The sequence below is a fragment of the Manis pentadactyla genome, chromosome 14, assembly GCF_030020395.1.
Source record: "Manis pentadactyla isolate mManPen7 chromosome 14, mManPen7.hap1, whole genome shotgun sequence".
Taxonomy (NCBI): Eukaryota; Metazoa; Chordata; class Mammalia; order Pholidota; family Manidae; genus Manis; species Manis pentadactyla.
In genome coordinates this window covers 80,855,407-80,927,495 of record NC_080032.1, presented here as the reverse complement: position 1 = coordinate 80,927,495, position 72,089 = coordinate 80,855,407, and the positions used below count along the sequence as shown (strand labels likewise).

Sequence of the window (72,089 nt, the reverse complement as noted above, 5' to 3'; positions counted from 1 at the left end):
CTGTCCAGGATAGGAAAACCCTGTGGGGGCAGCCACAGGCCTAAATAAACAGAGTCTCCTCCCGAAGTACCCCCCTGAGCTTCAGATGCCCCCGGAGTCCCCTTGAGCGGCTCCACGCGTGAGCCCTTGGGGGGCCTGCGTCTCGGAGCCTCTGCGGTATTTCCCCGTCCCCGGGCCGGCCCCACCGGGCACTGACTCACTGCCCATCATTCTTTACTCGAAGTTCCCGATGAAGCAATACAGGGGAGAAATGCGCTGTTTCTCCTCCCTTAATCTGACCGTGACTCACGATTCGGCAAACACCAAATGGTTCCACAGCCTCCTCCTGAGAAGAAGGCCCCGAGCCCGTTACATAAGCAGCAGTCTGCAGCTGCTCAGGGGTGCTTGGAAGTGAGGCCCTCCTGACTGGAAGCCCTGCTGGACCTGCTGGGAGGGACACGGCTCTGTCCCCACCCCATGAGAGCAGTCTTTATGAGGGGAGAAGCCCTCTCCAGGAGAGGGCCCCCAAAGCCAGGGTGTGCTCGGGGTGGTGGGGGAGAGTTGTTTTCTGCACAGGAGGCCTGATGTTTGGAGTAGCGTGTATTTTCTGCCTTGTTAAAACACAGCTCTGATCTTATCTCTTGACGAGTTGAAGCTGAACTTCAGGAGGGAGGATCTCTCCTGGCATGCTAAGCAGAGGAGGGAATGTGGCGTGGGGTTTCGGTGCCTGCCCAGGACCCACCCAAGAAGGGCCACCCAGGAATGATCATCATGGGGAGCAGATTTGCAGGAGCTGTTTTTGTGTAACAAGCTCAGCGATGTGATCGTAGAAAATAGAGTTGAACTGCACTGCCCGGAGTAAAGGAGAGAGTTGTTTATCTGGTCAAGGAAAGCAGAGATGACTTAAATTTGCTCTTTGAAAGAAACAGGGGGGGGGTTAGAAGAGATCATCTCTGGGCTCAGCGATCCTGTCTTCTCTCCCAGCCTGCATTGCCTGGGAATTGCTTTTGAGGAGTGGTGGGAGGCAAAACAAATCCTGAACGTTTCTGGAACCTGCTTCACACAGAGAAGGCCAGCTTATCAACACCACAGGAAGTACAAGCTGACAACTAAAAGGCCGTCTTTTTCAACGCCACCCCCAGGGGTTGGTTGGGGGGGTGTTTGCCCGGCTCCTTGGGCAAGACCACAAGCCTCCTTAACTGGGCTCCACTGTCTGCCAAGTTGAGTTGGGAAGGGCCTGCAGGGGAGGCATGGTGGGTGAGGGGCATATTGGCCTCCAGCTTGGCAACACTGCCGTCCTCAGGGGGAATGTTCCAGAAGCCACCCCCAATGTCATAGGGAAATGAGATCCTGAGAAGACTGGCCCAAGGAGCTCAGGAAGGCCAGTAAAACTGGAGTATTTTGGTAAGAAAGGGAAAGAGAATGATGTTGGATTATCTGAATGTAGAGCGCCGCCGTGAGTGGGGGACGGCCGTGCACCTCCCAGCCTCCCTGAAAGCCATGGACTTGGTGTTATGGGATGTAATGTGTCCCCTCCCCGCATTCATACATTGACATCCTAGCTCCCAGTATCACGGGATGAGATAGGCCCGTTAGAGCGATATCTAAGTCAAGGGGAGGTCATAAGGTGAGCCCTAATCCAAATGACTGCCCTCCTTGTAAGAAAGGAGATAAGGATACAAACACACACAGAGGAAGGGCACGTGAAGGCACAAGGAAAAATGGCCACCTGGAGGCCAAGGAGAGAGGCCTCAGAAGAACCAGCCTAGATCTTGGACTTCTAGTCTCCAGAACCGTGAGACAGTAAATTCCTGCTGTTCAGGCCACCCAGCCTGTGGTGCTTTTCTGCGGCGGCCCTTGCTGACTAATATAACCCGTGGCCCCGCAAGACCCCTAAATGTGGAGACCTTGGCTTTTTCTCTGTAGCTCGAAGCCTGTCCCTTTTGTATGTAGGTCTCAGAAGACAAGCTAGGGCCTGCAGAGAGAGGGCTTCCTTGCCCCATTCCAATCCCTGGGTATGAATGGAGCTGTGGAGACTGGGTTCCTGAGCTCTTTGAGGAAAATACAGAGGCCCACAACCCTGGCAGAGGTGTAAGAGTCTCCTGAGGCCCTCGTGCAACAGTTACGTGAGCTTTTTCCGCCAGGACATTTTAAGCGGCCCTGTGTTCCATCAAGGGGGGCATTTTTCCCTGAGTTCTACTCTGCGACCCTCTTTACCTGGAGCCTGGCCGAGCCTCCAGCAGCCCCTGCCCAGTTAAGAAATGGCAAAGGAGGAGTTTATCCATATGCCTCGAGTATATAAAGGGGCTGGTCTTAGGCTTTGGCTGAGAGGGTCTCAGTGGGCCCTTCGGGAAGGAATACTAGCTGGCTGTTCTCCGTGGCAGAGCTGGGTTTCGTGTTCTCTCTCCCGTGAGGCAGGTATGGGATGCCAGCATTACAGGATGACACCCTTGAAGCATTAATGACTGGACGCCCCCCCCCACCCCCTGGCACTGTATCAGTTGCTCTAGTTAGCCTTGCCTAACCTTCTAGAAATCTGATAATTTAGCTGTATATTCTGGTTTTGCTTTCCTTCTTCCTTCCTTTCTTCCTTTTTAAAAAGTCTACTTTAATTAAATGCTCTTTGGTTCCCAGCAAAGCTAACCTCAGCTGTGCATGCCCCTGATGGGGGCAGGAAAGGTTGAGTTGGAGTTGCCCTTCAAAGCTGCACCAATTCCTTCTCCCTTTTTAAAACACCCATGTGAGGCCGAGGACAGTCGGGCGCTGCGGGCCGGCGACTGGGGACAGTTCCTCAGAGCTGCTGCCCCTGACACTGGCCTCCCCTCAGGCCTGTATGGTGTGGGTGGGCCTGAGGGAAGCATCTAGCCTCATCACTTCATCTGAGACAAAATGCAGAGAAGCATGAAGAAGAAATCAGAGCACCGCTGGCGTCTTGACACATGCCGCATGAGAGATGAAGTGTATTTTAGAGGTAAAATTAAACCCTAAACCCATGGGTAACAGCTAAATCCTGACATAAATGCCTCATAAACTTGGAACTTCCAACACAGCCCTGAGAAGGCCACTCTCTCCCACACACTGACGGCAGGCCTGGCCCTCTGCCAGGGAGTTGGGTTGCAAAGTTGGAAACTCCCTGACTTAATACAATGGTTGGGTGTTTTCTGCTTCATAGGACCTCTGAAGGAGGGTAAAAAGTCTAATAACTGTGTTATTTAATTTGACTTCTCTCCCTCTGAGGACCTACATGCTTCACCCGCCTTCGTTCACCTCCAAGGTCCTACAACTCAGACCTTGTTTCTAAGTCAAGGCTCCTTCACTCTGTAGAATTCCTCCTACTTGCAAGACCGGCATGTGATGGAGACCTAATCCACGGACCTAATCCCACCCTCCTTCCCCTTTGCCTGCGAGTGCTGTCCTCGTAGCCCACACGTTAAATGAAATTGCTCAGGGATGTCACTTTAAGCTGCTTATCTGTCATTGTGTCCCCATGTAAATGAGTGATGTGGAATGCTGGAATGGAGAGGGCACTGAGTCAGGAGCCATGAGTCCTGACCTGCCTCCAATGATCCTGGCAGCCTGGAACAAGGCGTTTAGCAGAATAAGTTAGACCTGCCCTGTGCCATAGAATAACAACGCGAGCCACCGGTATACTTGTGAATGTTCCCATGGTCCCATTCAACAAAGTAAAATGAAACAGGTGGGATTCATTTTAATGGTATGCTTTATGGAACCTAGTCTATCCAGAAGGTTCACACTTCAGTTCAGATGCTAACCATCCCAAATGTTCTGTGGCCACCTGTGACCTGTGGCTACCATATTGGATAAGGCAGATCGAGACCTGTTTTCTCATCTGTAAAGTGAGAGGATAGGACTACCAAACTGTCTCTGCTTAGAGTCCTAGGAATTCTTTAGAGGTGCCTCAAGGACTGTGGGGGGCGGTGGGGGTGAGTGTATGTATTGTGGATTTGGGAGGGGTGGAGTCAACCAGCTTTGGTTTGTCTGCTTCTGCTTGATGGCACGTACTTGCAGAGCTAACCCTTTTAAATATTGGACTCTGGTGTGAGATTGTGTTGGGAGAAGAGGTCTCATGGCTAAAGGTGCTAAAAACCCTTGCACAACATCACTTGCAAGTTGCACCAAAAGCCCTGGCCCAGCTTCTAGAACGATGGAAAGAGGAGTTGGCAGTCACCTGCCAAGAAAGAAAAAGGCCAGGTGACAAGCATGGGAGAGGCCCCACCCTCTGGGTGACTGTAAGAGATATATGGCCCCATGGCTGTGGCCTGTAAACTGGAGTGTCAGGCATAGACTGGCTCCCTCCCACCTGGTTAGGTTAATGGAGAACAGTTCCAGTCATCGGCTGGGGCTTTGTCTGGTGGCGCTGTCCTGGAGCCCTAACCTTTCCCATAGGCAGAGAGTCTGGACTCTGCTCTGACTGACAGAGTCCCGGAAGGATGGGCTTTCTGCAGAGCACAGAGCCTGGGATTCCTTGCTCCCTAAGCTTGCTGGCTTGGGAGCACTCTACCCATGGGGGTTCCGTATGTGACTCCAACTACTGTCCCTGCTGTCTTGATTTTAAACTGTAACATACAGTTATAAGAAAATAGAACAGCAAAACAGCCGCAAGATCCAAACAGCTATATCAGCAAAGGATGCAGGTTGGAGGATGTCATTAAATCCAGCTTCCAGTCCAGCAGCCAGCACACCCACTCACTTCCCAGGCCCAGGCCGGTATGAGACGGAGGTCGTGGCTGCAGTCCTCTGAAACCCAACTACTCAGGAAACTCACACATTTTTGTTAGATTATTATCCTTCATTTAATGAGTTATTAAGTAACCCACTGAGTTCAGTTAGACACATGTCCCCACCCTTCTGCAATTTCTTAAATATTATGGTAAAATGAAAATGTCTTCCTCATCGGTTGGCTAAGGATTCCCGGAGTCCAAGGCAAGCTAGAGATGAGCAAAATAGATAGCAGCCCCTGACGTGTTTACATTACCAAGGAGATAGTTAAAAACATAGCTTGGAAAGGCTATTTCCTCAAAAATTTAAAAATGGAACTACAATATCATCTAGCAATTCCACTTCTAGGTATTTATCCAAAGGAAACAAAAACACTAACTCAAAAAGATATCTGCCCGCCCCATGTTCATAACAGCATTATCTACAGTAGCCAAGATACAGAAGAAAACTAAGTGTCTGTCAGCAGATGAATGGATAATGAAAACATGGTATAAATATGTACAGTGGAATATTATTCAGCCATAAAAAAGAATGAAATCCTGCCATTTGTAACATCATGGAAGGACCTAGAGGGTACTATGCTAAGTGAAATAAGTCAGAAGGAGAAAGACAAATAACATATGATCTCACTTATATGTGGGATATAAAAACAGAACAAAACAAAAACCAAAGCCAAAATAAAACCTCTGAACTCATAGATACAGAGAACAACTTGGTGGCTGCCAGAAGTGGGAGTGGAAGTGGGAAAAATATATAAAGGAGCTCAAAAGGTACAAATATCCAGTTATAAAACAAGTAAGTGCTGGGGATATAATGTACAGCATGGTGACTACAGTTAATAATACTGTAATGTGATTCGAAAGCTGCTAAGAGCGTAGACTTTAAAAGTTCTCATCACAAGAAAAATAATTTTGTAACTGATGCATGTTAGCTAGACTAATTGTGATGATCATTTTGCAGTATGTGCATATATCAAATCATATATGTGAAATTAAGGTTATATGTCAATTATATCTCAATTTTTTCTAAAGGTGAGACTTAGTTCCAGATCCATCCCCCTCCAAAAAAAAAAAAAAACAAACCTTAAATAAGGATATTGAAAAAAAAGGCATAGCCTCTATATTCTCCATTTACTTCTCTCTGTTAGTGGTATTTGGGTCTTTGGATTGAGTATAAACAGAAATCCTCAGCAAGAGCTCCATTTCTCCAGGTACAAGGGAAGATACTGCCTAGGTGTCTAGCAACATAAAATTAATAGTAGATCTTCCAGCGTGCCTGTCACTTCTGGGCATTTACTCTGCCACATGGCTTTATTTAATTTTACAACAACTTTCATCAGTAACCGATGATTTATACAAGAAGAAACTATCTTAGGAGCAGACACTTCCCCAGTAGAGTGAAGTTGGGATTTGGAGGAACTGAGATTCTACCTCAAGCTTGCAGGATATGCCAGAGCCCACGTGCCTTACGTACAGCATTCTCTTGCCACCCGATAGGTGGCCCAATTCATATATTTCTTAAAAAGAAAGTTCTATAGAAATTCATTGGCCAGAAAAGTAGAGGAGAGAACAAGGAAGTATGATCCTGCTTGGTGCTTATTATTTCTGAGAAGCATTAATTAAATGACATATATTTAGATTTGATAGACCCAGAGAAGGCCACCATAACTGTAATGTATTAAGGCTCTGGGGCAACTCCTTATCTCCTGTAGGAAGCCCCTTTCTTCCTTCCTAAGAACCAGGTGTCTTTCTTAGCCTACCTCCTTGATTCCTGCCCAGAGTGAGACTTACATCTTATTTCTATAGGGAAAAAAAAAATTGGGACAAGTGGTTTGATGAATTACTTTTCTAATATGTGGATTTAATGATATTAAATATTGCAAAGCTTTTCAAATGAATTACACTTAGTTCTATATTTAAGACTTACTTTTCTTGAAAAAATAAATAAAATGAAGTAAAAAAAGGGGTTTCCCAGGAAAAATAGAATACAGGCACCATGACCTGAGGAATCTTATTCTCAGCCATCTGGCCTGAAGTTGTGCCAGGAAAGGTTGAAGGTTCAGCAGGAGAGGGCTTCGTGGAGGATGGCATGTACGAAGATGTTCTTGGTAGTGTCCCCACTCAAGGATGATGCTGGCGTCTTTCATTCCTGATGTGGAGTGCCTCCCTCATTTTCCTCATGTCCTTCTCTGCTCTTGAAAGCTGACCCCTAGAGTAAAGCAGTGACACAACTGCAACCAGCCCAGCAGTTCCACACCTCCTACGATCAGCAACCTCCTTGATCTAGACTTAAAAAAAACACATTCCAGGTAGCAGCAGGATCTGCAGCTGATGCTCAACAAAACAATAAAGGCCTGGAAAGGTCACAGTTTAGCTGGGCCCAGTGACCCAGACCTAGAGCAAAGAAGGAAACACACAAGACTGTATCTCGACTTCTGGGTCTCAGTTTGCCCATCTTGAAAATATCTTCATTTCTTATCTACCTTCCAATGTCAGCTTTCAAGAGCAGAGAAGGACGTGAGGAAAAAATTGGGACAAGTGGTTTGATGAATTACTTTTCTAATATGTGGATTTAATGATATTAAATATTGCAAAGCTTTTCAAATGAATTACACTTAGTTCTATATTTAACAACTTACTTTTCTTGAAAAAAATAAATAAAATGAAGTAGAAAAGGAGTTTTCCAGGAAAAATAGAATACAGGCACCATGACCTGAGGAATCTTATTCTCAGCCATCTGGCCACTCAGATATCTTTGGATAAAATGTTATTCAAGGAAACCAGCTAAAACCACCAGGGCTTCTAAGTATTTGTGTTTTAATAGGGGCCTCTTGAAAACGAAACTTTTTTAGGTTCGAATAATGAGACCGTAATAATGGAGTGATCTGTGGTTGGGCTGATGTTTCGGACAACAGCCCCCTTGCCCTAGATGTTCATTTCAAAACTTCGCTCTCCTCAAAACTCCAATATTTCTTCTGAGCTTCTCTTTCAGCTCATGATCTTATTCCTATTTCACTGAGAAAACAGAAGCAATCAGAAGAGAATTTCCACAAATATCAACCACATCTCCTCCATGTAACTGCCTCTGTCCCCATATATTCTGCCTTCTTTCCATCTACTGAGGATGAATGGTCTCTGCTTCTAAGTCCAAGCTCTGTACTTTATCCTCCTCTCTCACCAGCTCATTAACATCATTTCATCTCTTGCCTCTGGTATCAGTATGTTTCTTTTCTTCTGGACCTTTGCCATCAACATACAGATATGCTGTTATTTCTCCTATCTTTAGAACAAAACACCAAAAAACCTCTTGACCCTATGCTCTTCTCGGATGCCTGCCCCAGAGGAGTTCTCATTATTTACACTCTCTGGTTCTCCTCCCGTTTTCTCTTGAACCTACTGTGCTCAAACATTCATCTCTACCATTCAATGAAACAGCTCTTTTCAAAGTAACCAATAACTAAATTCCGTTCTTTCTTACCTGACCAATCCGTAGTGCTTAACACAACTGCTTGCTCCTTCCTCCTTCAAACACTTTCTCCACTTGGCTTCCAGGATGCCAAGCTCTTTGGCCATTTTCCCATCCTCTTTGATGGCTCATCCACCTGTCCTTTGTGTTAAATGCTAGATGGTCTCCAACATGGTCCTTGGTCTTCCTCTCTTGCACCTCTGTACTTCCTTAGAGATCTTATCCAATTCTGTGGTTTTAAACACCATCTTTGCGTGGAGGGCCACTCTCCTTACCTCCAGGCTTGCATGACCAGCCATCTGCTCGACATCCTCACACACTTGTTCTAGCCCTCTCAACCCTAACGTATCAGCTTGAACCTGCTCTTCCCATACTCTTCCTTCTCTCAGTACATGAGAGCTGCATCCTCGCAGCGTCTCAGAGCTAGAACTGTGAAGGCAGGAAAATAAGGACGAAAATAGTAGCTATCTCTTAGGGCTATTGCAAAGATTAAATGAGTCAATATTTGTCAAGAACTTGGAAGAGTGCCTGGCATATATTTAGTACTACATAAACTTCGTTAAATGATTAAAATAATAATCGTCTTTGGCTCTTCTCTTCCTCTCACACCCTATAGCTAATCATCAGCTAATCTTGTTGGGTCTTTGTTAGAAATACATACAAAACATGGCCACTTCTCATCTCCTCCATTGTTTACACCCTAATCTAAGCCTGGATCACTGCAATAGTGTCTTAGCCAGTCGCCCTGCTTCTGCCTTTGTCCTGCTATTGTCAGTCTTGAAACACAGCCAGAGTAACCCCTTAAAAACAGAAGTCAGATCGTGTCACTTCTTTGCTCAAAATCCTTCAATAGCTGCCGTTGCACTCAGAGTAAATTCAAAAGGCCTTAAATTCCCTGCAAGGCCCTTCATGCTCTATAAGACATACACCTCTACCTTCTGAACTTATCTCTACCACTCACCCCCGCACACTCCGTGCTACGCCCATGCACTTGCCTTTTTGTTCTCACAACAATATGCCAGGAATGCTCCTGCCTACAATCTCCCACATATTCTGTTTTCTTTCTGCCTGGGTTGCTTTTTCCCAAGTGATTCTGTCCCTCGTTTCCTTCAGAGGCACTAACTGTCATCTTGTTAGAAAAGCTTTGGCTGTTCACTCCGCATACGATGGTAAAGGCCATCAGCTACCCTACCATTCCCATTTTCCCCTTTCCTGCTTTTCAGGGCTTTTCAAAGCCCTTATAGACAAACATCAGCAATTATTTGCTCACTGGTTATTGTTCCCCCAACTACAGTGTAAGCCCCATGAGGGCAGAAACTTTTCTTTGTACAACTGCTCTGTCTCTAATAATTAAAACAGTGCTTGGTGTGGAGCAGATGCTTCATAAGTACTGGCCGAAGAACTAATGAGTGGAGCCCCATTATTTGTGCGGCTGCCCACTGGCTCCATCATAAGATTGGCTTCTGTGTACACACAGCTCAAGGAAACCATATTTTGGAAAAATTTTGAAATGTAAGATCCTTCATATTCAACTTTTGCTGAGGAAAATAAAAAAGATGTATCCTATGAATGTGACTTAAAGTTGTCTGATTATGTCTGGTAAGAGCCCTGGTCAGTCTGTGACTACCCACAAAGACATGCCCTGGGTATATAATGTGTTTCCTTCTTTCAAACTATCGTGAGGTCTTTCGGATGGCAAGGAAGCTACAAGTGCCGACAGTGGGTGAAGGGCACGGTGGGAGCAAAGTGGGTACAAAAAGCTGCTTGGAAGGAAGCAGAGTGGATAAAAGAGAGTAAGTTGTGACAAGGACATGTAGCAACTACAGGTTGTGGAGTCCATGGACCGTGGTTAACTTTTTAAAGCTCAATTGAATAAATTACTAAAAATGGATTGAACAATCTTAATGAGCTGTGCTCCAAAGAGAGCATAAGGTACACTTCCTGTCTATAGCAACTTCTACTGATAAGAATTAAATACCTGGGACATTTTTTATTCTTGTATAGTAGCTATTCTTAGGTATAACTAACGTATAATAAAATTTACCTGTTGTACATAGATATGCACTTGTAGTAAATTTAGAGAGCTGAGCAAGCATTCTCGTATCCACATTGCTGAAGAAGTTTCTTCTTCACTTATTGAGAGTTTGTCATCATGAATGGATGTTATGTTTTCTCAAATGCTTTTTTTAAATCTATTGAGGTGACTGTATGGTGTTTATCCTTTACAGTTTAGATCGACCAACTTTACGTTCTTGGGATAAATCCCACTTTGTCTTCATTTTATATGTTGCTGCATTCAGTTTGCTGAAATTGTGGTGATGGTTATTGCGTCTGTGTACATGAAGGTTATTGGTCTGTAGTTCTCTTGTGATGTCTTTGTGTGACTGTGGTCCTGAGTGATAGCACCCTTGCCAAATGACTTGGGAAAAGTGCTCCCTCCTCTACTTTCTGAAAGCTTGTGTGTTATTATTTCTGTAAATGTTAGATAAAAATCACCAGTACAGTTCTCTGGGCCTGGGCTTGTCTTTGTGGGAAGATTTTTAATTACTAATCCAACTTCTTTATTTGTTATAGATCTATTCCAAGTTTCTATTTCTTCCTGAGTCAATTTTTGATTTCTAAAAATTTGTCCACTTCATCTAAGTTGTCAAAATTATTGCATACAGTTATTCATAATATTCTCTTATAATCCTTTTAATTTCTGTAAGGTGGTAGTGATGGCCTTTATTTCAGACATGGAGTTGGTAATTTGTATCTTCTCTCTTTGTCTTGGTCAGTTTGGCTAAAGGCTTGTCAGTTTTCCTGATCATTAAAAAAAAAAAAACAGCCAAACAACTTTTGGCTCCATTAATTCTAGCTACAGTCTTTCTGTTTTCTATTTCATTAATTTCTGCTCTAATATTTATTATCTACATTTTTCTATATACTTTGAGTTTCATTGCTTTTCTGTTCCTAATTTCTTAAAGTGAAAGCTTAGGTTTTTGATTTGAAGAATTTCTTTTTTGATATGGGTATTTAAAACGATAAATTTCCCTCTAAGCACCATTTTAGTTGCATCTCTTAAATCTTAATATGTTATACTTTGGTTTCATTCAGTTAAAATGTTTTCTGATTTTCTTTGTGATTTCTTCTTTGAACCATGGGTTATTCAGAAGGGTGTTATTTAATTTCCCAACATTTGGGAAGTTCCAGATTTCTCTCTGTTGTTGATTTCTAATTCTGCTGTGATTGGAAAGCATACTTTGTATACTCTTAATCCTTTTAAATTTATTGAGACTTACTTTAGGTCACAGCATATGGTTGATCCCAGTCTAACTGTGTACTTGTGTGCATTCTGCATTTATTGTGCAGAATGTCTCTATATGTCAGGTTGAGTTGGTTGATAGTGTTATCAAGTCTTTCTTGCCAATTTTTTGTCTAGTATTTCTATCAGTTACTGAGAATAAAGTATTTGAATCTCCAATTATAACTGAATTGCCTAATCATTTTCAGTTCTGTTAGATTTTATTTCATGCAAATGGAGCTGTATTGTCAGATGCATTTACATTTAAAAGTGTTTTATCTTCATAATATAGTGATATGGAAGTTTCAACCATTGTCCATTTTTTAAATTATTTTGTCCTGACTTCTCAGCTGTTGTTCCAATTTCCTTACAGGTCCATTAGGGTTAATATCTATCATGTTCGATCATGTTCAATTGTTGTAACAATTATTAAATAAAGTGAAAAATTTTTAGCATGTAGCTAGAGATGTTGCAGGTGCTCAATAAATGTTCAGCCCCTTTCCATTTCTCCTTTTCATGTTGTGGGATGTGAGTACAAAGATGGCATCAAAAATAATTCTAAAAAGAGCAAGTTCTAGTATTACTTTTGTTTCTAGTAAATATTATTATAGTCCATAGGGAAGTGGCATAAAGGGCCTTAGGCAAGCTGGTTGCTGTGAGCATGGCTTTATTTTTCATCACTCTAAGCTGCTAGAGAGTAAACAGTGTAGTGCTTGATCAGCGTCTCTACCATTTCTGCACACGCTCAATAAATATGAAATCAATCTACCAAACTTTCGTGGACAACTCATAAGTTATCTAGTCCTGCTAGAGGTATTTCTCTTAAGGTGATAAAACTAAAAAGCAGAGTGGGAAAGTGTTTACCATATAAGTTAAGAAAAGTAGAAATTAAAATGATATGGGAGTTCCCCATTAAGTGGAAGGAAGTGCTTCTGATGAGGAGGAAAGGCAGGGAGGTGGGAGGAGGGCTTCTGGAGGCTGGCGATGTATTTTCTTTAAATTGGTGTGTTTGTTATCTGTGCATTCACTTTTCTATTATTGTTTAAACTGGGCATTCACATTTCATGTATGTATTATGTGTTTTATATTCCAGTATTTAAAAGTTAAAAATAAATCATTTTCTTTGAATGGGTTAATTAAGTGCTAAGAGGGTGATTAGCTACAGTGCTTGACTAACAGTGATTATAGCTCCCTTTTAGTAAGAGTTCACTATGTAATAGTTATCACACACAGAGGTTTACACTCACTATCTCCTCTGACCTGCCATGTACAAAATTACCAGCCATGTAGTATTACTCTAATCCTAAAGATGATGACACTGGGGCCCTGAGTAGCTAACTATTTGACTGGACTACCGCAAAGAGGAAGTGGTGGAGACAGGATTAGAATTCAGGAGTGTCTGACTTCAAAGCTGGTCTTCTTCCTCATAGGACAGTGACCAGTCTGTGATGAACATACTGACAGAATTTTCCAGGGAAATGTACTTGATACAACTATTTTTGGTTCACTTTTACAAATAAGTAGGGGGAAAAAAGCATTTAAGTATTTACCATAAAATCCCAGGTTGACTACTATTTCAGAGCTCTGAGAACCACTCCAGATTGGAGCTGAGGGGCAGCTCTGAAGAGAAAGCATAATCTTGCAGTTTTTTTAATTATTAAAAGGCTGGATAATTTTGATGTATTATGAGGTATTTTGTCAGGAAGAGAAAATAAAAAATAAGAAACTCATTTGTCTAATACAAAGTAAACTAAAACATGAGAAATAGTTGAGAAACTGATGACATGGAAAAAATTATACCCATTTCACCTTGATTTAGAAACATTCTCCTTCAAAAAATCTAGAAGTTACGGCATTGGACCTGCAGGTAAGTATATTTTATACTAAACACACTATTTGTCACTGCTGTGAAAAATATTTAGTCCTATTTATATAAATGCAATTTGTTGGTGTTCAACTTTTAGAATAAACATTCAAATCCGAAAAATGTAAACATAATAACAATAGTAATAAAAATTGCTAAATTTATTGAGTATTTACAATGATAATGTGCTAGTGTCTTGCCTGAGGGTTTCAGCCCTGGGCAAATTCACTCTGGATTTGGTGAGATCAAGAAATGACAATGGAATGTTCTTGGAGTAAAAGGGTTTACACCCAGCTTTATTCTCAGGGCTGTAGGCTGAGCACTAGAAGCACATCTGCATCCAGCAGTCTGAAGGTTTTTGATCCTCCTCTGTCCCTGCCTCTGCCCAGAGCTCTTTATATAGTGACTCAGTCAACAATAGCTCATTGCCAATGGGTGTGGAAGCACTAGCCCAGCAGTAGGCCAATTGCATCATTAAGTAGTTTAGGGTCAGGTGAGGATCCTGGCCATAGGAACTTTTGTTTTCCCCAGGGCTACTCACTCTTCTAAGTGCTTTTCATGCATTGACTTACTTCTCACAACAACATTATCAGGTAAGGCCTATTTTTTTTCTGTCTCTATAATGCTAATGAGGAAACAGCCACAGAAAGATTACTTTTCTTACCCAAATTTAATTAGCTAATGTTAAGTAGAACAAGTTTCAAGTATAGCCAGTCTCATAACCATAACATAACTACTGTCATAAAACAGAATTTAAACATTATTGACCTTGAAAGGGCAAAGGTAAATGTTCAGGAAACAGAGATGTGTTGTTGAGGAAATACTAAGAGTGGTTAAATCCTCATCTTGCTTGGTTAGTATATTAGTTTTCTACTGTTGCATACCAAATTCCCACACACGTAGCAGCTTAAAACGCTACCCATTTAAGTCTCGTTATTTTCTAGGTGAGCAGGCTGGGCATGGATTAGCTGGGCTTTCTGCTCAGAGTCCCACCAGGTTGAAATCAAGGAGTTGACTGGTCTGCAATCTGACTTTAGTTTGAGATCCTCTCCCAAACTTACAGGTAGATTTCAGTTCCTGTTAGTTGTAGGATTGGTTTCCTCCATGGAATACTGAACAGGCAGTTCCCAGTATGGCTCTTTGCTTTCTTTCAGGCCAGCAGAGAGCAGCGCTCTGTAGCTTCACCTTTTTTAAAAACGACTCACCTGATTAGGTCAGGCCCACCCACGATGCTCCCTTTTAATTAACTAAAAACCAACTGCTTAGTGACCTAATTATGGGAGGGATATGCCTTCATATTAACCAGCACTGCCCATACTTTAGGGAAGGGGATTACACAAGGTGTGAAACCAGGAGATAGAAATTTTGGAGGAAATCTTAGAATTCTACCTACTTCAATTAGGAATCAGACAACAGCCTCCAAAGTTGATGGTCAAGAAATAAATACTTAACCATATTATTTAAAATAAACATTAAATGAATAAAAATTAAGACATCATAACTTATAAGCATAATAACTGTAACAATGGCCACAAAAGGAAGAAAATATGTAATATAACTACCAAATACTGGGATGTGGGGAAGCTGGGGTTCCTATGGGCAGGATCCTCACTGAACTTAAACCACCTGATGATGTACCTGGCCTGTTGCTAGGCTACCGCTTCCACATCTTAGGCAATAAGCTATTATTATGCTATGTAGAGAGCTTGGCCCAGTGCTCTGGACGGAGGTAGAGGTGCTAGTGCTTGACCCACCATCGGGAAATAAACCCTTTCACCCCAAAGAACGTTTTGCTGTCAATTTCTTTGGTCACATTGGATCCATAGCGAACTTGCCCGGGGCTGAAACCCATTGGCAAGACAATTGGTGAAAGTCAGCAGGGTTCATTATTGACCAAGGAGAAAGACAGGTTGCCCTATGGGAGGGGTGCTTCAGCGGGCTGCCCCTGTGAATAGGGAGACAGTGGATCGTCCCCCAGTGGGTATGTGGTCTGAGGTGGCTTGCCTCCTAGAGGCCTGGGCCCCACCCCAGGACTGGAGGCAAGTGGAGGTGACACTTGAGGCAGTAGGGGTGGCCCTTGGTATAGTAAGCAGGTCCTTTGAGAAGCAGAGTGCCCGTGAGGCAGCAGGGACTGTGGGTTGGCTGCTTCTCAGTCTTAAAAAGGTGTACAGAGGAGACCCAAGAAACGGCAGCACGAGAACACAGGCTGCAAACTTCTGTGGATTCCCTAAAGAAAGAAATGGCATTGATGCGAGAGGACGCGGCACAAGAATTTGAGCTGCCAACTTCTGTGAATTCCCTGAAGACAGAAATGGCATTGATGTGAGAGGAGGCAACACGAGAACGCTGACAGCAAGGTGCCATTGGAGAGGTAAACAATTCCTTACAGAACAAGACGGCCACGCTGCCAGGTTTTTTGAAGTAGGAAGAGGCCATCAAGGAAAAAAGAGGCACTCCTGAGGGAAGCACAGGCAGAAGTGGCACAAGACGTCAGCTGCGAAACATTGAAGTGAAGGTAAGAGGGCTTCTGAAGACTGAGCTGGCATTGCTGTGAGGCACAGTAGAAAAGGTAAAGGTTGTAGCAGAGGAGGCACTCGGGGGAGGGGAGAGAAAGGTGCCATCAGCCCCAGAAATGGAGGAGCTGGGGAAGGATGAAGGGGTGGTGCCAGAGGCACTGGCGCCTCCTGTATTGAAAGCACGCACTGTGGTTGTAAAGAAACTAAAGACTCAAGGAGAGGAGCAGCCCCCTCCCCAGGTCATGCAGCACTCTATGGTCCATCCCTATACTCAGGCTGAGCTGGTGGATTTGGGCTCCCGATTTAGGCAGAAGCCCTCGGAGTCAATATCAGCTTGGCTCCTGCATCTGTGGGACTTAGGGGTGGAGGAAATTGTTCTGTCGGGATCAGAGTTGGTGTTTTGCCAATGGGTTTCAGTCCTGGGCAAGTTTGCTATGGATTCAATGTCACCAAAGAAATTGACAGCAAAATGTTCTTGGGGTGAAAGGGTTATATCCAACTTTATTTCCAGGTGGCAGGTCAGTCACTAAAATCTCCACTCAGAGCGAGTCTGCATGCAGCAAGCCGGTCTCTGCCTCTGGGCCCCTCTCAGCCTGCACAGCCGTCCCACACAGCCATCCTCTGGGCCTCTGTCCTCGGCACTGCCACCACTCCAGCCTCTGCTCTGCTCTCCTGCAGCCTTGCAGCTGCCACTGTGTCATGCACAGAGCACTGGGCGGAGCTCTTTATATAGTCAACAGCCATGTATTGCCCACAGGTGTGCAGTGAGCTAGTCAACCAGGGCCAGGTGAGAATCCTGGCCACAGGAACTCTTATTTTATCCACAGATGGGAAAGCTGTCTTCCCTGACAGTGCAGCCTGCCTTGAGGCAGCAATTACAAAATGTACATCGGACCCCAGGGAGTCACTCCCTCCTCAATTGGCTTATGGCTGCACTTTGCACTGTGTGGCCCAATACAGGTGATGTACCATCCCCTCCTGTTAGATGTAAGACATATGCTGGGCTCCAAGAAGTAATTGAGAGTGATTAGGGCACCCGTTTTACTGGACATACACTGCAAGAATGGGTGTAACAGCTGGGAATCAAATGGAAGTCTCATGTGCCATACCATCCTACCGCAGCAGGCATGACAGAGAGGCACACTGGCTTGTTAAAATCCGGACTAGTCTGCGGGGATGGTCAGTCTGCTTATGGACTGTGCTACGGCGTTTGAACGAGAGACCCCGAAAGGGAGCCCTAGCCCTCTAGGCCTGTTAACACATATGGCTGCCTCCCCTATACAACCTCAATTACAAACCAAGGAAGAATCACTGAAGCTGAGGTTCAGCCACCAGAATAACATCTTGCTGCCAGAGCCAACTGCACAGGACCCCGGAGACTCCATCGAGTGGACGTAGCCTTGGACCTTTCGACACATGGACCAATGATGGCTGGCTCTCCTGGCACCTTGGGGACAAGGCCTGGAAGCTGGCCTCCTGTGTACTCCTGGAATAACAGCAGAGTGGCCGCCAAAGGTCACAGTAGTATATCCTGAACGGCCAGAAGGTAGGAGCATCTTACCGGGGAGTTGTGTTTTATGATTATGGCCAGTGCATGCACCTCCAGTAGCACTATATATAGACCCTTTAGTAACCTCCATGGGGAAAGGAGTAAAAGTATGGTATACTGGACCCGGAAGGACCCCCTTCCTGCTATAGTCCTATCACAGGACCACTCTGTTGCATGCATCCTACCTGATGGACGAGATTTGCCTATGTTGGTGTCATTAAAAAAATGTGTCTTATCGCCCCTAAAGTCTTTGTGGATTGGGAACTTCCTCTGTCTTGAGGATTATTATAATTTTTTTTGTTATTAGGAACCTACTCTGGCTTGAGGATTATTATAGTTTTTGTTACTTGTATCAAAATCTTGTTGTATCTTAATTTTTGTTATTATCTCTAAGTTGTTGTTATCCTCTGTTGCTACTGTGGAATCTGGTTACAATGCTCCTGCTTTCTTGCACAGGGACCATTGTGGAAGATTGAAAGCGTGTAGTAGATTGTAAGGCACGAATCCTGGAGGGGTGGAGTGTGGGGAAGCTGGGGTTCCTATGGGCAGGATCCTCACTGAACCTAAACCACCTGATGATGTACCTGGCCTGTTGCGAGGCTACCGCTTCCACACCTTTAGGCAATAAGCTATTTTTGTGCTATGTAGAGAGCTCGGCCCAGCGCTCTGGGTGGAGGCAGAGGTGCTAGTGCTCGACCCACCATCGGGAAATAAACCCTTTCACCCCAAAGAACATTTTGCTGTCAATTTCTTTGGTCACGTTGAATCCATAGCGAACCTGCCTGGGGCCGAAACCCATTGACAAGATATGGGAGAAAGGAGGGAAGAAATTCTGGGCCAGAATGTGAGCTAAGTTAGTAGTTCTCGGGCCTGACTGCAGCAGAATCTCCTGAGAATCTTCAAAAGTGACTGAGGCGTAGGTCCCAGTCAAGACCAAAGACCAGTTAAATCAGAACCTCTTCAGGTAATTATAGACATATTTTTAAAGGTTTTTAGGTGATTTTGAAACACAGCAAGGTAGAAAACCACTGAGCTAAATCTTCATCTTCCTTAAGGAGAGTCAGTAGGGCTTTTTTGTTTTTCCCTGGAGTTGATAAAATAAAACAGTAGAGGTATGAAAATAAATAAGAGGCATGGACATAATCATCAGAAGCAATGAAGTCAGATAGAATCAATGTGGCTGCTTCCAAGGACAAGGAGTATGGGAGGAGAATTAGCTCTCAGCCTTAACCTCTCTCTACTATTTGATTTTTTTTTTTTACTATGCATGTATTAGGTTAACTTATAAAAATTTATTTGAGTTTATAGTTCCTTCCTGAAGAAAAGAATTAATGCTTCTATTTGCTTAGTGCTAAAGCTTTATTAGCCAATATGACCTGGATATTATCTGCATTTCTTTAAAGAACTCATGTGTATGATAAAGCACTGTGCTTTACTTTTGTAGAAATACAGATAATTTTCAAGATGCCTCATTAAAAAAATTCTCCAGCCCCCTCACAGCTATTTTTTTACTCCTTTTAAGATGTGAGTGAGTACTAATGCAGAATAGCTTCTGGTATTAGTTTCTTCTGGCTGCTGTATCAAAATAGTACAAACTGGGGGGCTGAAAACAACAGAGATTTATTCTCCCAGAGTTTGGGAGTCCAGAAATCAGAAATGAGTTTCACCTGCCAAAACCCAGGTGTGGTCCCAAACCCCCAGAGTCTATGGAAGAATCCATTCCCCGTCTCTTTCATCTCACGGCTGTCAGCAATCCTTGGCTTGTGGCTGCATCATGCCAGTCTCTGCCCTGGGGTCTCCTTTTCTGGGTGGCACCTCCCTCGGCCTCTCTCCTGTATGAATATTTGGGATTACTTTAGCACCCACTTGGATAATCCAGGATAATGTCCCCATCTCAAGATCCTTGATTTAATCACTTCTGCAAAGCCTGTTTTTGCCACAGAAGGTAACATTCATCAGATTCACTGATTAGAACATGGATATCTTTTGGGGGCCAATATTCAGTCTCCTGTAGTTGTATTTACTTTTTTATCATTGAGCTAACTTCCATGTCTGTTCAAGTGAAGGAAGTATCTCTGAGTTAAAAATGAAAATTTAAATCTAATTTATTAAGTCTCTGGAATCACTGTGAAAACAAAATAGATGAAGTCAGAAAGTGTCCACATGTTTCAGAGGTAAGTGTTTTGCTTATTATAACAGCTTCTGCTATTTTATGTATGCTTTCCTATCTTTTTAAATATTTGGCTTTTGTGTGTTTATACTTTTAAAACATTTTTTCTTTCATTATGTCTTAAAATTGGCAGAGAATAAATATGATGAACTGAATAAAAATATATCTACAAATAAGACATGTTTTCATTTCTGCTTTGCTAATAACTATTCTGCTCAAAGCCATCATAGTTTTCTTCAGACATGAACTTTGTTTTTTAAGAGGGTATTTGTTTGACTTTTGTACATATTTGTTTTAAACAACAAAAAAATTCTGTGGATACATAGTCTCTGTTTACTTGTAGTCTGAAAGAACACCTCTAACCACTAGGTGTTTAAAACTCTATCCTTTTATAAGAATAATATGTAATTTTAGTCATATTAGACATAATCACAGAGTTCATAATAGAAATCATCTCCCTTTCCTAGCAGGTTTTCCTTTCTTTTTCTTAAAATTTTTGGAAGAAAAGAAAGAGGAAAGAAAAAGAAAAAAGAAAAAGGAAGAAAGAAGGAAGGAAGGAAGGAAGGGAGGGAGGGAGGGAGGGAGGGAGAAAGGAAAGTCACATAGAAAAGGAATATTTGAAGAAGTTTCATAGGTCGACACCCCAACACATTCACTGGCCCAGGTCCTTCCGTTGACTGCATCTTCCAGAACGGAGCCAATGTCCTGAAACAAAGTAGGAGCATTGTGACTAAACACGTGGGTAAAACTGGAGGTTCTCTTCTGGATGTCAGAGGAGACCTGGTACTCTGTGCAAATAGGGATAAACCATGCCACTTATAAATTACCGATTATCAGTTTCTTAAATGGATAAGTAACTCCAGGGATTAAGGAGACCACCCTAGGAGATTTTGCTTCCTCGTTGTGTCGTCGTTTTAGCCATGACAAAATATCTTAAGAGCTTGATACTACTTTCCATTCTAGACCTTCCTCCTGCATTTCTGAGAAATTGTTCATCCTTCTACATATCAAATCTGAAGAACATCCAATTATAAAATCATGAAATATTTTCATAACCCAAACTCAGTTTCTGCCCTAACCACATGTCTTCCATGGGCTTGTGTGTGTGGGAATAGGAAACAGAGGGGTTAAACTTCATGTCACAGCCCAGTGGTTCCCAAAGTCCTTCTCACAGCCTGCAAGCCCCTCTGTGATCTCACCTCCGTTGAGCCCCCCATCCCCGCCTGGCAGCAGCCTGGCCCTCCGGCACTCTGACCAAGCTTCCTTAGTCTTTCTATTCCTCCGATTGCCCGACCCAGTTCTAGAGCATTGGCTCTTACTGTTCCTTCTGCTGGGAATGCTCTCTTCCCAGATCATCGCACGGCTCACTCCTTCTTATTCCTGAGGTCCCAGCGCAAATGGCACGTCCTGAAAAGCCTTCTCTTCTCATCCCAGTGTTGCCTGCCCGACACTCGTTCTTCATGATACTAACACCGTCTAAAATGTCCTCGTTGTTTACTTACGTTTCCCTTGTCTGTTTCTCTCCCATGAATGCCAGCTTTGTGGAGCTCTACGCCTCCAGCTCTTGGAATGATGACCAGCTCCAGGCACGTATTCAATCAACATGCATTGGAGTTTTGAATCTTTGACATTTCCTTTTCCTCTTGCCCTCATTTTTTATCCTGTGACCAAAGAGGTACAGGCACCTGGAGGAGCTCGGTGCATTTGAAGATCTATTGATCCAGTTATAATAAAACAAAGTGCTGCTCCAGTACCTGGGGCAGAAGATGATGGAAGGGCTTGGAATGCTGGCATCTTGAAACACGTGGAGATTGGGAGATGAGAGCTCACACCTGCCCCTCTCCCCGCCACATTCCCATCCAGCCACCCCATCTCAGCTAGCCTAGCAAAGCCAAGAAACATCTGCTTGGTCAGCTTTTCCCCAAAAGACACCTGAAGTGGAAGTACATAAATAATGTAATGACCCCACTGCTACTGGACATTTCTACCAGACGTGCTTCGGGACAGTGTGTAAAGCAAGCCGGGAAGACGGCGCACACTCCCCGCGCCACATCACCAGCGCCCTGCCTCGGTCCCCCCCGGCAGGGCCTGCTCTGCTGAGTCACTCTGGGGTTGGGGTTAGGCCGGGCAGAGGAGACAGCTGCAGGGACAGCCTCCCTCAGAGGAGGCGAGCCGAAATGGAAACTTCTAGCTAAACAGAATTGGTAGGTGGGGAGCTGGGTTCGCGTTGGCCTGTCTTTCTGCCTCAGGCTGTATTACATTCATTATTGCTCAATTGGGGTTGGGTTAAAAGCAGACAGATTGTCTTTTTAGTCTTTCTTGTCCTTTCAGTGGGTATCCAAAAGTCTAGAAATTGATATAATTTAAAGTTAATGAAAAGAAAGTTCAGCAGCTGCATTGTGTTTCATGCCATTCTTTCCTTCTCCTCGGCCCGGCCTCATCTAGCTCGTCCAGCCCTCTGTTGTGTTGCCAAGGCCACCGCACGGAGCGGGGTGGGCCTGTTCTGAGGCCCTGGCAGGCTTCCCCAGGGCAGATTTCACAGTAGTCTCTTCCTCGGCAGGAGGTAAGTGGGAGCCCAGGCCTCTCTTCAAGTTGAGCAGGTGAAGAACGGCTTCTGACATTCTATTGCTGCTTTTTTCTGTTCTGCTTACTGATTTCAAAGTCCAGTGTTTTTTAGCTTTAAGTTGCATATTTGATTCCCGCCTCAAATGCAGTGGGGAGGGATAAGACCTGATTGCTTTGGAAGGAGTTTCCACGATTCGCCAGATCCTCCAGTCATTGTGTGTGTTGTGGGTTTGCGCTGGTTGTACAAACGATGACAACCCAGAAGCGGTGGAAGTTTTCCTGCCGCGGGATTCCGTTAGCAATGTCCGGGACTCCCAGACCCCTGTGTTTCTTCCCAGCATAAAATGACCTTCTGAATCTATCAGGGTTAAGCCAATTCATTGGCACTGGAAATTTTCTTTAGCTCCCTTCCCTACGTTATTCCTTGTATGCTGGTAAATATATGATACCTTCTGGGTGAACCTACTGCACCCCCCCAAATGCAAAAGGGTTGACACAACACTGGAAAGATTGATGATATGAGGGAGAAAAGAAATGTCTCATTATTTTCATGTTGAACCTTTTCATGCGGCTAGAAGGGCTGGCTCTGAAAGTCTGGTGATCTTTAGAAGCACCAGCATGTATTTCCCTAGAGGATGAGTCTAGATTTGAAAAGGACATCATGAAAGTCGCAGGAAGGTGACTGGGAAGGACTAGCCAACGTTTATTGACAATAGAACCATTTGGAGCAGATTCTAAAGCAAATCCCACATTTGAAGACTTGGAGTTGGTGTGATTATCATTCCCTGTTGCGGATCTGGTGCCAGAATGAGGACATTTTAATCTGAAGATCTGTCGTCTGCCAGAGAGTTCTCTAAGAAAGCACATTCTCGAAACTGCTCTCTAGTTTGAATGTTAATTGTGAGCAAGTGTGCCTTAATGGTTAAAGCTGGGTTTAAGTATGGGAAAAAGGATTTTTTTCACTGTCAAGTCAAGCCATAACTGAATTGTTTTCCTGAGCACCTGGTCCACCATAACAAAAGAATTCCTCCCGTCTTCCATCATTGGCCCATATTTTCAGATTCAAAGATGGGTTGGGATGATAATGATAATGATGAGCATAGATGGTACCGTGAGGATGTCCCATACACTTTGTCCAGACATGCTAGATATGAACTCATAGTTTTCACCACGACCCTGTAAGGTAGGTGCTCTTCTTACTCCAATTTTACAGATGAAGGAACTTAGGTACAGAGCAGTTAAGGAATTTGTCCAAGAGTCTATAGCTAGTAAATAGTAGCAACACCAGACTTGGACCCCAGGTAATCTGGCTGGCGCTAGGGTCTGTGATATTTAACTGGAACCGTTGGGAAGGTCCCCTGGGGGTTCCAGTCACAGTGTCACATAATCAGCACATCCCCAAAGAAAGGCTGCTTTGGTCTACCCCTCAGAATTCCCTACGCACACTCACAGTTACTCCTCTTCCAGCGACTCTCGGGTTCTCGGCGTGTCCGCTTTCATACCACTGTTACCGTTTGTTCGGGGTCACCGAGGTCAGGAGTGGATGTGTAAGCTTCGTTTTGCTTTATTTTATTTTACTCTAAAAAAGTGTAGAAGAAATGTCCTGGGCTCTATTGGCAATGTGAATGGGGAGTTTTCACCCTGTCCCAGAGAAAATGAGACCTTACCTAGCCTCCTGAAGGATATTGAGCAGGCTTTCCGGTTTGTTGAAATAAGAGTGTATGTAATTGCAGATCCCAGACATACAGTAAAACATTTCAGTTCATATGGCAGAGTAAAGAAAGAACAAGGTAAAGGAAAACGTGTGCCAGTTTAAGCCGAATGTTTATGTTAAAAAGGAAAGAGGAAGAAATTGAGTCAAGTCACTTAACTTCTTCTAGACTCAGTTTGCTTGTCTATAAAATGAGTGAGTTGGGCAAGGATTCCTTTTGGCTTTAATGCAAAGATTTTAAGAAGTAAATATTAATGTAGAAGGTTTGGGAGTAAACTGAAAGAGACTCTAAAACATTTTCTTGTCCCTTTTTATATTTTTTCCTTATTACAGTATCAATGTCAGGAAAGAATTTTTGACTGTAAATAACAAGACTCAACATTTTAAACATAAGAGCAGAAAATCATTTTTCCCTTTGGCTTTACGTCAAGGGCTGTGACTGCACTTGGAGGAAAACGCACCCTGTAGAATATGGATGGGAGTGTCATTTGGGAGTGAAGAGAAATACTATCTGTAGAAAACATTTAAAAATCTGATAACTTCATTTAAAAAAAAAAACCACACCTGAAACCTAATTCCCTCTTACTAAACAGTGCCGAACCTTCAGGAAATCCTAGGTTTCCACAGAACATAGTATGAAACCTGGTGCTTGTCTCTAAGTAACTCACATGTTTATTCACTCTGACCTTCCAACTTTTTTTTCATCCAGAACTGCTTTTATGTTATAGGAGCAAAGAATACCAACCTCTTGAGGCAGGTAAGCAAGGGTTTTCCTGCTAAGGCCCCCCTGGTCCCTCCCCCTGGTTATGGGGCTTCCTCCTCTGCATGAAAGGGGAGCAAAGGAAGAAAGCAGACCTGGGAGAAGGGGAGGTGGTCTGGGGTCGAGTGTGGTGGTGGCCATGTCTCTTTCTTGACAGCTGAGTTGTACTGCTGTCAAAGCGGTGGATGTGGCTTAGAGGGTCGGCTTGTGGTCAGGTGTGATCCCATGACCTTGACCTTTCTCCTAAAGGCAAGGAAGTCACCTCTGTTCCTCCTCAGGACAGTTTGCTCATGTCTGTATTTAATTTCTATTTTTAATTCACAGACATGCTTTAAGTCTAAACCTCGTCTACCTTAGCTCTTCAGAATACCTGAGATGTCAATGCATAGAACTCTGCGTGTAGGGTTGGACAGAGGAGGTTTGCATTTTAAGCCCACCTCTGGCACCAGCCCTCAGGGCCTTTGGGGCAGGTGATGTGGCCTGGTAAGAAGAGCTTTGGAAAAGTCCTCAGCAAATTTTCTCTCTTGGATTCCAGGGCTGACCTTGGCTATTTGGACATGGATCCATAAAATTCGAGGATCCCCGTTGCTATGAGCCATCTTATTGTCCCATAGAGCTCCCTGTCAGGGCTTTGAGAGGCCTGAGTTATGGGTGCTGAGCTGTTGGATGGTAGGAAGAAAATAACTCTGCCAGTTAGGCTTGAAGAGGGAAGTTGTATGTACCCGTGTAAACAATTCATAGACCTACCATGTCTCCAAAGCACAGATGGTGGGTTAGCCTTTCCCAGGGTGCCCTGCTTATTATTCAAAGCTTTTTGTTACTTTTTTATTCCCTGAAAGGCCACATGAGGGATTCATTATAATCAGAGTCACTGGGACCTATGGGAGTAGGGGAACGGCCTACAGGATGGCTTTGGGCCCTTAAAGTCTTACTCTGGTCCTAGAATCATCCCCAGGCCAGTGAGCATTTAGGCTCCCAGATGCCAGGACCCTGGAGCCCCGATCCAGTTTGCCCACTGAGTAGGGACAGCACAGGAGCAAACACAAGAGAATCCTCTGTATCACACTTCCAGTATTTGCAAGGGGCAGAAGAATTACTGTTTGGTACTTAGGTTTCAGAAGATAGAAACTATTAATTGTGTTTCTTCAAACTGCTTTGCTATAGAAATTTTGGGTGCTACCAGTGTTTTCCTGATTTCCTGAAGCGCCCCTGAATTTCGGTTTGTTGACAGTTCACACTCAACCATAGGCACTGTTCTGAATATGTTACAGATAATCATTCATTCACTCTTCACAAATGCCTATTATTCTTCAGACAAAGAATCTAAGGCAGAGAGACACAGAAAGGGTAGGTGGCTTGCCCAAACCCACACTGGAATGGGAACGCAGGCAGTCTGGTTCCTAAGCCATGCTCTTAATGGCCAGATTTTGGCCTCTCAAATATATATAGACACTGAATTCAAAGTGTTCCTTAAAATATTATTCCGTGATTTCCCAAGTCTAGTTAAAGAGGACCATACTTTGGCATATGATTTTCATATATGTACTTAAAATATGAAGTCTATTATTAAGGAATTTTTAAATTAAAATTTTATTTTTATTGCTACCTTGAAGTGCTCATTTATTGATATTTCAATTCTACTCCTTTCTATAGTCCCTTAACTTCCTTCTTTTTGACCCTTTCTCCAAAATTCCTTAAGCCAGAAATATATTTAAATATAGAAGAGGCCAGGGGACACCTAAGGAGGGACACCAACCCAATCAGAAGTCTGTTGGTTTGGTAAATTCCCATGATTTCTAATTTGAAGAATTTTCTTCTTACAGCTTTTGGGTAGGATTTCAATGAAGACATCCTAGAAAAAGAGTTATTATTTTATTTGTAATCTTCAAATAAGGTTATTTAATACTGTGCCAAGATAGGGATTCTACAAGTTCCCTTGGTAATTTCTTCCATACTTTAAGTAAGTATTTGTTGTTATGAATCTCTTCCTCTTGTTTTTTCTCAATCCTTCCTACATAGCAAGTTAGCATTTAAAAAGGGAAGCAGATTTGCGAGGCCACTTCACTTTCATGAGCAGGCGGAGTGCCGTCTCTGAAGTTGGTCCTGCAGTATAAGGAGTCCCCACCCATTTTTGGATGCAGATTGCCTTCAAATAAAATGGAAATGATACAATTTTTTCACCTGAGGTAGACTGGAACCAGCTCCACATTGTTTCTTGGAAATAAGAACACAGAGGAAGGGTTCTTCTTTTGCTTGTTATTATTATTTCAAAGCTGGTGGGCTTTTCAAATGACATGCACTAAAATTTTGCCCTGTAGCTTAGGTAAAGAAGCTCCTGCAAGAAGCGTTGGCTTCCGAGATCCTTGTGGAAATCACTCTTGTAAAGCCAGAATGGAAACTCCCTTCTTACTCTCTGCCTTTTCTAACTCACTGAGCTGAATATGAGCCATGAGCCACGTGTGCACACAAGAAGCAGCACAGCGAAGTTTCTTATGCGCCCAGTTTGTCTGCTGCTGTGCAGAGACCCGTGCACTGAATTTGGTGGGCTGGTGCATGATAGTGAGGTGCTAAGGGAAGCGGCAGATGGCTCTAGCAAGAAGAGTCAGCCCCTTTTCTCTCCATGCTGCCCAGGTATGCTTCACAAGACAGAAGATGGGAGATGGCTGCACTTCAGCAGGTTCAGGGACCCCTTCTGAAAGCTTGGCTGAAGATTCACATGTCGCTGAGCAGGGGAAGAAATGTGCCTCCACCTGAAACTAATCACGCAGCTGGGCCCAGATGAGAAAACATCTGCTGCAGAAAGAAATAAGTAAGAGCCGTGAGGGATCCTTGCAAGGCCATGAGGTCCAGGGGGAAGAGATGTTAGACTGGAGCAGGCTTGTCCCTCCTTCTCTCTCCAGCTCTTCTCCCCAGGGCTGCTCTGGCGGCAGAACCAGATGGAAATGTCACCAAATGCAGAGTGTTTTATTCATCCTGGTCTGCACCCTACCTTAGACGGCACAATTCCTTGGCAACACAATGCAGACAGAGGATTTTTTCATTTTTAATTGAATCCTAAGAGGTATATTTGTTTCTAGAGGTGCCAGCTTAAAGTAATTACTGGAATTCCCAACAGGGCTAATCAGAGATTCATAGAAAATAAAGATGGAGAAGAAGACCTAACCCCCCGGGTTTCTGTCATTCTGCTCAGAAACTCTTTCCATCCATGGCCGCCATCCCAGTTCTTGGCACTGTGGGCTATTAAAAGGAGCCTTGACATAAATCCCTGCCCAGGGAGATAAGAGAAAACTGATTTCACTGCTTGGGTATCTTTCCTCTGGTGACCAGACACCTTCTGTTTTCATCAGCTGTTGATCAAAATCAGATTAGTAGAAGAATCATCAGATCAGAATTGTTTATGGCTATCTGAAGTCTTGAATTACAAATGACTTTCCTGTGCTGCTTGAGCAAAATACTGTGACCTGTAGATGAACTAGGCCTTGTATTTCCTGCCCCTTGTCCTGAACTTTTAATTCCCCAAAGACCACAGTCATTAAGTGTCACTGCTGACTATTGATCTAAGTCAGATAGGTGAGGCTCCCTCCTTGGGGGCTGTGGACACGGAGTGATAGATTCTGTCTTTGTGATAAGTCCTAAGTCACTAATGGGTTATTTTGAGCTCTCCCAAGTGGAAGACAATGGAGCATTTAGTAGGTTGTGCAGTTATGTAACACATCTCTTTCCACACAAAGAGGATGAGGACACCCAGCCAAAGGACTGAGCCCGGGAGACTGTGTGGTCTGGTGGTTCCAGGGAGAGACGTGGGGCCAGGGCTTCCTGGGTTCAGCTACCAGCCGAGACTCGACTCAGGGCGAGCAGAGCCAAGTCTCTTGGCTTGAGGCAGATAGACTGTAAAACCCAGGAGAGAGAAAAACCACAGGTCTGTGCTCAAGGACTCCGGGGGAGGAGCACATTTTGGAAATTAAAAAAGGAGAAAAAAAAAGATTACCCTGGCAAGTTACAATTTTGGACTTTTTCAGCAAGCAATGAGCATTTTTCCTGCTTATTGCCTGACACGTCTTCCTCTGGGCAGCAGTGTGAAGCCAAGCCAGCTCTGAGGGGGTTCTGCGTGGGACGGGTAGACAAGCCCAGGGGCCTGAGCGAAGTTAGTCAGCCTTGGTGAGCTGTCAGAAATAATGCTCAGGGAGCCGGGCGCTGGGGGCAAAGAGGTTCTGCATGAATTCTTCCCTTTTCTCACTCATTCTGCCTTCCACAGTACAATGCCCTCTGAAATCACGGGAGGAAAAACCCTTTCCCTCAGACTTCTGGAAGCTTCCCTTCAGCCAGTCTGAGCATTTGCTCATCTGTAACCAGCAGCCTGTTCGGCTGCAGACCCACACAGGCTCCCAAGTCTCCGCGAGAGCTGAGGCTGATGGGAAATGTTCTCCAAGTCCCACCAGCTCAGAAACTAGGATGCTTCTGATCCGAGTTGGTGGTCACCTACGTGGCTGGGTCTGAAGGACTGCCGGACAGGTCTCCCCTCCTTGGCCTCATGCCTCCTTTCTTTGGACCAGAAAAGCTCTCTGGTTTTTAGGAATATCCTTCCATAATGAAAACAATATGGGGATTTCTATATTAAAGCCTTAACCTTCAAGGTGCCTTGTTAGTGCAGTAGGTAGCGCTTCAGTCTCATAAGCCTTAACCTTCAGCCCCTGACTTAACCATACCTTAGTCCAGTCTCCTAGAAGTGGGATGGGGAAGAAGAAGGGGCAGGTTTTGTTGTGGAATGAGGTGAGGCTGGGTAGGGAGCAGTCTGTTCTCTGGGGGAGTAGAGAGAGCGCAGGGGACGGGGAGAGAGCTAAGTCCCAGAAGTAGAGGTGGCCTTCTTGGTCATTTTACCCAGAGCTGTCCGGAGTGACTTTTCACTCTGGCGGCAGGTGGGTGTGAGGACTGTGCCAGGACGGCTGCTCTGACTCTGACTTAAGCAAGGATAGAATCCACACTTCACGGTTGCCTCATCCAGCCCCCAGTATACTCATGATGTCATTCTTCCCTACATTCAGTTGAGGGCATGCTCCCAGCCATTGATTAAAGAGTCAATCTCAGTGTCCCATATCCTAGGCTTCTCTATATTAAAATAATGTAAGCTTTCTCTCTTTTTTCAGTCATATAACCATCCCTTGGTCACATTTTTTGCAATCTAGAAAAAAATTGAATGACAAATTAGAAGTCTCCTTCTGTCCATAAAGGTATCTGAGGGAACACTGTCTATTTTGTAAGAGGATATTAGTTCTAACCTGTGCGAAAGAAAATTAAAAATAATCCACTGAAGCTAGTGACAAATTTATCACCTAATTTTCAGACTCTGGTTCTTCTATTTCTGACAATTCACTATGGCCTGTGCACCACTTTCAGGCTGTCCCTTGTCTTTGCATTATTGTCCTAGTTTTTTTGCCCAGATTATTGCCTATTATCTGTTTTTTTCCTGAGAATAACAAATGAGTATATGTCCCACATCCCTTTGATTAAAGGATTTTTCTAATGACCTTCCCAAACAAAAAAGACTTCCTCAAAGAACCTATACTTTGGAAGGGGTCAATAAACATATATAAATATTTGTTGGAAAGAAATGAACCGTTGCTTCCAAGCTGGCATCCCCATACATTAGGTTTATTTTCATTTGCTTACAATCTGAATTTTAAAAAGACAAGGCCAATATTAGTCCTGCACTTCATAAAGACTAACTTATACAAGAAGAGTCTGTCAAACAAACAAAATTTATAGTAATTGATCATGAACTACAGAGATAGGTTCTATCAAGAGAAAAAGTAGATTTCTGGCTGTATAATTTCAATAATTAAATTTGTCACAAATGTAGACTCATATGAGTGTTTTCCTATCCAGCCTGGAGAATGAAGCTCCAGGTGGTATTTTCTGATGACGCTCAAAAGGAAATTTTTTATGATTCTTGAATGAGAATCAGTGACTCAGAGTCAAGTACACCAAAGGTACTTGATGGTTGGTTTGTAAATAAATGAAGGGTTGTACGTTACAACCTAATACAATAGACGGGTAATGCACCAATGTTCAAGAAAGTTTCATTTTAAAAAGTTGGGATTAAACATGCTTCAATTGCACTAAATTTGAAGTGATGCAAAAATCAGGAGAAATGTCCCAGATTCCACTTCTGCCTGAGAGAGGAATGAGAGAAGACAGTCACACTCAAGGAACACCCAGGTGGGTAAGCCAAGAAAGAGGAATCCAGCCAGCACATTAATTCTATGCACTGTCTATCATCAATAAGAGTTGGTTCTATCTTATTTTAAAAGCAGAATTTCTGTGAAAGGCCCATGTGATGTTTTTGGCTTATAAAAAGAAGTCACTGAAGGTCTAGCAAAGCAGAGCTAGTTTTCTAGTTGGGTGTAGTTTTCTAGTCTAGTTTTCTTCTTGTTCAGAAGCCTGGACAAGAAAGTATCGGAGGTTATGCAGAACCCAACTAAGGAAGGAAGAAACCAAATGCTTACTAAGTTATCCCCATTAGCCAGATCCACTGCTAAGTTTTATTTCATTTAACCTCCCCTATAATGCAGTGAGGCAGTTATGTTTATCTCCACTTTACAAATGAGGAAACTGAAGATCCAACAGTTTGGCCAAAGTCACACAGCTAAAAAGTGGCAGCCAGATTTCCAGCCCTAAATCCTGCATTCTTAACACGAAGGAAAGGAAATGCATCTCAAAACCTGGTTCTAAATCATTATTCCTTTCCTAATAAATTAAAAAAAGAGGAACATTGCATTTTACAGGATAATCAACTGTATAAATTGGCTCAAAGTTGGGAAGAAGGAGTTCTTGCATTCAGATTTGAAACTCAATCGGCTGTCTGGTTTTCTATAGAATTAAATGTAGGTTACCATCAAGTATGTGACATTCAAACATGTATTTCATTGCTTAGGCCAAGCTTTACTTGACATTAATAGATACAAATGAAGAATCAGCATTCCTAGTATCTTTTACAAGATTTTTTCCAGTTCAGGCTCTCTTTGCCTGGGAAGTTATTTACAATACAACCTTGTCTTGTATGATGCATGCAGGATACCAAAATACACTGGCACAAAAGAGTCGACATGAATATTAGTTCTCATTATTCCAAAACACAATTTTTGAAGTAAACACTAGTCTGAGAGCTTTTATGTATCCCAGCTCATGTGCAACGTTCCATCACTTCAAAGCACATCCAAACACGGTGTTTTCAAAGATTACGAAAATTTTATTAACAAAGAAAATCTGCATTATATGCATCCCCTTTAAAAACAACCATCTCAAACATACAGGAAACGCTTTGTTTTCTCTTCACTATTTCATCAATGCCCTAAGAATGACATCGCAACACCCAGGTACAGACCACTATTTTTGAAGGGGATAATCAATTGAGATAACGAAGCACTACAAAGTCAGAAGAAACAAATCAAGGTATTCATTTCACAGGCTGAACCGCTGAACCTTCATCCAAACAAATGTTTCCACTGTGAGTCGATATATTTGGCCACCAGATCTTTTGAACACCATCCTGAACATACAGTGTACATCTAAAACCTGGCATATAGAAGTGCTTTGTATCTTTTACATATAAAAAAGAGCTGAGAGCCAGTGTGACTTACAGAAATGTATGGCTACATAGCAATAGTTCAAAGACGATCACTAGAAAACAAAGATACGCTTCATGGTAGGTTATGATTAGTTTTTTCAGAGCAAGTTTTTGGTTTGTTTTTGATTATCTTTAAATAACCACGCCACTGTTGTCCCTCAGAATTTCCCTTGGATACCCTCTACCTCACCCTTCACTAAAAATCTGTAAACATATTCCAGATACACTGCATGCAGGAGGGGAAGTACAAGGATATTAAAAGATTCTGATGTCCTGGACAGCAATAGAAAACCCTCACATAGAATGCGTTCTCGCTGTCAGAACACTGACGTTGCATCTGGAAACCCCCCCAAAGAGATCAGATAGACATTTAATTTAAAGGGGGAAGAAAGTTAGGCTTGTTCCTTGACTACAGTTTCTAGGGCCTGGGGTTGCTGTATTTGTAGGCATGGCTCCAAGGAGCTGCCTACACAAATTTGGAGGGAGTGAGGGAGGCACAGATGGTGGTCACGTGAAGGCACAGACCCATCGAGCGGGCTCGGTTACAAAGTCTGTACATTTAGGCTGCTGGATTCCTCCTATTTCAAGTACTGCCAAGTTCCGGCTGTTCCCCCTCCTTCCAAAGTCTTGATTCATTTAATTCTCCTGAAGGAGGTGGGAGGGACGATTGCGCAAACCTTCCTGTTTTATGGCTTAGAAGAGACAGTCCCCATCCTGGCTTCTTGTCAGATGTTAAATGTATCATTTTACTAAGTGTGAAGCTGTGTGTCTGTTCCTTTTCTGTTGCCGTTATTGTAGCTTCAATATTTGCAAAACACAACCTCAAAATACTTCAGATCCAGCCCAAAGCAGTTTGTTATTCATGCAACACAATTCTTCCTTGTATCAATACCCTGTGTGTCTGTAACCCAGGAATCTTTGTTTTGTTCCTGTTTTCTTTTATTCATTTTGTTGTTGTTGTTCCTTCTTTCATGTTTTTTTTTCTTTCTTTGGGGATTCAAGAATAATTCAGTCACACAGTAAGCAAAATCCTTATGTCTATCTATCAACCAATACATATAGATTATATAATGTATGCTGATTATTTTTCAAGCTCATCACCACACCAGTTCTTACTAGTTGCATTATTTAGAAAAAGGAAGCACATAAGCTAAATTATTCTGCCATTTAACATACCCTGTGAATCGCTTGTAAAGCGTAGAGCACCTTAGTGATGTGTAGAATTTAAATTTTCTAATATAAAAACCTGTAGTGTTCACTATAAAAAGTTGTTAGAGGTACACAGGGTGTTTCCATGGTGCCTAATTCATCATAACTAGCATTAGAACACTAGTTTCTCACTCCTTAAAGAAAGCCTACAACATTCCAAATTCTCCATCATTTTCTTTATAGAAAATTGTCAACACCAAAATGGATTCAGTTATTGGGATTGTTTTTTTTTTTAACAGGCACAAAGTATTTTTTCAGGTTATCAGCAGGACACTTGGGTGTTCCGTCCATGTAACGTGTGTGTTCAAACCTACGTTCCAGTCTTATCCACTAAGCTCTCCAGTGTGCTTTCTTGGCCTGAGCTCATGTGTAAGAAGGCCATTTTTTTTTTTTGAGAGGGCATCTCTCATATTTATTGATCATATGGTTGTTAACAACAATAAAATTCTGTATAGGGGACTCAAAGCACAATCATTAATCAACCCCATGCCTAATTCTCAACAGTCTCCAATCTTCTGAAGCATAACGAACAAGTTCTTACATGGTGAACAAGTTCTTACATAGTGAATAAGTTCTTACATGGTGACCAGTAGAAGGGCAGTCATATCACAGAAACTTTTGGTTTTGATCATGCATCATGAACTATAAACAATCAGGTCAATTATGATTATTCGTTTGATTTTTATACTTCATTTATATGTGAATCCCACATTTCTCCCTTATTCTTATTCTTATTCTCATTCTTATTATTTTTTAAATAAAATGCTGAAATGGTAGGTAGATGCAAGATAAAGGTAGAAAACATAGTTTATTGCTGTAAGAGGGCAAATGTAGATGATCAGGTGTGTGCCTGTAGACTATGTGTTAATCCAAGCTAGACAAGGGCAACAAAACATTCACGGATGCAGAAGATTTCTCTCAGAACAGGGGGAGTGAGGTTCTAAGCCTCACCTCTGTTGATCCCCAATTTCTCACCTGATGGCCCCCCTGCGACTGTGCCTGTCTTAGGTTGTTCCTCCCTTGAGGAATCAAGAAGGCCATTTTTAAAGCAAGTCGACAGTAAAAAGGTTTTCACATCTGCTAATCAGGTGTTTTATCTGGAAGACATGAAAGATATTTACTATCCTTCAACTAACAGACTTAACATTTTTGTTTAGATATTTACTGTGGGTAAAAGTTGACACTATCATCACAATCAATGAAATTGTTCATTTATATTCTAAGGCAAACAAGAAAATGGCTTTCTGTTAGGGTAGAACTTCATGATTAGTAAAGTCTATCAACAGGCAATGTAGAAAGGCAAACAGCTCAATTATTGTCTTGGTTTTCTGCTTTCAACAGAGCAAACTAATAGAGAAAGTTCTTGAAAACATTTATGCTGCCTGAAATTGACTCTGAGTTCCGTCCATAAAACACTGATATTGTTCAGAATTTAATAATAACAATAAGAGAGGGAAGACTCTGCCGTAAGGTTTTTAAGTCACACTTCAAAACAAAACAAAAAGACCCTTAAAGTCAATGGACCTTTGCTCAAATAAGGACTTCAAAACATTAGTTTAAGCCTCTAGGTTGCCTGTGCCTATGCAATCAATAATAGGATTACGTATCGGATACAGTTTCGTGAACGGAGCACATTGACATTACCCATTTTTCCTCAAAAGTAGTTAGCTGCCAAGAGAGAGACTTCACGACATATCATAAATGTGCTATTTGTATAAACATTTCCCATTACAAATTCTCTTGTTTTTGTTTAAGAGTATTTTTAACTTGAGCTATTCATAAAAATGACTATTTTTTCCTCCTTGTAAAGCTTGGCTTTCAGAGGAAAGAATCTTTACACCACCTCTCTTGTGAGAGTAATTTCTCCTAATAACACCGGTGCTACGTAAGTACAGCCAGGGCTCATTAAATAGGCTTCTGAGCATAATTATAATTAACAATTACCTAGAAATTAGTGTTAATGATTTGTTTTAGATGATAGAATGGAAGCATAATATGATTATTTTTAAACCTTCTACATCATGAGGAATACAACTACCACCCACCTTCCATTACGGAGAAGCAGACAGTCATCTAAAGCATTCAGTAAGTGATCTACTTGCAAAGCCAAACTCAGGAAGCTGAAGAGCAAAGGCTGGTGCCCCAGCCCAGATACTGGTCATTATTCAGCCTTTTGCAAAGTCTCTTCTCTGCTCTGCTCCTCGAAGCTATGTCATACCTTGAAGACCTATCTACCATCTACCAGGGGCGGTGGAGAGAGTCAGTCTGGCCTCCCCAAGTCCCTGCATTCTCCAAGACAGAGTGAAGTTAAAGGTGGGAGGGGGGGAAGGCCTGGAACAGACTACCAAGTTTAGCAAGTTGGCCAGAAATGCCAATCAACACACCAAACTGGGCTGACAGGCAAAAAGATCATGTAAGTAATGGATAAAATGAGTACCATTTCCTCCTGCTATCTGAAAGTTCACTCTGCGCCACTTTGCTTTTATGAAAGACTACATTACTACTGCTTATGCTTACCGATGAAATCCAAAGAGGATTTTTCACTTTTACGAAATGGTTATTGCCATTCTGCCTCATGAAAGGTTTCATACGAATGATCTGCTTTTGAATATCGTGGGAAACCTGTGTGAGGAATAAACTCCAGGCTGTAAAGATGGATGGATGCCATTCTTTGCTGTTCGGTGTTCTTTTAATATCCCAAAGTCAATTTGGATCTTATTTTCCCATTAAGAATTTTTAAAGATACTACAGAAACCTGAAGAAATGCCTTTTCATTTCCTGAAAAATATAAAAATATTCATTTAGAAAAATGAAAATTACTGTCAAAAGTTTTTTTCTTTCTTGCTTTCCTCTTTTATATATTTTTTGAACCTCAGCTAGTCAGCGTACTGTTTTCTCTCCCACCTTTCAGAAAGAATGCTAGACGTTTTGCTGCTGGCCTTCAGAAGCTGTCAGGGGGCACATCCTGACACCCACATAAAAGACCTGGTACCTGTGTTTCCACATCACAAAGCAGGCCAGCAAGCACACAAGGCCACAGACCAGGTTAAGAATCATCTGGATGAGCAAGAACAACTTGAAAGTGCCAGTGATGCTGGCACAGTCAGTCACATCCCGGTACACAAAGGTCCTGCTGAGTGGCTCCGAGGAGGGCAGTTTGCACTGGCAGGAGTCGAGCGTGGTTGCGCAGGTAAACTGTGTGAGCTGTGAATAGTGGTGGGCAGCAAACGCCACGGCCAGCACGCACACCACCAGGCCCAGGGCGCTCAGCAGAAAATACAGCAGCTGCAAGAAATCACAAGAAAACTCTTCTGGTTACAAAGAACGTTGGATGACTATTGACAAAGTCAGTTAATAAAAGCTGTTCTTTTTCTTCTCTCCCAGGAAGGTCCCTCATCAGGGGGATGTCTCTTCTCAGAAATGTAGCATCCAAGACATGGAAGCGGCACCACATTTATTTGTTAGTGAGCCCTCCGTAAGCCCTGATCAGCTTGTTTCTGCCGGACAGATGCTGGGTGCTTTCCATGAGTTGAGCCAACAATATCAGCTTGAATGTGGGATGCTTGTGTGTGCATGTAGCAAGCAGCTTAGATGAATCCCTGACGGAGCCATCCCAGAAAGGCTTGCCATGTTTGTTTTGACCTCAAGAACCACTGATATAAAGACTGAAAGAAGCAAAGAACAAATTACTGATATGTAAACATGGTGTTGTTCCAAACTGGTAAAGACTGGTCAACTAGCAACATGGGGTAATAAACAAGACTAGGTTCCATGTAGTGCCTGCCAAACTACGTCCAGGAATGCCAGGATCCCCGGTTTTATCCCAGGTTGCTGGGTTATAAAAGAAGTATGGCTTCAGAAGGTACGCGAATGATGTCAGCTTTATCACCTACACATCTCAGTCCAAGTCTACCTTAAACCATGTTTGTTCCTGAGCATAAAAATAACTCTAAATGGTCCTTAGCCACCATTGTGCTGAACACTGTTGGCCTATGCATTAGCCCTAGGATGGAAAAGTCTAGTTAAAGTTCTAACCCTGCTGCTAAAGAACCCTGAGAGCCCTGACCTTAGACAGTCAGACATTTAGCCTACATCTGAAATATTTTATCACAAGTTGTGAATGCTCTTTCACACAGCCACGATATAAACCACTTTACAGAACAAGAAATGTTCCTGTGATTGGACTCACTACTGGAAATGTTTCTCTTAATAGTCCCACCTACTGAAGGTCTAGATAAGGAACAGAGCCCCCAGCTGTTGGGATTAGTGTATCAAACCCGTTCTTCATGTACGATGTATATTATAATAGTCAAAAATTGCTTGCAGAACAGTTCTGGTGAATGTGAACTCCCTGAAGGAAGATTAGTTCTAGTCATGTCCAGGTTCACATTAAGGTAGCTCTGAAAAGATTATGTCCTCCTCCTACTTCCAATATACATAATTCAAACTAAAAACATATAGACAAGATTATAAAGTATGTGTCCAAAAGTCCTCCAAATTAGTGATTTTTCTGCACAATTTCCAGTGTTTTCAAGTCTTAGATATAGAATATCTAAACATTAGTTTTTTTCTTTCTGGAGTGCAGTGTGTGTGTGTGTGTGTGTGTGTGTGTGTGTGTGTGCGCGTGCGCTGATGCCCTAAGCACATGTCTCGTTTGCTGGGAAGCCTCACTGAGAGCACAGGAAGAGAGTGGAATGGGTTAAAGCCATTTTGTCTTGATATGGCTGGACAACCAAGGAGTGCATGGGATTCTTTGGGTCTTTTCATCAAAGATGTCTTAAACACACACACTACTTTACTTTCAAATCATCTGAAGGACTGCCAAATATAAGCCAAGTTTCCTCACCTGTGAAACAGTTTACGGAGACATCTTATAACTCAGGGATGTAACAAGGATAACTTACACGCAACATGGCCAGTGCCGTGGTGGAAGGGAATCTGATGAATCCAAAGTAGGCACCATTATGAAATGTAAAAAGGAAATATTTAATGTGTGATATTGAATGCATCACCTTGGTCTTGTCCCTAAATTTTCAGTAGCTTTATTTTCTACAAAAACTGTAGTGCTGGGGCTAAAAGGTATGGGCTTATTTTGTGGGACCATGGGAACAGAATATTTGAAATATTGGGTTATTCTGAAATATTCAGGCTTGACGACTGACTTTTTGAGGCCAATTGCCAAATTAAATTGTGCTGGCTGGACTGCCCTGGTATGGCCACTGTAGCTGTGTTTCCAGTGCAGGCAGCGTGCAACTGGAAACCATTTGCTCTGGAAACGTGGATACATCGGTAACTTTACCAGTGGGGAAGGCTCAAATTAAAAGGATAATTTCCCACCAGGGAGTCATCTGACTTAGTAGAATGGCCCCAATTGGAGTTTCTCTACACATCTGACTGCCATCAGTGGATGGAAGTGACAAGGTCTTGGAATAACCCATTTCCTCTGCACACACACACACACACACACACACACACACACACACACACACATCCTTCGCAAATCTCTAGAACATTCACTGAAGCGTTCCTTATCTTGAGGCATTATCTTGAAGCAATGATGATAATCCCTCATTTTCCATCTGTACATAATTCAAAGGATTGTGGAAAATACTGTTCTCTCATAATTATCACAAAAATCCATTTGCTGAAAGAAAAATGCTGCCTATCTTTAAAAGATGACCCTTTGGCTCAGACAGTAAAAGATTTGCCCAAGAGATTTAAGAAGTGTACACCAGCACCCAGGGACGGGTCAGGACTGCCTGGGTTCCGATCCTGGTTCTCCCTCCTTGGCCAGGCACCTTGGGCAAATTAACGAACCCCGTGTTTCTTCATTTATAAACTAGTAATGATGATCCGAACAGCACCTACATCACAGGATCATTATAAGGATCAGTAGAGTTGCCATCTGTAAAGGGCTTCGAACAGCATCTGGTACCTGGTAGCTCTGTTTCAGTACTTGTGAAATTAGCAAATTAGGGGAGACGGAAGCAGCTGCCGCGTCTCGGGACTCAGGACGTGTCAGCTCCACTGGCTTTGTCTCATTCTGTCCTGTGGGAGTAGCGACGCACACTTGGCTGGCAGAAAGGATGCAAACGTTTACACAAACACAGTGATGGCTCAATTTTAACTGAGCACCGTAAACATGCTGGAAGCTAACGACGAGAGCCCAACAAAAGCGATGCCCTTAGAAGACAAACACATTTTCCTTGGCGCGAATCCCTCACGTAGTGATTCTGCATCTCCCCCTCGGCGAAAGCACCAGGCCAGTAAACAGGCCACGGGCCACCCATCAAGTTTCTTACCCATCTTGAGACATAAATAATACTTGCTCCCCGCAGGCCTGTGGGCTCCATCGGAAGCGCTATAGTATTTCGCCTTCACGGCGTCTATCTTACCTAACGGCACCAAGCTTCAGGGTTAGAATCTGTAATTTAAAATCTAGTGGCTTGTTTTGCTTGCCCCGCACGGATAAGCTCTCAGAGGAAGGGTTGCTGATGACCCCGGGGACGCGGGCAAAGGCACCTCGACACGGGCGCGCAGGTAGCAGTCGCGCCGGGCGGGCTCCGCTCTCGGCCGGAACGGGCCCCGGCTGCCCCTCCCGCCACCTCCCGCCGCGGCCGGCGGACGCCCCCGCCCGGGGGGCCCTGCGGGTGGGCGCGGCGCGATCGCGCCCGAGGTCCCCCCCGGGGTAAGTGCCCGAGCGTCTCTGCGGGCGCAGGGACCCACACGTTTCCGACAGTCGTCAAGGAGGGCCCGAGAAGGCAGGGCCGCCAGGGAGGGCAGCGGGCCGGGCCCGGCCGGAGGCGCCCCTGGCCAAGGGAAGGAGGAGCGCGCGGCGGCAGCCGCACAGGACTGCGAGCTTGAGATGGAAAGACAGGCCCCTTGGCTGCTGTCTCTCCAGAAAAAGCAGATGGGTGTGAGAGTGAGATTGTGCGCGCTCGCGCGTGTGCGTGTGTGTGTGTGTGTGTGTGTGCGCGCGCGGTGGGTGCGCGCAGGCTGCAGAGAGACCCCCTTCTCCACCCCCACATTGTCCGTCTGGCTTCTGGGCAGTCAACAGGAGCAAATAGATTCAACGAAGCTTAGGCCGGTATCCACAATCCGGCCCTAAGATGCATGTATGCGAGTGAGAAACCCCTCCTGAATGTGCGTCTCGTCCCTTCCCGGCCGGACAGTGGTGTGGGAAGCACAGGGAAGTACGCGATAACCTGTTGTGCCTTTGGAAAATCTGGAGATGGACGGCGGCTCGTTTTCCACCTGAAGACAGTATAATGGGCACCTTAGAGAGCGAGCGGCAAGGATCACTAAAGGTCATATTCAGGAGAACTGCAAAGTTCTGTAGTTGTCAGTCTGTCACAGGTGGGGAAAAAAAAAGGTAGCTAATGAGATCTTCCTAGTGGGAGTTCTCCACCTAGCTGGACATTGGCAGTGCCATTTTTATTTGATTTTGGTTTTTTTTCCCTTGCTCCTTATTTTTAAATGCAGATTTGAGATGGTTTGGGGCCCTCTGGGAAGCTGAGCCTGTTGCCTATGCGGGAGCATCTGGAGGGGAAAAGAGGGCATTTTACATAAATTGATTAATCTGGTTTAGAGCAATTTTTACCTGACCAATGACTTCCTGTAATGTAACAGGCCACTTCTTACTAGTCTTTCTGGCTTTGTTTTTTTAGGCCTTGCTGTTTAGTCTGACCTCCACACACACAAAAGTAACCATGAACTGATGTCTGTTCTATCTGGACTCAGAAAAAGTAGACTTTCCAAATGTAGGCATATCCATCGAAATTCCAATTCTCAAGAGCATCCATTCATTTTTTTTTTTTAATTAGAAAAGTTATGTCTAACTTACTGGAGAACATTTCAAAATTAGAGAAAAAAACTCCAAAATGCAGCTATAACCCTGCCACTCACAGATAACTATTTTTTTCTATGCACATAGAGCTATTTCTTTTTTATATCTGCAGGACCATACCATACATTTTATATAGCCAGCTTTTTTTGCTAGTTAATGTAATGTGAACATTTTTATTCCATTAATTACTCTGTTCCAAGATGATTGAAATACATGTGTGTATTTCAGCACATGTATTTTTATGTTAACATGTATATATATGTATATATGTATATCAGCACAATGTATTTTTATGTTATTTTTATGTTAACAGCTTCAGTCATATGTGGGTAAAACTGTAATCTTTCCAGAATATCTCTCCTGGCATCTGCTTATCAACAGGTGTTCTTCAGGGGTGGTGACATGTAGGGCTTTAGTGCATCACCATATCAATAGGTGTTACTCTGGGGTGGATAGAAATTGATCTCCATATCGAAGGGTAATTACCTGGGCAACAGAGGGCTTATCTGAACCTGAGATGTGAGGGGGAGAGCTGGTTTTACTTCAGCCAGAGCAGGCAAGAGAGATGGCCCCAGACTGCAGTTTGTAAGCAATAAACGGGTTTTAAACTTTATTTCTCCCTTTGACTAATTTTGGTTTTAGAGGTATTTTGTCCCTGGATTTCCTTTCCCCCTGACTTACATCATACTAGAATATACTAACGCTTTCTGCACTTCATAATTTGTAAATAATACAGCTAACTCTTATACCTTATGCTTTCTTGTTCTAGTGAATAAAGGAATATCCAGTTTTTATTTGCTTTCCTGTAGAAGAGAAGTAAACAATATGAATGGATCACAAAATAAAAATAAAACGCCACCAAGGACATTACAGAAAGCTTTTTGTTCTCTGCTACAGTAGTTGAAAACATGTAGGAATTTGATTTCTACTAGCTCTGATTGCCGAGTTGGGTGTTTATCTTCCTAAACCCTGAAAGGGTGTGTCTGTTTTTCCCTTTGGAGTAGATTCTACTGAGCAGTGAAAATGGTGTGTACTTGGACTGGCCCCAACCAAATGCACTGTCTCTAACAGAGAAAAATACAGTCACAAGAAAGACACGCATACTTGCTAACCCAGGCATATCTCTCCTGCCCACCCTTTGCCCTCAGACTCTTGGCACAGATTATTTGGATGTACCCAATGTACTCTTTCTGTCTCAGTGATCCCACCTAAAAGAGGAAATATGCTTAGACTGCTTCATTATTAAAATATTCTAAAAAGCCCCCAAGATACGGAAGTGGGCACTGATAGAGAAACCCGGTCCCTGGCCAAGTGTTTTGTTGAACTGATGAATTTTCAATATTCCTTTTAAGGGCACTGAAGGACAGACTACATATGCTCTATGCCAACCTTGTCTATGGAAATGAAGACTTTAAAAAAAGTTAGCATTACCTTTGGGGTCTGGATGAATGCCCTCCTAAAACATTTTTTGGACTGCCTAGAAATGCAGCTTCTAGAATAATCAGATATGCAACCCTTTAAAAAAGCATGCCTTTATTTTGTGCTTAAGTTTCTGTCTATGCAATGGTAAAAGAGAAAGAAAAATGACAACTTACTTTCATTGCAAACTGGATACATGTCCGTTCATCAACTTGATATGAGACACAGAGCATAAACAAACCAAGATAGGCCACTAAGCAGACCTGTAATGGAGAACATGGACAGAAGGGTGTTATCAGGGCTAGTTGTGCATTCTAATGACATCAATCTCAGTGTCTTTCGCCAGTAACATCCTTGTTATCAAGGTGCTCATTTCATTTACTTTTCTTTACGGGCTGTTTTTTTTCTCAGCTGGTGGAACAGGAGTTTTTAAAATAGCATGATTGCTTTAGTTCAATGTGGCCAGTATTTATTAAGTTCTTTTGATGTGCCACATGCTATGCAAAGTCCCAGCATATACAATGAGTGTGTAAGTGTACACTCAACCTCAATAAGTGTATAGTCTAGTCTAGGCCAAGGTAAGTCCACACACTATTCTAAAGCAGGGCATTACATATCAAATGCTATTCAGCAAAGTACAAAAAGAGGAAAAAATAACATTGAGTCGGGTGATTAAAAAAGACTTCACCAAAGAGGTGGGTTTGAAATAGTTCTGGAAGGGGATGGTGATAATAACAAATCTCTAACATTTACTGAATACCTACTTTGTACTGGGGCTCCTCTAAGGGCTTTGTGTACATTTCCTCATGTAATGATCACAAAACTCTATGAAGTAGATGCTACCATGATCCTCATATTATAAATGCGGAAACAGAAGCACAAAGCTAGTAACAAATGGAACCAGCACTCAAATCAGGTAGCTTGGGTACAGCAGCACGAGCAACAGCGGACATAGGGCTGCACAAACTGTGGCAAGAATAGCAAATGTGCTCCCAGCTGAAATAAAATATAGAACAGAAGAGGGAGCTTGAAAATCTGGGCATGTAGGATTGATTTAGTACAGAGTGGGGCTCCCTTGAAATTTTCCAGCAGGGGAATGACATGATTCAAGACGTGTTTCAGGGAAATGAGTAGCGGTGTCCAGCGGGCTGGCAGGGAGAGCATCGTGATATCATTTTACTAAGCTAAGCAAAATTAATATATCAGGCGGCCCAGAGCTCAGATGGTGGCAGGCAAAGTCAGAGACCAAGGCGAAGCAGAAAGGTGCGGTGAGAGCAGATTTCGTGTATCACGGCTGTTACGTGACTCACGGGAGGACACTGGGGAGGGAGAAATAGGAAGCAATCCCCTGGTTTTGATTGGCAGTGTTAGAAAGAAAGGGGTTGTGCCTGTCTGAAAAAAGGCTGGCAGGAGGCATGACACTTGGAGAGAACAGATACTCGATTGGTTAGTCACATCAGATTTTCTTTTCAGTGCCCTGGGGTTTTTCTAAACTCTGATTTAGAGTTTCTAATCAAAGCTCTTCTATCCACTCTCAATGCCGGAACCTTTAAGAAGTTACCAATGTCTGCTTTGCACCAGAAAACATAAGCAACAGAATTTTCTGTTAAGCACAAGTTGCCTAGAGACAGATGTTGGAAGGGTGGCTGAGAGTCACCCAGCAGGTCATCAATGGATGGATCGGGCCACATTCATGACTCCTACTCGGAGGGCCAGCTGCAGCCCCTGGGCCATCGCTGCTCGTGGGGGAGAGCTGTGCACTTACAAAGCCAACCCAGCGTGTTCACACATCTATCCCGTTCTCGCCTTGATTACAGCCTCAGTAAGTTGCTTGTGCCGTCCTAGGTCACCAACGTGAGAGTTATTCAGGTTTCTACTGGGCTGTGAAGCCAAAAACCAAGCCTTCCTTTAGTACAGGCTGTTTCCAGGGTTTTCCATCCCTAGGACTGGCTGATGTACAGAACAGTCCCAGAGGGGAAAGACAGCATTAAAATCGGTGAGCAGGGCAAAGGCTGGAGAGGTCTCGGTACCAAACAAGCAGAAAGAGCCCAGGAAGGGGTTTTTCAGCAGAAGACGGGCAGACGCCCAAGCAGTGATACCGACGTTCTCTGTGTAGCCCACCATGCTGCTGCCATTTCCAAGTCAAGATGAATTTCTTTCTCAAAGCTCATTTAAAACAATTATGCAATTGAGGTATAAGGTTGATAAGGCCTGTAGGGGGCTTACTGTGTTAATTTTCACATTAAGAATTTACAGAACTGGAACAAAGGGAGAAAGCCCTCCTTTTTTGTTCATTGGTGGCAAGCCAGATGGAGGCTTCTAGACCTCCTTCTCTGGGGATTGTTAAGTCCCTAAGCACGTGCCCACACTCCCTTGTCAGGGTGTGTCCGCAGGAGCCCAGGGCTGGGCCTTCTTCCACAGCTGTCTTCTTGGTCTGTAGAAGGTGCTGTGAAGTCGGCAGTGCCCGGTCTTTCCTCTTGGCCTTTGTGAGAGATGTGTTCCAATAATCATGCCTAACTGACCAACATCTTAAAAGCCTGACTGTCTGTCTTGCTTGAACAAACTTCCCCACTTTAGTAGTATCTACTTTGTGGCCTTAAACTGGGCTGGTTTCCAGCAAAAAGTTGCAGAGAACTTAAGGCCTCACTCTAGAGCATTTCACTTTGTCAATTGACAGAACTTATTTTGAAGACAGAATAGCCGGACCCTCTGGGAATTGAGAGGTGAAAGGACAGAGTCCCAGCCTTCAAGGAGCTCTCTGTCCAGTGGGGAAAGAGAGGAGAATAAAGCTATAGTACCACATAAGGACGGGGACCCCGCTGATAGTGATGCACAGAAGGGGTGGCTGACCTGAAGGGGACTTGGGGAAACTTCCTTTAGGAAGGTGGGTTTTGAAGGGTAAGCAGAAATTAGCTAGGAGAAGAATGTGTGGAAGAGTAAAGAGAGTATGCACAGGTACAAAGGGCAGGCTCAAGGAGAAATGTCGAGCAAACGGTGGGAGACTCCCCCAGCTCCCCGACAGAGGATCGGAGAGGAAAGGGCACACGCTGGCTTGCGGAGAGGGGCTGCAAGTAGGTCACACAGGACTTTTATTTTGACCTTCTGGCTGCGAGGAGCGGACTGGGGACAGTACAGGCAGCTGGGAGGCCGTCCTCCATCCATGGAGAAACCGCAGCGCCTGAGCTCAGGGTGTGAGAGGGATGGAGGGGGTGGGTTGGCGAGAAGAAGGAAGCAGAATCCATGGGACCGACGTGAGGGCCGCAGGAGAGGTCGGGGTCGGGAAGGTGCTCGGCTAGCTGACTTGGACTGCCCGGTGGATGGTACTGACAGTTAATGAGACACGAGATAGGAGAGGAAGAGCAGAACCAAGTGGCAAACTATGACGTCTGCATGGACTCAAAGCTCAGCCACCTGGGCCTGGAGCTCAGGCGGGAGGTCTGGGCTGGAGATGAGCACTTGTCAGTCATCAGCTCATGCGAAGCTTCTGAAACCACTAGAAACGCTGGACCATCCAGCATCCAGAGAAAACAGAAAAGGGCCCAGGAGTTACCCAGCTTTGAAGAACCTTTGACTCTTTTGAACAAAAGCATCTCGAATAGACTTCGTAGAATGTTGGCTGTACATCATGACTTGTTGAAATCTTAAGAAACCGATCAATCATCCTTCTGGATTTTTGAAAGTTTCACTTCTAGCTCCTTGTATAGGGTATTTGCTATAAAGCCTGAATCAATCCAACATATTCTGATTTCTTGGCCTTCTGATAGGACTTGATAGACTCTAGGATGGGGGGGACTTCATTTTCTTACCTGCCGCTCTGCATGTTAGAACGATACTTCTTTATCAGAGAGTTAACCTGTGTTGCGTGTAGACACCTTCTAGAAGGGCAGTATTTAGTGAATACTTAAAACTGAAGGCTTTGTGGCCATGGGGAGGAAATGAGACTTCTCATGCCAGACTAAGGGTCTTGTTTCCTGAGCTGGCAGGATGCAGATGTGCCAGAAGACAGGGTGTCTGGCTTTCCAGGCAGGGAAGGGGGAGCCCATGTTAATGAGCAATGAGACCCACCAGTCCTGCTGGATCCCAGGCCAGAGCTCCCACCAGATATGGTGAGGTGAGGCCCACGGCACTGGAAAAAGGCCACTATGTCAGGCTTTCAAGAAGGCACCCTTTGGACTAGACACACAGGCCTGGGGCGGACAGGTGGCGTCACTGAGCACAAAGCCAGCTGAGAACTGGGTGGCATGGAGACACTACTGCTGAAAGGGTGGCTAGCCTTAGAGGTTGCGAAAATTTAGTCCACGTACAGATGGACAATTATGTTGACAAGAAGAGCTGGAAATTATTTTTGAATAGAAAAAAGAGAAAGACCACCATCATAATTTTTAACTTATTTTTGAATGCATGTTTCTACAATTTGTTTAGTGTAAAGAGAAAACCTAAGTCCCGAATTCCATATTCTGTTTCAAGATACTCTGTGCAGAGTGAAGACTGCATTCTCCCTGTTAGAAAGTTAAACAGAGTCGAAATGTTCTCTGACTGTTAGATGTGCTTGTAGGTGTGTGAGTCCTGAGTCTTGGCACACGGTGTCTTTGTGTCATTGGGCTTGAGTGTATCTGCAGCGGTGCCTTGTAAGGGTCAGCATTGTGACCAAAAGGTGAATGCCAGACCAGTGTCCTGGACATTTTAATTTTGGCAAAGCTAAAAGGTATTACCCTGAAACATTTTGGGAGAATGTGAATTCTTGGCATTTACTTGTTCCACATTATGTGCATTTATATTCTGGTCTTGTGACATTTATGCAACCTCCAATATATTTGTTTTCTTCTTTTTGCTGTCAACCGAGCTGCTCCAGAGAGCTGTCTGGGGAACAAAACCTTCCCCATCAGGTGCCTTTCACGATTCCCCTCCTCCTTTCATCCCCCTCTTTCATTTGTGTATCTGAACTGTGACTCTATTTCTGTAAGTTAATCAACTTTCCTCTTTGTATTTAAAGTGATTTAATTCAGTCAATATAGTAGCAAGATGAACTCTCTTCTCATGTTTGCACAGTCAATTGATCAAGAAATGTAGCAGAACTATAGATGTTGCTCTGGATGTTTCTTAAGAGAATGTCTATGGACTTAATAAAATGTAAAGTAGAATATTAGAAATCATTTTCAACAAATGATAAATATATTGCAATCTGTCAACTGAATGGAGTCTCACGCAGGAGAACTGCAGACTAATACATAGTGTACCAGAGATTTAAATAACATACAAAAGAACATTTCATGAGACTCTATTAAAGGATGCTTATTGGATCAAGATTGCAGAAGGCTGGGAAGAGAACGTTTCAGTATAACTTAAGCATTTTCACTGGATTCTCATTGCCTCTGCCTTGTGGTAAGACAAAATCTAAGCCAGTGGTTCAGAACTACTTGGAAGGTTTGGTAAAAATTGGCCCCATCCCCAGAATTTGATTCAATAAGTCTGAAGTGGAAATCAAGAATTTGCATTTCTAACAAATTCTCAGCTAATGCTGATGGCGCCGGTCCTGAGGCCACACTTTGAGAACCACTAGTGTAAGCTGAAAACAGTCTTCTAAATGCCGATGCCTGGTATGGGGTTTATTTACCTGAATGGGTAGAGGTCTAGAGTGAGCCACTGACTTGTAGAGCTTCCTATAGAAGAATTGTTTATCACAAGTAATAGAGATTTAACAGTAGTTCCCCCATAAGGAAATTTAGTCTCGGCTATTGTAGGAGGACTTAAAATCGGAGAGGAGCACCTTTATCTAATTGCTTCTTAAATACGACCTTATCCCACAGCTTCAGTGGGTGCGGTTGATGGTCTGGGAGCATCTCTGAATCACCCATCACTGTGGTGGGGCACTCCGCTACTGCTTGCAGGTACTGCCACTTCACTCCAAGCCAGAGCCAAGCTATCTCCTCCAAAACTCTACAGACGTGTACTTGGTAAATGTTCAACGACAGGCTGTACGGGTGGGAGATGCTGTTTGTAGCATTTGCTAATTCTGCAGTGTAACTACTTGTACCAGTGCCAGTTTCAAGGACCAATACGAAGTCACTGAGCACAGAGTTGGGAAGAGATGTGCACGGTCAGCTTTTGCAAGCCCACTGGAGATGCTCTAGCACGCCCCGTACCTCCCGCATCTTTGCCTCCTCTGAGCCCCTTCTCTTACAGAGCATTTGGCTAGCAAGTGGGATTAGTTTGTAACTAAAGAGTAGTCTGGCACTTTATGCTTTACTAGTTGGAATCCTTGAAACCAGGCTAGAGAATCAGTGTAAAGGTGCAAGGGAGAGATCCAGGGAGCAATCCTAATACTCATTTCCTAATTTGTGGAAATGGATTAAGAATTATTACAATGTAACTTTTGACATCTGGCTACTAATGGACCCCCCAGTTTACCTATCACTCCCCACCTGAGTTTAGCTCTGTAACTTTTATTGTGGTAGGTACTGGGGGTGTGAAGAAGACTAAGATACGGTCTTTACCTTTTAGAAATGTACAGTGGAATCCCCACTTTGCAGAGGAACTGAGGCACGGGAAAATTATTGCGTGGGTAATGTCATTTGGCTAGTCTAGGCCAGGTGGGAAAATCAGAGGCCAAAAGTACCTACTTAATCAGTCATTCATCAAAACCCTTCATCCTTTCTAAATGTAAGGGACATCGAATCAACTGTGTATTCTTCCTGCTAAGTATTATATTAAAAGACAATAAAGTTTTTGGCATTAATCAAATAGGACTTAAATATGGTACAACTATGACATCCCCTCCCACATTTATTATTATTATTTGAAATTACATTCTTATGTAAAAGCAAGATAAAAGGACTCAGAAGTATTCTTTCTCCTAATCAGATGAGGTAATAAAGGTGAAAATAGCTCTCAGACGCATGAAACGTCAGGCAACAGCTCATTCAATAAATGGAACTGCTTACTTAGTCCCATTAAATCAAGTATAAAACGGTAAATACAATTAAGGAGACAGTTCTACGTCTTGGAAAACGTGTGGGCTTTAGAGTTTGGCTTCTGATTTTACCACCTTACCAGCTAAATGATCTTGGACAAAGTTATGTAGTTCTCTTAGCCTCAGTTTCCTTATGTATAAAATGGAGACAATTATGCCTTCTTTTGAGGGTTAATTCAAAGATTAATGATAATGTAAATAAAGTGTCCAGGATAATGCCTAACAAATAGCTGGAGAATAACTGGTAGTGATCACTATCATAATGATTATGCAATCAGTCATGTACAAGTTTTAAGAGTTGACCAAACTTAGATATATTTAAGGCTTCATTAACCTATTACCAACTTAACCGTGTTGAGAACTGGTGACACATGTACTGTCTTGGTTACAAATACCACACAGTCTACTTCGTATTAGCACCAGTTGCATACTTGGTCTGATCTTCATATTTATGTAAGAAAGACTAATAATCAAGTCTAGATGGGTTGCCAGTTTAATGCTAATATTGAACAGTTTTATATGCCAGGCATTAAATAAGCGCTGCAAGTCCATTATCCCATTGGGTCTTCATGAAAACCCTATTATTAGCCTCACTTTATGGAAGAGGAAACTAAAGCTCGGAAAGGTTTTGTGCTCCAGGTCACAGGGCGAATACAGAGCTGACAGCTGTACCCGTCAAGAGTACAGAGCTGGGGTCTTCACCTTTACACAGCCTGGCTGCCTCCCCGGAGGAATCTTGCCAGCCCTTGTAAGGGAAGTGAGGATTGCAGAAATTTGGAGAATATTCTACGATCTGCTCCTTTCCTGTGTGAATGGCATGAAGCACCAGTCCGGAGGCACAGTGTGAAGAACTGTGCTTGAGATCCAAACGACTGTCCCACCTGGGGGAAGGTGATGCAGTCTTTGAGACTCAATGTCATCATGTATGAATTAGAGGAAATAACACTCACTTCATAACTTGTCTTAAGGTCATAAATACTGTGCCTGCAATCGCAGCAGGTATAACTGCTTCCATCTCATGTGACCTCAAACTGTGCCTGGATAACTTACTCCAAAACTTGAGCTGAAATGAGTAATATATATACATGGAACTGTCTATCACATCATAGAAATAGTCTTATTCTGTTCATGTAACAAATATTCATGGTGTACCTACCACAGGCCAGCTACTCTTTGAGGCTCTGGAGGTACAGTGAGCAGAAAATACAAAAACCGCTGCCTTGATAGGGCCAATGCTATAAAGTAGAAAGGCTGACCATAAACAAATAACTAAGATATATAACTTGTCAGTGCTTGAGAAGAGCTGGGGAAAATATACCACCAATTATCATTGCTTCTTTTTCCCGCAAACATGACATATAGTAATGAGCAAAATATAAACAGTAAATCCTTAAAGTGATAAGTTTCCCCTAAAAGACTGAATTGGGAATGTCCAGCAACCCCTTAAAAAAAGATGGCAGGCTCACAATTGTTTCTCAGGCGAGCCTTGCTGGCTCTATTCTTGCAAAAACACGTATCCACTGTAAGTTACCTAAGCCCTCACAGGCTCCATAAAAGGTAACATACACCTGTCCTGGAGAAGGAGCAACAGAGGGTAACTATGTAAACAGCAAAACAGGCTGCATAGACTGAGGCAGTTTATCTTAGCTCTGGATCTGACAGACCTGGGTTCCAAACCCCCTCCGCTACTTTCTAGCTGTTGGTCTTGGACAAGTTAACACCTCTGAGCCACAGTTTCATCTGTGGGATGGTCGTAACAATGCTTGCTCTGAAAATTGCTATCAAGGTTATAGGAAACAGCACATGTAAAGGGCTTAAACACAGTACCCAGCACAGAAGAGGCAGTCAATACATATTTGTCAAATGCATAAGTGAATCCATTTAGTGACTTGGACTACTTCTGCTTTCATAGCTAAGACCCACTTTTCAAAAATCTTGCCAATAATGTTGACTTAAATAGTTTGCAAACATCTCAGAGTAATAAAACTTCTTTTCCTGCCTCTTTTTTTTTCTGCTACACACCTATTTATCATCTACTACCCAGGAAATGCCAATCTTGTAACCATGCTGAGCTGTACGTTTCTCTGATTATACTACTGTGGTTTTACAAAGACAAGCATTTAATTTCTGAAAAAGTGGTGTTCACCTAAAAATATTTTCTGTCTATAACAATCCAAGGTAAATATTACCTTTTTTTAAAAACAGCATAATTGTTTCAGCCAAAGTTAGTGTGCAGTTGTTAATGGGAAATTACAAAAGTGATAGGCATGTAAATACGAAGATTCACAAATCAACCAGAGAGTTTAGGGCAGAATTGAAGATGAGGGGAAAACCAGTAACTTACCTCTAAACCTATCAACTTTTACATATAGGCATTAAAACTCAGAACACTGATGATAATTTTGAAAAACCCTTTTTCTTGGCTTTTACTAAACCAAGTTCAAAGTAGTAGCTTCTTCTCCACTACAAACAAAACTATAGCTGGCAACACTCTTTATAGCTAGTCACTTTTGCTAAGGAGTGTTTGATTTGGCCTATCATGCACAATGACTTTTCATTTGCCTTAGGAATATACAATCCCAAAGTTTCACTGTTTTCCTCTTTTTATTTTTATTTATTTCATTAGAGTGAGAATTGCCAATAGAGAGCTCTAGTGAAGAAATACTCTATTCATCCAAGGACTAAGTTCCTTGCACTTGGCCCAGCAAGAGTTCGGATTACAGCACACATCCTCAACTGTGGGTTTTCACATCTTTCCGTGGGGATGCAGGGAACAATTTGTAATATTTACATTGCAAAGACACCCTAAGAGATTATTTTCTTTAAAGGCTGGTAGAGATCCAGGTCAAAATCTCTCAGCAACAAGGTAATTCTAGATAACCAAATCTAACACAGAAAATGATTTCTTCATAGGGTCTGAAGAGAAAAGACACTTGCTTAGCCACACCTAAGTTTACCCATCTCTAAAATCCACTCAGTCTTTTTCTCCCTCTTTATTATTATAATTGTCCTTTTGCCTCTGGAGTTGATACCTGATGGGTCTATGTCTGAATTATTATAAATGTAGACTTTTCATATATGAGTTTCAAACTGAACCAAGTTTCAAATTTCAAATTGAACTCAAATAAACAACTGATGTGCTAGTGCATTAAACTGAAAAATAAAAACAGGCCTGTCATCGCCTGCAACTTTGCTAAATCTAGATCTCTTTGGAAAATAAATTGTAAAAATAAAATTTTAAACATTTATGGGCAATTGATAAGGAAATTATTGCTCATGTAATTGCCAGCAATGAGACTGTAGATTTGCCTGCTCTGTTGTGATAAAAGCTGCAATTGGTTGAAAAATAAATATGGAATATTAAGGGCATTTACATACCCAGCCAAAATCCTTTGTATGGTAAAATGCATCCTTTCTAATTCAAAGTGGTAGGTTTTATCATGATTTGAAACTATCCAATATTATACAATAACCAGGAGAATATATATATCTATATTTAACCAATGCTGAATTGTAATTTGCATTATTGGGCAGTTTAGCCAGATCTGTTGTACAAGCACAGAAAGAATGTGAAGGAAATATGCTTGTGAAGTGGCTTCCCTATTTCTCAGCATACATTGGGCTTCAAAGATACTCCCTTATATATTATATGATGCTTATAAGATATTAGAAAACTATCTGGATGGAACTGATAAAAAGGCGTTGAACTTGTGACCAGAGGCTGGGTGAAGGGAGTGTGAATCTCCCAAATCCTGTGGATGTAGTGTGCTTTCTTTGATGTTCCTGCCAGAGTAAAGCTGGAAAACTAGAGATCTGCAAGAGATATTCCAGCATAAAGTTTTTACAGTTCATAAGTTCCAAAAACCCTGCTTGAAAATGATTGCAAATGAATTTGAACCAATGAAACTTACAACTGGGTTTTTATCAACTCACAGAAAACAGTAGAAAAATCCGGTAACTATCCCAGTGTGTGACTTATCCTGGCGACATTCAAGTGGAATCTCTCTGGCTAGGGTCTTATTTCAATATTATAACACAGACTGTGTAGCTACCTTAAGGTTCACATTTTATAGGAACTGCGGGAAGTTTTGCAATTACATTCTCAAAAAGACCGAATAAGCACAAACAGAATTGTGAAGCAATGAAATTTGTTGTGGATGAAAACTAGGCTGAATAATCATAGGACACAAATTGTGCCTTTGACCTGAAATGTCCTTTTACTTCTGTGTCCTCCTGGTATGTACTACTCCTTCAACTAGTTTGAATCCAGCAGTATTCATTCCTCAAGCCCTGATCAAGGATCCCCTCTACCCAGAAAGGGTACCTTTTATGCAATATCCACTTTGTATGCACTAGCTCATTTATTCCCTAAAACAATGCAGTAAGTAAAAAATATTACCCCATTTTATAGATTGTGACTCAGAGAGATTAAGAAACTTACAAGTTGACCCAAAGAAGATTTTTAAAAGCATTAAGAGGTTTTATTTCTGCTTAATATTAAGGACTAAATTACATGAAACTGTTCTCCCTATAAAACACTTTAAAATGTCCTGAGCTTCCACAGGCTAAGAGATGGAGTGGAGATCACGGCAGGAAGGCTGGCTCCTCGAATGGCTACACCCTTAGATGACTACTACATGATTAACCCACTAGCACTGGAAATCATCAAGAAAAGAAACATATGAACCAATTAGAGTGTATAAGCTCTTATTGGGATCCTGATTCCAACACATTGTGAAGAAATATTCATGAGTTAATCATGGATATTTGAACACTGATTTGATCCTATTAAGAAACTGTTAACTCGTTAGGTGTGATAGGTATTTTTGATTATTTTTTTAGCCTTCATTTTTTTACTTATATAATGAAGTGTGTGGGTGAAATGATATAATATCTAAGATTTACCTAAAAAAAATCAAGGATATGATATATGGGTGGAGAGTATAGGAACATACAAATGAAGCAAGATGGATCATGAGTTCATAATTATTAAAGCTGAGTGATGGAAACATAGGGGCCATCTTATTATCTACTTTTGTGTATGCTTGAAATTTTCCATAATAAAAAGGTTAAGAAAAAGAAGTGGCTCTGGGCTCATGATACCACTGGGACATCTCACAAGACAAACTCCCTGGAAGGGTTACACCCTCAAATAGGCCATAAATTATCACATATAAAACCTCTTGGAAATTGAACTCACAATCCAATTACAGCAAACACATGAAGAATCAATTCATTAATGAAGGCCAGTACTGTGTACATATAAGCATGTGCAACATACTTTTTCTCAGCATTAAAGCCTCATGAATTTCAAAAACTGGAATTAATGAATACAGCCTATAAAAAAGTACACTCAAAATAATTGAAGACATGAAAGAAGGGATTAAAAACATGAATAGAGAACAGGGCATTTTAAAAAAAATTCCAGGGATATATTAAACCATCAATAAAGACAAAATAGAATTTCTAGAAATGAAAAATAAAGTAACTAGAATGAAAAACTCAATGGATAAATAATAGGCAGATTAAACTCAACTGAAATGGGGAATAGTGAACTAGAAGATAGACCTGAGAAAATAACCCAAAATAGAGTACAGAGAGATGAAACACCACAGAGAGGCTAAGAAACAGGGAAAATTAAATAAGAAAATCCAAACATACATCTGATGGTAGTTCCAGACAGAGATGAAAGAAAACAGACATATTTGAAAAAATAAAATATTCAAATACTTCAAACATTCTGAAATTGTTTCAGAACTGATGAAAATACAAAAATCCTAGAGTCAGGAAATTAAACAAGTCCCCAGTAGGATAAATACAAAGAAAATGCACATTTAGTCATGTTGTAGCTAAACTGTAGCATGTGGAAAATGGAGAGATATTCCTTGCTCATATATACAAAGTACAAACTGAATGAAAATATGGAAAGTATTTTTCTTGGAACTTCAAAACCCAACTGTAAAACATATGTGGAAAAGAATATGGGTCAGTCGCACCAAGACAATTTTGAAGAAGAATAAGCCGGGAGCAAGGCAAGGTGGACAAGTTACATTATAGTGCTATTTAATTTAAACAATATGGTATCAGCACAGTGATAAATAAAACAATGAATCTGGAGAGAACCACAGACACAATCCTCTAACATGGAAACTCTATAGTTGATGAGCGGATACAGCAGTTCAGTATAGCAAAGACTGATTATCCATTAAATGGCACTAAAACAATTCATAATCTGCATGAGAAAAAAATAAAATATGGACGCTACCTCACAACATATGCAAAAAGACCATTTAGATTAAAGATACAAGTATGAAAGCAGATGTTCCACATTTGAAAAAATATATAGAAAAATATGCTTCATGATCTTGGAGTAGGGAAAGATTTTTTTTTTAATATATTAAAGCACATCCCATAAAGAAGATTGATAAGTATAAACAGATTAAAATTAAATATTTTTCACAACAGAGTCACCATAAGCAAAAACAAAAAACATGGTACCAAGTAGAAGATACTGGCAGTACCTAAAACCATAAAGACTGACATAGAAAACAAATCTTATAAATCAGAGACAAATAACCCATAGAAAATATTTGTTGAATAAATAAATGAGAGAAACCAAAATAAAATGGCCAATAAGCATTAAAACATGTTCAACTCTAGTAGTAAGAGTTGAATTAGAAAAACATAACTAAAAAAAGATATTATTGCACACAAATTAGACAAAACTTTTAATTGTCTGACAGTAACTAATATTGGCATGTTGTATATCAGCAGGATTCCCACTGTTGGTGGGAATGTAAATTAGTACAAGTGTGGGTCCCTGGTACTGATTTGGCAACATCTACACAGTTAAAGATGCCTGTATCTTATAACTCAATAATTCAATTTCTAGGAATATGCTCTACAGAAACTGAAATACATGCATGGGGAACTGTTGAAAAGAATGTCCAGTTCAACAGTTTGTAATTGCAAAAAAAAACCCCCATACAACAGTTTTGAAAGCAACCTAAATTTTTGTCAACAGGAGAATGAATAAATAACTGTTGTTAAATTAATTCCTATAATCAAAAATAATATAGCAAATATGAATGAATGGTATCAATGTACTATGATGAATAAATCTCAAACACAATGTTGAACAAAAATGATATGCTGCCATTTATATAAAATGTATAACACATAAGACATGGTTAATTGTTAGTTTGTATGTATACATATTAAAAAGTATGAAAACATGCATAAGCATGATAAATGCCAAATTCAGGATAATAAATTCCTCTGGAAAAGGAGGCTGGGGTAGGAGAATGTGACTAAGAAAGGAAACAGGGGACTTCAATGTATTGTTTTCTTCCTTAAATAAAATAAATAATTTTGACAAAGTATAAACTTGACAAACCTGAATATAAGTAGGTGGTTGTTTTATTACTCTCTATATGTTACTATATACTTAAAATTTTTCATAATTAGAAAAGAATCATAGAATGGCCCATACGTGTTCAAACCTACACAAAAATGAAAATAAAAAGCATAACTGTAAGGTTTTGAAAATGACTACAAGATAGTAGAGCTAAGATTCTATCCACATTTGTTTTATTTCAAAGCTGAAGCCCCTCCTACAATTTCAGGCCCCCTCTCCTTGCCCTTTCTGATCCTTTGCAGACAGGGTTCATCACACCCTCCGCCACCTCTTCAGGGCACCACCTTAGCATATGATTGTTTAAACTATTCTAATCATTTGTTCGTGGGTCCTCCTGGACACTGAGCTCCTGACATGGAAAAATAAAGGGAGACTGGCCAAGATGTGAAATGTTTACTAGTAAGTGATCTTTCTTTCATAGACTTCTGTTCTGTTGCTTATCAATCACCTAACTTTGAGGGTGATTTATCAGCAGCTAGTTGCCAATAAGTTCAATTAATACCTACTTTTGCAAAATAATCCATTTTCAAAGAATGTAAGAGAAACAAAGACTGTGTTCCAGCATTTCTCATGAATCAATAGAAGGGGCATTTTGCCACATATTTGTGGAGACAAGAAACAGCCTATAGTTAATTTGTTTCATTTTGGGATTTTCAAGTCCTCAGAAGGGAAATGTGTGTTTAGCCTGATCCAGTGGTATCATTACAGGCTGGATTTTATTATTCAGGCATAATGAAGTAGGTTCTCAAACTGGGTCCCACTTTAGAAAGGATTGCAGAGTTAATTCTACATTAATATCCCTGGGTTCATATATCTGAAATAGAATTAATAAAAATTTATGAACTAGTACAGTCTATAAGAGTTAGATAGTATATCACTATAAATTCAATGATATAACACTGTAACAGGAGAATAAATGAGAGATCCCTCCTAACCTTTAAAAAATACTATCAAGTGGCTTTTCTAATTGAGAGCACTATTTTACCAAAAAACCCGAACAGAACAGCATATAATGGAATGTTAAGCAACAGAGGGTAACAGTAGTTCTCCTTTGAAAAGTGTTTTGTCCTTTTCAACATGAGGAGGTCAGTGTCCCCAAGCAGCCTGCAGCCGCCCCACATTTCTCCTCTTCTCCTCCATGGCAACATGGGTTAGCTGGACACTGAGCTTTTTGTGATGTGTGTGTGAGGACAGGGAGAAGGGGAGCGAGGCTTCAGGGAGGTCTGGAGGTGGAAAAACCTGTGACGCACTACATCTGGTGGCTGAATGAGAATGATTTATCCAGGCTTCTCTAACACAATAGTTACGGGCACCCCCTGTTCGCTTTAAAAATTCTCTTTGGTTTCAGAGCCCTCAACTCCGATCAAAACACTTTAATCAGCGTCCCAGACTACGTGTTCATGAAAAGATTCTGAGACGAAGCCAACCTGTGTGGGCTGAATCCTGCTGCAGAATCTGAGGAGCGGACTTCACGCACACGTAACGTGCAAACTCAGCGGGACCGGGGCTGTCTTTCACCTGGAATGCAGTCCGGAGAAATTATCCGTCACTGACGACAGCGTGCTCCCTTTGTGGGGACCTGGCCTCCCCTCCACCGCCTAGGACTCTCCACCCTTGCCCTTGGGGAGGGAGAATGTCTGGTTCTTCTGCCTAAGTGAACAGCACCATCCACCCTCTAACAGAAATGACGGGAACTGAAATGCTATTTCCCTTATCGTGGAAAAGGCCTCCTCATAGCTTTGCTGGCACAGTGAAAGGGGAGATAAGGCTCTGCCTGTGCCTAATGGCCTGTTGTGTGCCACCCCTGATACTTTAGAAGGAAGCTGGTGTTTTGTTTTGTTTTGTTTTTCCTAGTAAAAACGCTAAAATTCTCTCCCTAGTCAGGGTCTAGTTAACACATTAGCAATTCTCCTGTTTTTCTTGTCACCTGTCATTATCTTCCACAGGAGAGGCCTTGATAATAACCTATCTTACAGGGGTTTTTAATGGCTCGTTACAATGAGTGCTGAATCAAACACTTCAGAACAACAGCTGAGTGGGATGCCACTAAAACAGAGTGGGCAAGGGTGCTTGCGGCCTCTCGCAGCCCCACGGCACTCCCAGCTGGTGCGGGGAGCTGCTCATTTCCGCAGCCACAGAGGCAGGCCCCAGCAGAGCTTGAGCAGAATCTGAGAATGCTTATTCATGAACAAACCCTTTGCTTTCTAACGGCCAGTCACCTACGGCCTTTTGCCGGAGCCCAGGGAACCCGTTCCCGACTGCTGGGCAGGGAGATGGCCCAGGAACATTAGATCGGAGAACAACTTTAAATATGCTCAAAAAATCCAACTGGAGTATTACAGGCACCTCTGCACCAAAGGCCATGCCTTCTGATTGCTACTCCTTTTGGAACTGGGGTTGACCCAGCTGTGGGAAGGTGCTGTACGGGACCGTTCTAGTCTGTCCTCTCTGGTCTTTCTCTCTGCGATGGCTGGGTTTGGGAAGCATCAGATCAAGTACAGCAGAGCCGAGTCCTGGATTTCTAAGCTGCTCAAACAGGATTCTGTGAAAGGCCCTCGAAAGCATGTCCAAGGGGGAATCTACCAAGGAGACGCAGAGGCTGGTAAATCTTGAGACCCAAGGTGGGAACACCCCAGGGTTTTATTCTGATCCATTCCTCAGAATAAATGTTGATCTGGCCTTCAGAATCATCACCAGAAATGAAAACAAAGGCTGCACATTCTACAGGAGACCAGAGAGGAAGATTCCCTTGAGTTCTAGCAACACCGAGCATGAGATCACTGCCCCGCAGGCTGGCAGACTCGTCTCATTGCTGAAAATCTGAGCATCCCCCAGTGGCACCACCCAGCCAGTCACCCTCATTTCCATGCCTCTGAAGCCAGGGTGTCACTTAGCAGTATCCTGACAGCGAGTCACTCCTGGAGCAGTAAAAGAAGGCAGAGAATTACTAAACAGTGGCTCCTAAGCTTTAAAGAGCTACTATAGCAAATGAGATGCCTAAAATTAACCCTTAGAATTGTAGTCACTCACTGACTCTACTGGATTTTATTTTTACAGAAATTTGACAAAAGAAGCAATCTGTAAACACAGTAAAAACAACCTTGGCCATATGTTTTGCCCCGGGCTTGAGCACAGAGCCATGCCACCCCGTTGTATAGCCCTGGGTCAGTTTACTGGCTCAGAATTCTCCTCAGAAACATGCAGACCTCTAACTGTTCCCTGAAAGCCAGACGGCCTTCTTGAGTGAGCTGAGAAATGGGCTCAAGAATCACTGAGATGGTTGTATGAACTTCTCCCTCACTCAAGGTGCTGTGGAAAGAATTGTGTCCCCCCAAATTCCTCTGTGTAAGCGCTCACCTTCAGTGTGACTGAATTTGGAGAGAGGGCCTCTAGGAGGTAACTAAGGTTAACTGAGGTCATAAGGATGGGGTCCTAATCTGAACCGACTGCTGGTTTTGTAAGAAGAGGAGGAGAGGGAGATCTCTTCCTCTCACGGAGCCCGAGCGCCGAGGCAAGGCCATGTGAGCACACGGCGAGACAGGGCTGTCTGCAGCCCAGGAAGGGTCCTACCACACTGACCACGCTGGGGCAGACCAAGACAGAAAGGAAAATGTATTTTAGTCATTGCCATATGTGTGGGCGTACACATATGAGTTTTAAAGTTAACCGGGGTGATTAGTGAGCTGCGCTGCTCAGGCATCTGCCAGTTACTCCTGCCAAGTTTCATCTCGATGCACTCAGATCTGAGGCGACCTCCAAAGCATCTGAAAAAGGATGTGTCTCTGAAATAAGCTTTTATAGCTTATGTTATAAATACTGTTCCCAACATCCATTATTTTTAAAAAGTTCACCTTCAGCTTATGAACTCACTGTAATAAACCTGGACTTGAATATTCCCAGCAAGTAAAAACTACAGAGTGAAAATTTGACATCATGAGGTCCTACCCAGCTCTAGATTTCGATCGGCTCTTTTGATCCACGTTTCCCTAGTTTGCCAAGATCTAGGCCCTAAAAATGAGCTGTATTTTTGCAGTGAAATGATATCCAATTAAAGTTTAATGACTAGATTCCATTCCTGTCCTAGAGCAACACAGAAATATGCAAACTGAACTCTTCACATACCCTTGTGTGTATCCTTGAATGTTGACGCTAACCCATCAGGGGACAAAACGAGCAAATGGACTCAGTTAAGGAAAACCCTTCAGAGAAATGTCACAGACAAGGCCAAAGGCAGGAAATGTCTGGGAAACGTCCATTTCCTCAGAACAAATTCAAAGTGAACATCATATCGGCAATCTCTGAAACCGTTAGACCAAATATTAGTGAAAACCATGCCTTTGTTTTCTTTGTAGAAGGAAAGAATCCAGCATCCAGCTACATCAATCCCAATTTGTCCTAACTTATTCCAAGGAAATGCAAAATAAGTCAAATGACTTCTCTTCCCTCTTTCTTTTAACCCTGCAGTCATTTTATAACATGGAATAAAAACACTGCAGTAATGCTAAGTTAATGTGTTCTGAATGTTTCTGGAACCCAGGAGCCCAAAATGGAGTATAAAACATTCCTTATTATTACTGCACAATTCTTTTAAATGTTATCAATAAACTTAAATCTGTCTGTATTGAAAAATACAGTAATATGTCATTCCTCAAACCACAGAGTAAAAATGGGTTTCCGTAAGTTCCAACAGAAGCTCTGATAATGACAAGTATGGAACAGAGTTCAATTCAACACCTACTGGGCACCCATTATATGTCGGGAGATGCATAGAAGCCCCCTGGACATATAACATATTTAAAGAGAATAAATTGCTTTATTTTTTTTATTACCCCAAAATTCTATGCAACAGTATTTCTATCATAAAAAAATAAAACCAAATGATTGGCCCCAAATTCTATGCAACAGTATTTCTATCACAAAAAAATAAAACCAAATGATTGGCACCACAGAAGTTTCCAGAGATTAAGTTTCTGAGTTGAATATATCCACACAACAGGATTGAAAAATATTGGGACCCACCCTTTCTCCTTATTTTAAAAATAGAAAGAAAATTCAGGGATAACTTCCTCCTTATGTAAGCACCCCTTTGGCCTTTGCATATCTGGCTTAGTATGAGGTTAGCCGTAGAGGTGAAAATACATCTCTCCTAATGATTCTGAGCATTTAGTGATTTTGTTCAATATTAGCTTTCCTTATTCTTTATTCTGTATTCCTGAAATTATTTCAGGAAATGTCACCAAATTCTTGACTATTTCCTTTTATTTTCATACATTTATTAAAATTAATTTCTTTTGCCAAAGTAATTCAATTACATTCCTTTTTATGCTTACTAGGAGAACTTTGTGTACCTGTAAGATCATTTTCTACCATTAATTATTATCCATACCCAGTGGAGATGGAGTTAGGCTATGTAATTATCACTCCTCAGTTCCTAACAATCCTGTGGCAGTTGTTACAATAAAAGTCACTTCCCAGTGGTACCAGACGTACCAAATCTAAAACATTAGATTTTGAAGGCATATTAAAGTTCCAGTGTGAAAAATGATGTATTACTGTGCAATGTATTTTCTCAAATGTCAATACACTTACATAGAAAACAGACACCCCTTTAAACTTTACCTGTTTTAAGGTCAAAACCCCAATGCCAAACCTTCCTCACTGTCAATTTCTCTTCATAACCATGATTAAATCACTTAGCCAAGTCATTACATCTTCGTCTCTCTACTTACAAATTACAGAAAATAACAGTATCTCTTCCTTGTTATATGTCCTATACCTGTGAATTTCAGGGTATATTCTGTTTTAACATAAATAAAAGCCTACTTTTCCCTTTCACTAACTCAAGATTAAAAAGAGATTTTTAAAATCTGAATACACCTGCATTTTGAATTCCTTACAGTAAGTTGACATATGAAAACTGTTATTGAAATTCTAGACAAGACTCTTTAATCATTACAGATTCATATGACGAGTTTTATGAATGACATGAAGAAAAGGAAATATTCTTCCCTTCCTTTTAAGCCCTTTCCTTAGACTTCCTCATGTGATTAATGTGGTAGCTATCTCAGGGTTTTTACTCCAGCTGGGTGGGTAGGGAAGCAATGGAGAAAGAGTGAGGAAAGCTAAAAACCTCAATCAGGCAATTTCCACTTTCCATGGGAATATTCCCTACAAGGGCCAAGAGACGTAACAAATACTCAGCACCACCATTGGGGATGAGAAGCAAGAGTTTGCTCTTAAATTGGCGACAGAGTAGAGATGCCAAAGCAAATAAATCATTGTTCAGTGAAATAGTCTGAAAGGTAACTGGGCTTTAAAAATATTTGTGTAGGTTAATACTTCTAATCGGCTGCATTCATTCCTGTCAGATATTATAAGGGCACATGTCCATCAGGATCTCTGGAGATCTCCTCCTGATATATGATTCATTATTTTTAGACCAGTGCCTAGCTCAGCAGACACACCCAACAGATGTTTACCGAATGAAGAAAAAGAAGCTGAAGTTCAAACTTGTTATACTTCATCTAAACCAAAATTGCATTCATTTGAGTAAGAACTAAAGGCCCCAAAGTTCTTAGATTCCTTCAATCCATACACATTCTTCATCAGTAAGAATTCTGGAATAAAAAGCAAATCTGAATGCCTCTTTGACCCAGTTACTCAAGCCATTACTAGAGTAAAAACACAGGAAATCCCTCCATTTCTTAGGATCTCCCGCCCCTAGCCAAGTTCATCCTCAAAGACCCTGTTTCACTTTGTATTATCATCGTGGTGTGACTTACACCCCTTAAACCATTTATAAAGAATTATGAGAGAAGAATGGCACTTCTACTGGTTACATACTCTCCATAATGGGTCCATTCTGTTTTTTCTTTTACTGGAATCTTTTTTAACTCCATCTCTCTGATGCAGGGTGAAGGGAGTTATATTTAAGGATAGGCAAGAAATAACCTGTTTGTCTTCCTAAAATTTCACTGGACATAAATCTCTGATCACAAATCACCCAGGACTTCTTCATTCTGTAACCAGAAGTTCACTGATATTCATCAGGACACCCAGACATGGGTCAAGGAGAAGCCACCTAAGTGGGTTTATTCATATATCCAGCTTCTATTATGGGAATGATGGTCTCTAGATCCTGGGTAATGGGAGAGTAACCGTTGTTAAATGAAGTAAGTGCCATATGGTAAGGGGCAACCAGCCTACAGAGAAATCAAAGAATGTAGCATGCAAAACTGCCCAAGGGGTAGGTGTATCAGTCGGGGGGCCCTGCTTGAATTCAGCTTAACTTCAAGAAGCAGGCTGGACCCTGCCCCCACCCCAGGGATTGACCTTTACTGCGTTGGTCTAGCAGGTCTCCTGAACAGGGCAAAATTTTCAGTATTCCCTGGAGTATACACCAGCCCTGAATCATTCCATACCCTTAAGCAAAGTGACCCTGAGGAGGCCCCTTTTCACCAAGTTAATTTTTATAAACCTCCAGAGCAATTCAGAAAGTAGTGGGCTAATCTAATACCAGCAAGCTTGCTAATAATAACTTGGCTAAGAACAGAGAAAGGTTGAGATGGCCGAATTGATATCCTCTTCAGGGTTCAAACTGGTTTAGCAAATGTAGCAAGTCCAAAATGACTGCTCGGCAAGACTAGAGATAAAACACTGCCACTTCTACTTCAAGAGTGCCACTACGTGATTGCTTCACTAATCGCTAATAAAAAGAGCTAGCTCACTGAACACTTACTATAACCAGCACTATCCTACGTATTAGAACGTGTATTTAGTCCAAGGACAATCTTAAGAGCTGGAAGTATTATTACCCTTCAGATTTCACCAACGAAACATGGAAGCCTGGAGAGGTTAAGTATTGCCACAAGTTATTCAGTGAATAATGGCCAAGCAGGAGCTCAGCACCAGTGTTTACGCTTCTGCAGTTCACTGCCCTGTCTCCTTGTCTTTTCCCTTCCCTGAAAGTTTGGAAAAGGACCTCGTGACCAACCACAGGCCACGAGAGGAGGACAAGAAGCGCTGCGTTTGTGGGAGTCAGGGACGCTCTGCCTGCTGCTCTGCCCCCTGGCATGAGGGTTTTTCCTTGCCTGGCTGCTAGAGGCCTTCCTCACCATCTCAGGGCATCTCCACTAACCACTCTATTCTACACAAATTCTCTCTTGAAAAAAAATTTAAGATCACAGATATCTTCAGGGCTACACACTGCTAGCAAACTTCAAATGGAGCCTAGACTATAAACTGGAAAACTGGAAAGAACTGAGACCTAGCTGTAGAAAACGTTCATTGTATCAGACCCAGGGAGCTTCCAGAGCAATCGGGAGCCTGTAAGGCTCCTAAGGGGAGCTCATGAGAATTGCTCAGTTCATGAGATTTCAGGGTTGCCTGGTTTGTATGCTTATGCCCTAAATACTAAGGCAAAATTTTTTCCCATATAATTTGCTTTTTGATACTGGGATTTTTAAAGTTGAAATGAAGAAAAGATAGAAAACACATTTGTAAATGATATTAAAAACCACTGAATGAAGGCGTGTGATTCCTTTTTTCTTTTAATTCATCTAGCCTTAAAGACAGACATTTTTTGCCTCTATCTTGACAGTCGTTTAGGTGACTAAAATACCCAGTATATCTTAGTGAAAAGCTATATTTAAAATCACTTGATTTAGAAAACTCCAATCATGATAATTTCATGGGAATTCTTAGCACACAAATTAACAGTTTCAAATTACTCTGCAAGAATTTGGGAGTTCAAATAATCTTAATTAGAAAATACCTGCATCGATGAATATTTATCAGGTGTTTTTTAACATCTGTCCCTGACACAGAATTATTCTGAAGCTAGATTTATGAGTTATAGTTCCTGGGTCAGTAATAGCACTAATGTTGTAGGATGAGACCAGCAGCCAGGAATGTGGATTCTAGGCCCTCCCCAGTCCACCAGTTCGAGTCTAGTCTCTGGGCCTTGAGAATGTCATTTAAGTTCTCTTAGCCACATGTCCAGAAAGAGTAACACTTCCCACCTCAAAGTGTTGCTTCATGGATCCAATGGAATTATGCACATGAGAGCGGTTTTAGTAAGCTGCGAGGCACAATAATATAAAATAATAATAAAACTGCAAACTACATGTGGTGGCAGTGCGCAATGAGGAAAACGCAGACATCATCTGGTGCCAAAAGGAATCAACTTGGCTGATTTGGCAATGTGGCCAGCAGCTTATGATTCCCGGTATGTCTGCTGATGGTTCTCATTTTAGAAATGGAATGATAATAACGATGCCATACGGATGATGTGGGGATGAGAAAGGCATGTACCGCCTCCAGCAGGACTGGCATACAGTAGGTGCCCAATAAACGGCGCCGGTTTCCCATCAAAGAATCCATCGAATTAAGCCAAGTACGCTGTGTGTTCCCACACTCACTCCCAACAGCTGGGCAGTGTTCTGCCTAGAACAGTACATCCATTAGCACAGTCGAAAATACACTTCTGCCATGGCCAGCGCCCTGGGTTCATCCCACCCAGACTCCCGCGGACTAAGGCCCTGCTTGCTGTATTCGCATTTCTTGCCCTGGACCGTTATTTCACAAACCTTAACTCAGGGAACTCAAATGTAAAAAATTAAAGTAAATTAATACTACCCAATGTAGCAACTTCAAGCACAGGCTTTTTCCTACTTTTCGCTACTTAGGGACAGAGGAGGGGTCCCGGCACTGGGATAAGGAAAGAGCCAGAGAGAATCTGTTGTCACTGAGGCTGTTCAGTCCGACCCAAGTACGCAGCCCTTGCCCGCCTTCTCGCCCCCCAGCCCCGAGCGCCAGAGCCCGGCGGGCGGAGCGCGCAGAGCAGACCCGCGCCCCGCGCCGCCCCCCGCGGCCGCCCGCGGCAGAGCGAGTTAGAGCGGAGCTGCGGAGGGGCGCATGCGGGGGGTTAGTCTCAGCCCCGCCCGGCGAACGCGCCGCGGCAGGACGGGCGCGATGCTTACAGTGATCCCAGCCCAAAACGGAGTGGCCCTGAGCGGTAGCGAGGGGCTGGCGCTCGCCATGAGGAAGCCCAGCACGGTCACGGCGAGGCCCAGGGCCAGCTGCAGCAGCGCGAGCAGCAGCGGGAACCGGCAGCCGCAGCACGGCCGCGCCGCCTCCTCGCCGCGCTCCGCGGGCGCGCCTTTGCCCTGCGGCCCCATGGCGGCGGCCCCCTGCCCGTGCTGGCCGCGCGGCGGCGTGTCCTTGCCCGGGGCGGCGGGGGCGGCGCAGGGCGGGCTGAGCCGGCCCTGGTATTCGAATTACGGAGGCTGAACAAATATGGAAAACATTTGGAGCCGACTCGCCGCGCCGGCAGGGGCCGCGGAGGGGGAGTCCAGGGGGGTCGCCAACTGCCAACGCGCCGGGACGTCGCGCCGGCCGGGCCCACGACGCGGCCCCGGGGCCTCCTAACTGCGCACTTGGGTGCGTGTGTGCGCGGGTGTGTTGTGTCTGTTTTCCTCACTCTAAACCCCAGGATGTTTTTGGTTTTGTTTCTGTTTTCTGGGAGGTGCAAGGCAAGGTGGTAAATGTTTAAATCATTTGAGTTTAATTAACAGACAGTCGAATCCGAAAGAGGCATTGCTGGGCTCCAAGCTTGGAAGCCGTTTCCATAAGTTAAATTGTTCTTCTTTTCCAGTAAAGGCATAGGCTCTTTTCTTTAATTATGCAATCCAGCTAACAAATAAAGGCATTTTTCTCATTGAGGTATTTGCTTTTGTAAGAAGTGTTTATAGAGATGCCGGACTAATTGGGAACCCGGTCACATGTGTTTTTAAAAGCTGTTCAGTCATTCCTGGAGAGCCCCCAGCCAGTCTTCACAAATATCCACAAGTGTCTCGGGGATTATTACATACCTCGGACTTGGACCGGTGAACTCAGTCTACACTTAGATAATTTCTAAGCACCTACAAGCGCTACAAAATGGGGCTATTCAGATGGATTTGGCCCCTGCCCAAAGTCACAGAACAAATCAATAAAACCAATTATTCATATTCCCACATACCTCTACTCAGCAGCACTTAGAACAAATTTCAGTGAAACCACTAAGAAATGGACCCATCACTTCAGAGTAATTTATATGTGCTTTGATGTGGTCACTTTAACATTCAGGGAGCTGCATTAAAAAATAGAATGATGCTGCTGAGATGCTAGGACAGAGAAAGCCTACTCCTATATGGGTCACTCGCAGCCAATTTAAACAAAGTCCAACTCCCTTACTTGTTTCCTTAGAATTAGAAACTAATTGTCACCTCTGCTCCTTGTAAACTGCCAAGTCCCCACAAAGTTACCTTTGAAGGTATTGAACATATTCTTACTTATTTTATGAACTTAAAGGTTTTCCTTAGCCTCTGGATCAGTGAGACAAATATGGCCCTCGGAAGAAAGGCGGTAGCTCCGAGAGCAGAATTCGCACGGCACCTCCCAGCGTTCCGGGGTGCCACTGGAAGGGGTGGAGCGGCCGCTCTCCCGCAGGAGAGGGGCAGGGGCTGGGGAGGGGTCACTGGCAGCTCTGGGGCCTTCACCGCGTTAGGATTCCTAATGAGAACATGTAAAAGCTGGTGTTAGACCAACGTCCTCATCTGGCTGGGGCCTGACTGAGAAGAGCGCGAATGACAGAACGGTACTGGTTTTTCTATGTAAACACAGTAAACATTTTTAGGAAGCTAATTAACTACATGGCATAAATTATCTTGTTATGAAGACTAGAGCTACCGATTATTGTCTATTATGTAACAACCACAAGTAGGTGCTTTAGTACTTGACTGTTACTTACAACAGTCCTTACAACCACCTTATTACAGTTTCTACTTTTAAAGATGTAAAATATTGAGTATCAGAATTATTAAGTAACCAGATTATTAAGCCGCTCACCTGCTTAGGGATAGACATGAGGGGAACCAAATGTGAACTCCTGTGGATTTACCTGTTTTAGTAATTACTTCCTATAGGCAGGCAAGTGGGTAGGCTGTTTAAATTGTTTATATTTTAAACAATTTACTGATCATAGGTAGTATTTTATCTCACAGAATTAGCTATCAGCCTTGAACTTTGGTACTTTACAAAAATATCTCGATTCACCATTTACAATGGTCAATGGAGACCGTTACTTCTATCACTGATTTGTAACTAGATACAGGTTCTATTTGATGACTGTACTGCTGCGCCATCACTTAGCTAAGAATAAAATATTCCTAGCCTTTGCCTCAAAATCTTAAATTAGATGAAGTTATGATAGTTAAAATAACAGGATAGTCCCATGGGCTTGTCTTCAAGTTTCAGATCTAGTGTGGCTTACAGCTGTAAAACAGTTACACATAAATTCTTATGATAGATGCTTACTTTTAATTGCCTAGCTGAGACAAGTTGCAAATGAATCCAGTAGCAGTGAACAACGTCCCAGATAAATTGTAATCCCACTCGTCTGATTACAGATGCCGACTTCGATTTTCAGCTTCCAGTGAAGGCCGTCGTACAGGAAGCCTTAACCTGCTCAAATTCCTAACTGCATGGCTGAAGCTGACTTTGGAGGGGGCCTGGTTTTGGCGATCCCACCAGATGATAGTGAGGAGGACTGTCTTTTCACTTAATTGATATGGGGAAGTAGAAACAAAGAAGAGGACGAGAAACGTCAGAAGGTTAGTGATAGAGAGTGATCAGGGCTAAAATGGGGGCAAAGGGCTGTTAAGGCTACAAGGGAAGCCCCTCTTTTATGCCCTTTTCACTGAGAGAAATCACCATTTCCACCTCATTACATAGTTTAACAGGAATGAACAGGGTGTTCTTAGTATTCATAAATTATAATGTCTCTGTTTTATAGGTTAAGCAATAACCTCTTCAGATATTTACGTAAGGGGGAAGAAAGGCAAAATAGAAACAAAGTGTTTTCAGATACTCTACTGGCTGCTCCCATAACTCAAAACTGACAGATTATAAATTAGAAATTGCAAGAGAATAGTTAATATATGGTTCAAGATTACTTTGATCCTCTGGGGAAAGTAAGAAAATTAAGCTTAGTATCTCTAATCTTTGCCATATCTCAAATTCAACATTATTTGGAACTATTTATACTTCAGAAGTCCAGAACTGGGAAGATGAAAAATCTTTTAAAAATGAGTTTAATTAACAAAATGTTCTTAGGAAATCCAACTAGAAATAATCTCTCGACCAATGATCTTAGATTCACCAAGAACAAAAAAGATTTCTATAGAAAAATCATTACAGTTCCAAGCTCTGTATCATGTGTCTTTAATATGTAATTAAATATATCAGAAATGTTTGATTAGATTTGATTTAAATAAGTATCAAATATTCCACAGAGAACAATTGAAAACTTGTGATATGCAGCACCTTCCGTTCATGTGTCTCACTGGCCTCCATACATAAAATGACTATGGTTATTGCCAATATATGTGTATGTTTATAAAGAAATAGAAATAAATAAAATAGGAAAAAATGGGGACTTTATTTGTTGTACAATTTCTTTATTTCATTAATTCTAAATGTCTTTTGTCCAATTCCTTTTTTCAAAAGAATTGACCCATTTATGGTTTTTGCATGGCAGTTTATATTTTCAAGTTAAATGTCATACGGGCAGTGTACTCTTTATGCTGAACAGAGGGCTGGTAACTTTCTCATTCTACAGAGTCTATAGAGGTGATAACTATCAACAATTCCTAATACCTTCCACCTCTTCATAGGATGTTATTGAAGAGTCCTGACTAAAGAGTCTGGGCATAAGCTACTCCATTTTTTTAATGACTTCGTTTTGTGAGAAACAGGTCACGCCCGCTTTGCACACGGCCTGCTCTGAGCATGGCCCGCTCTAGTATAAAAGAAGAATAAACTTGTACTTTGGGGTCTCCACCTGCGCGAGCAAGACCCCAGCATGCTGCCTACCCAATAAACGCTCTTGCTTTTGCATCCACGTGTCTCCTGGTTATTTGGAGGTCGATTACACGGACCCAACATTTGGGGGCTCGTCTGGAATCGCGCTCCCATAACCGGCAACCGTGTGGAGCGGTGGGTAAGTGTGAGTGTGACTGCAGTGTTTGATTGCCTGTTTATGTGCCGTATGTCCTTGTATTTGTGCCGTTTGTCTATGGAAACCTGATCTGGCGGTCCAGGGACTAGGTGGACTCACTATTTTTCCCCCTCACCTTGGTGAGCGTGGAGACATCCCTCGCTCACTTCTGGGTTTTTTTGGACTTTATTTTTCAATCTGGCGGGAGAAGGGAAGTCACTCCCTGACGGAGCCCTTTTATAGGAGAGGCCGTCCTCCCACACCTGGTTTCTATTTCTTTTTGGAGAGCGTGACGGAGCTCTTTTACGGAAGAGGCCGTCCCTCTTTGTCTGGTTTCTTTTTGGAGAGAGGCGCCCTTACGTTGTGTTCTCTGTGTACTCATATTTGTCTGTCTTGTCTTCTTGTTTCTCTTTGGCATGGGCCAGTCGCACTCTACTCCCTCTACTCCCCTGTCTATCTTCATATCTCGCTTCAGTGACTTTCGATCCCAGGCTAAAAATCTTGGTTTTTGCTGTCAAAAAGGGTAAACTTTCTATCTTTTGCAGGAACGAATGGCCTAAGTTCAGGGTCGGGTGGCCTGAGGAGGGCACGTTTGACCTTCCCACCATTTTCAGGGTCAAGGACCTTGTATGTGGACGTCCTGGGCACCCCGACCAGGTTCCTTACATCACCACTTGGCAGACTCTAGTGGAAAGTCGACCTGAATGGCTTGCTCCCCTTCTTCCGCCTTTAAAGGCGACCCTCGTGGCCACTGCCTCCTCTAAAGCTCCACACTCCTCTAAGGCACCCCGCAAGTCGAATCCCAATCTCTCGGTTCCTTCAGCCCCATCTCTTTATCCTGTCCTCCCCCTGTCAGACCCCCCTTTGGAAGATCTATCCTTTCCCCATCCACCATCATATGAATCCGCTCCTCTTCCCAATCCTCCTGAACCTTCACCTATGGAAGAGGAACCTGACCCAGAGG

General features: G+C 42.6%; 1 protein-coding gene and 1 long non-coding RNA gene across 3 annotated transcripts; one reads left to right on the top strand and one right to left on the bottom strand.

Moving 5' to 3' along the window:
- The first annotated feature begins 21,285 nt into the window (after nt 1-21,285).
- On the top strand, nt 21,286-27,945 carry LOC130680567 (uncharacterized). 2 transcript variants are annotated; one of them, XR_008993573.1, is made up of 4 exons: nt 21,286-21,770; nt 22,012-22,129; nt 24,552-24,599; nt 27,234-27,945. It is a non-coding gene; the product is annotated as an uncharacterized LOC130680567 (long non-coding RNA). The 2 variants fall into 2 exon arrangements; XR_008993574.1 differs by having other exon boundaries at nt 21,286-21,774.
- A 3,879-nt stretch (nt 27,946-31,824) lies between these two features.
- On the bottom strand, nt 31,825-67,361 carry SSPN (sarcospan). Its single transcript, XM_036889447.2, has 3 exons — nt 67,068-67,361; nt 42,877-42,963; nt 31,825-36,720 (listed from the first exon to the last, which is right to left on the bottom strand). Exons 1-3 carry the CDS (start codon nt 67,263-67,265, stop codon nt 36,355-36,357), a joined length of 651 nt encoding a protein of 216 aa, XP_036745342.1. The 5' UTR covers nt 67,266-67,361; the 3' UTR covers nt 31,825-36,354.
- Between the last annotated feature and the right edge of the window lie 4,728 nt (nt 67,362-72,089).

Excerpts from the sequence above, each read along its gene's own strand:
- SSPN (XM_036889447.2), bottom strand. The coding sequence starts at position 67,265 with ATGGGGCCGCAGGGCAAAGGCGCGCCCGCGGAGCGCGGCGAGGAGGCG. Across the intron at positions 42,964-67,067 it reads CGTTTTGGGCTGGGATCACT|GTCTGCTTAGTGGCCTATCT; the intron begins GTAAGCATCGCG and ends TCTCCATTACAG. Across the intron at positions 36,721-42,876 it reads GTATCCAGTTTGCAATGAAA|CTGCTGTATTTTCTGCTGAG; the intron begins GTAAGTTGTCAT and ends GATTTCTTGCAG.